The sequence below is a fragment of the Myzus persicae genome, unplaced genomic scaffold (assembly GCF_001856785.1).
Source record: "Myzus persicae strain clone G006 unplaced genomic scaffold, MPER_G0061.0, whole genome shotgun sequence".
Taxonomy (NCBI): domain Eukaryota; kingdom Metazoa; phylum Arthropoda; class Insecta; order Hemiptera; family Aphididae; genus Myzus; species Myzus persicae.
Window position 1 is genome coordinate 849,391 of NW_019100913.1, and position 72,089 is coordinate 921,479.

The 72,089-nt window shown below is 27.6% G+C and overlaps 4 protein-coding genes, 1 long non-coding RNA gene and 1 pseudogene across 7 annotated transcripts; 2 read left to right on the forward strand and 4 right to left on the reverse strand.

Annotated features, from left to right (window-relative positions):
• Positions 1 to 8,344: 8,344 nt before the first annotated feature.
• Positions 8,345 to 19,542, reverse strand: LOC111026759 (putative uncharacterized protein DDB_G0282133). Of its 2 annotated transcripts, XM_022304892.1 has the most exons (8): positions 19,177 to 19,542; positions 18,952 to 19,086; positions 17,454 to 18,889; positions 17,215 to 17,385; positions 16,990 to 17,130; positions 16,853 to 16,913; positions 13,638 to 13,703; positions 8,345 to 11,520 (listed from the first exon to the last, which is right to left on the reverse strand). In XM_022304892.1, exons 2-8 carry the CDS (start codon positions 19,079 to 19,081, stop codon positions 11,240 to 11,242), a joined length of 2,286 nt encoding a protein of 761 aa, XP_022160584.1. In that variant the 5' UTR covers positions 19,082 to 19,086; positions 19,177 to 19,542; the 3' UTR covers positions 8,345 to 11,239. The 2 variants fall into 2 exon arrangements, with proteins under 2 accessions (XP_022160584.1, XP_022160585.1); XM_022304893.1 differs by lacking the exon at positions 13,638 to 13,703.
• Positions 19,543 to 19,794: 252 nt separating this feature from the next.
• LOC111026762 (FERM domain-containing protein 8) lies at positions 19,795 to 37,382 on the forward strand. Of its 2 annotated transcripts, XM_022304894.1 has the most exons (13): positions 19,795 to 20,064; positions 20,125 to 20,227; positions 29,176 to 29,345; positions 29,423 to 29,625; positions 29,955 to 30,128; positions 30,209 to 30,371; positions 30,435 to 30,596; positions 30,703 to 30,888; positions 33,934 to 34,063; positions 34,129 to 34,287; positions 34,370 to 34,490; positions 34,547 to 34,645; positions 35,892 to 37,174. In XM_022304894.1, the coding sequence occupies exons 3-13, from the start codon at positions 29,260 to 29,262 to the stop codon at positions 35,933 to 35,935; spliced, it is 1,527 nt and encodes a 508-aa protein (XP_022160586.1). In that variant the 5' UTR covers positions 19,795 to 20,064; positions 20,125 to 20,227; positions 29,176 to 29,259; the 3' UTR covers positions 35,936 to 37,174. The 2 variants fall into 2 exon arrangements, 1 of the variants encoding a protein (XP_022160586.1); XR_002603731.1 differs by lacking the exons at positions 19,795 to 20,064; positions 20,125 to 20,227 and having other exon boundaries at positions 28,998 to 29,345; positions 34,547 to 34,814; positions 35,892 to 37,382.
• Positions 23,130 to 28,422, reverse strand: LOC111026764 (dynamin-1-like protein). The gene is made up of 2 exons (XM_022304896.1): positions 26,613 to 28,422; positions 23,130 to 24,925 (listed from the first exon to the last, which is right to left on the reverse strand). Exons 1-2 carry the CDS (start codon positions 27,999 to 28,001, stop codon positions 24,341 to 24,343), a joined length of 1,974 nt encoding a protein of 657 aa, XP_022160588.1. The 5' UTR covers positions 28,002 to 28,422; the 3' UTR covers positions 23,130 to 24,340.
• Positions 37,383 to 39,049: 1,667 nt separating the features above from the next.
• On the reverse strand, positions 39,050 to 42,745 carry LOC111026763 (protein PBDC1). Its single transcript, XM_022304895.1, has 5 exons — positions 42,493 to 42,745; positions 41,435 to 41,500; positions 41,321 to 41,380; positions 40,920 to 41,060; positions 39,050 to 39,377 (listed from the first exon to the last, which is right to left on the reverse strand). The coding sequence occupies exons 1-5, from the start codon at positions 42,520 to 42,522 to the stop codon at positions 39,162 to 39,164; spliced, it is 513 nt and encodes a 170-aa protein (XP_022160587.1). The 5' UTR covers positions 42,523 to 42,745; the 3' UTR covers positions 39,050 to 39,161.
• A 6,168-nt stretch (positions 42,746 to 48,913) lies between these two features.
• LOC111026778 lies at positions 48,914 to 52,968 on the forward strand. The gene is made up of 3 exons (XR_002603736.1): positions 48,914 to 49,016; positions 49,502 to 49,592; positions 52,949 to 52,968. It is a non-coding gene; the product is annotated as an uncharacterized LOC111026778 (long non-coding RNA).
• A 676-nt stretch (positions 52,969 to 53,644) lies between these two features.
• On the reverse strand, positions 53,645 to 54,107 carry LOC111026755 (annotated as a pseudogene).
• Between the last annotated feature and the right edge of the window lie 17,982 nt (positions 54,108 to 72,089).

Here is a 72,089-nt window from a genome sequence, read left to right on the forward strand (position 1 = left end):
ATAGTAGGTACATTAATTTATAATTATTTCTATGATTCTATCTATTGATAATTATATATTGTGTCTATATAATGTGTACCTATAAGTATAATAGGTATAAAAGTGTTATGTGAAATATTTCAATTCACTTGCTTGTAGTGTGTATTGTTTAATATAAAAGTAATGAAGGTTTTCGTGGATACATATGCGTCTCCATTTGGTTGAGTTCGATGCTTAAAGTCACTACGACGTAAATGGCCACATGGGTATATTGCGTATTTTAATTTATACCTATTCTTGATAATGTATTAAGAGATACTTTTCTCCAGAGTCATTTGTACGATAATGATATTGATATAATTTGAACAACAATAATTACATTCATTTGTTCATCATGGTTAAGGTCGTGACTCGTGACTATTATTGTAAGCTCTTTTAAGTCCCTGCAGCAGTCGTGGCTACAACGCGTCTTTATAGAATATGTCGACCACCTCCAGAATGTAATTTAATTTGGTGGGCACTAATATTATGATCAAATTGTAAACTAAACCCAAGCTCTAAAAATCCCTACATTCGTGGCTGTCGTGGGTATTTACAAATGGCGATCGCCACCCGAATGTAATTCAAGTTGTTGAGCATTAAATATTTTATATTAGGTATACTTATATTATAAATAAATAGTAGCCGAGTAATAATTATGCTCATAATTTAATAAATAATGATATACTATAACTATATTGCATTACGATAACCGTCAATAAACTTTATTAGGGTGGATAATATTATTTGCTTTGGTGGAGATAAATAATTAACCACATTTAGTCAATAGTGTAAGATAATTAATTGTATGATTTATAATCTATTGGATGCTCGAATGACTCAATATAAGTGTGGACGCATTCATTTAAATGGTACAAATATATCAAAGTGCATCATAGGTACTTGGAGTGTCATAGGACGACGTGTCTTGAGATTATTTACTGAGAGATAGTGTCCGAGTAAATTTTGTTTGATCCTTAAATAGAACCTATCACGATTCGTTCATGAATTTATGAAGTAGAGTGTAGCATAATACCACCAGTACCTATAGATCATTTATATTGCATAGCAGAAAGTCCGAACGAAAAGGTGCGGAATATTATTTATGTGTTGCATGTCTGTTACATAATACCTATGTTGCGTGTGTGTATAAGAAATAGTGTATATAATATAAAGTATAAGTCTAATTAGTAATTCGTGTGTTTATGTATATTAAATCATCTCACATCCTATAATGTACATTATGGTACACAGTAATTAATTATTCTGTGTTTTTAATCAATATATAGGTTCCATGGAAATAATTTATAATACAATAGCTAGAATAAAAAAATGTAGGTAATACAAGGTGCTTCATAAGTTTGTATTCAAGGGTTCCAAAAATATAAAAAAATAAGTGCAAATTTATTTTTATGTAGACGTTTGAGAAGTAGGAATGTCGCATGTACCTACTTACTTTTGACGAAACTAGATATCAAAACAAAAATAACGATTTTTTCTCTAGGGATTTGAGTTATTGTATGCTTTAATTAAAAAATATTAAATGTAGATGCAGTACAATAAAAAAAAACAAAGAAAGGAAATAAAGGAAAAAAATAGTTTTGAGTACGGTTATGATTAATTAGGGATTTTCAGCTGTAGGGGGTTTTACTGTACCTATGTGGCTATGTGGATATGAAAATAGTATCCCCTCTACTATATTGATGAATATTGGACGTACGAAATTTTTAGTAAATATGAATATATTATACAATGCACTCGTGGATTGAATATGGTAGGTAGTGTAGGTACTGCTTGAATATTTTGGAATGAAATTCAGGACCGTAAAATGTTTGGGCGTCCTGTAAAACCTTGATGCGTTCCGTAGAACTTTGATCAAAAGTGTGAGTGGAATATATACTATATATACTATATATACTATATATTATATAGTGTGTTAAATGTAACATATTGTGTCATTCTATATCTCATATTATCATACCAGACTTAGCTATTTTGTATGTTTATTAATACTTATTGAAATATTTTATACTATATAAATGTATACAAATGTTATATTTTATTACATAGAGACTTGAAACTTTTTGGAATACCTGCTACCGCACCTTTAACATTAAACACTAATCATTACAACAATTATATATATCTACTACTATATATTAGCTGCCTAGATATATATAAAGTATTAGGCAAATATAGCCATAGAGGTACTATATTATAGTATACTATATCAGTAACGAACCCAAGGGGGGAGGATAATAGAGTAATTACTTAATATACTAAATAGCTTATTATACACATTGTGATTTGTGAGAAATATTAGTTATATTCAGCGTATTAATACTCAGCTTATTAATTATTATTAAGGCTGGGATTCTTAATGCCCTAAAAAAATCCGAAAAATGTCCTAAAAAAAATGTTTTTATGACCTAAAAACTCTAAATGATGCCCTAAAAAACCCCGAAAAATGCCCCTAAAAAAATGCTTTTATGATCTACAATTTTTTTTATTATTAATAATTTTAGTATAAATTACAATAAAGTTTTAAAAAATGCATTATAAAAATTTATTACGAGTGTAAACTGTAAATACATAGTTTTAGTATAAATCTAAAAAAAAAGTTGATTGTCCGATAATATAATACGAATTACGAGTACCTACTTATAATCTGTTATTTTTATTTAAAAACCATGTTGGTGTAAAAATCTTAAAATCTTAAAATAAAATTTCGAATTCATACAATTGATTTCCAAAAACTCAAAAAATGCTCCAAAAACTCTAAAATGCCCTAAAAAATTAAGAAAATGACCTAAAAACTAAAAAATGCCAAAAAATGCAAAAACAAATGCAAAATAAACTTTCTTATTCTCATTCAAGTGTGCATAAAACAAATTTGTGACAAGACGAGCTTTGCACAGTAAGCTTTGAAAAACAATGCAAAGTGCATCGAAATCCCAGCCCTAAATATTATAGAAAAAATACGTTTATCATATTATTAGATGCCATTATTTCAGATTTAAGCCAAAGATTTGATAAAAAATACTGTTCCGATAGAAATAGTTTTATCATCGTTACTTCCAAAAAAAATGTCTCAATTAGATACAGAAAAACTACAAAAAGTAACATCACATTTATGGGGAAAATATTCAGAATTACTAAGTACGAACATAAGTACTTACAACAACGAAGATATATTCAAGTCAGAAGTTGAACTATGGAAAGCCAAACGCAACAGTAATAATACTATGTAGGTACGTTTTAGAATAAATAGAAATTTTGAAGTTGTGTGATGAACACATCTATCCAAATTGCAATTTTTTAATTAATATTTTGGTTGTATTACCTGTGACAGTTTCATCGGCAGATAGAAGTTTCTTTACCCTGAAGAGGTTAAAAATCTGGTTGAGAAATAGAATGAATGAAGACTGACGAGAGATTAGTTGGATTAGTTCTGCTGAATGTACATAATGATGTTGAAATTACGCCTAATGAATTCATTAACCAGTTTGCCAAGAGTAAAAATAGAAGGCTAGACTTAATTCTTTAGATTTGAATTGAATATTATTATTTTATTGACATATTGTAAACTTTTGTGTACAGTGTAAATGTATGTAAGTGTACCCTTATTATATTTTTAATTTTTAATGTGTATTTACTATTTTCTTTATTTTGAAGTAATATTATGAGTTAATATTTTGAGTTATTTAATGTGTGATTAAAATGAAAGCTGAGCATAAATAAACAATAAAATGTTATGATTGTCTTAAGTTGGAATTTTGGCGCCTTAGGTCAAAATCCCAAAAATTAGCATACAATTTTTCAATTAGAAATTTATAAAAACGTATATTTTTATAGCTAACGTTTAAAAATGTAATAGAAGATTTCTCAAAATTTTTTCTACATTTAACAAAAAATAAAGTACACCGGAATGTAGAGCTTTATTATATTATTGACATGAGAAAATATCGATTTCATTATTTTTTTTTAATTATTAAACTTGATCATTTATTCAAGTATGGAAGGCTGGAACACCGACTCCGCTCAGAACAGTTTTGTTGTATACAATAATTAACCATCGATTTAAAATATGACAGATCTATCCATTACAATGGCGAATGACAAACTCAACACTAACTGTCCGTCTGTAAAGCAGAGCGGTACCTACCAACTTGTAAACCTTTTAATTTTTGTGTTTGGTATCGATCAAGAAAAAATAAGTGTCATGCAGAACCTCTAATAGTTCACAATTTTCGACTGTCTTCTTTCGAGGCCCAAAACGTTTAGGTACTTTCATCATAAAACTTGTATCGATCAGAAGGCTGAGGTAGTTGATCCGACCTTGTGTACAACACGTGATTTAGTATTTTAAGTATTTATATCTCAATCACATTGGATTCGGAGTTTGGAGCGTCACCACTTTATTACGTTTTCGACCCGACATCAAATATCAGCCCTTGCAATTCGGGGCATCTTAAATTTGCGTCCCATAAAAAAAGATACACACAAAACTAATTGCTTGATTGCATCCTACTATAAATGGTTAGGTGGTCGAATTTTCATTTCGTTTTCAGGGGTTCTTTGTGGTGTATTAATTATAAGGGAGCCTGGACTCAATATTATGTTTCGATAAATTGTATAGTACCTATATTGCGCCTAATATTATAAATTACGATAAGGGATGGATTTTGTTACCGATTCCTGGTTGATAATCAATAACGAGCAAGTTCGTTTATCGTCATCATTGACAATAAAAGTACGACCGCTATTCTACCTAATACCTATACTATATCTGTAAATTTAAATTAAATAACAAGGTCACATTTTGTAAAAAGCGTATCTTACAGTGCCGGATTTAACCATTGTGCCGCTTTAAGCACTAAATAATTTGCCGCCTTTTAATATAAATATTTTTCTAGTCTAAAAAATGTTATTAAAGCATACAATTATAGTTTTTTATTTTTTACTTAAAATTTTAATGATGAACAATAAAAACATACAACTCTACGATTATGAAATTGGAAAACATAAAATATAAATATTACCACAATCCCGTTGGCCTAAAAACATTAAATAATTAGTTTCGTTTTATTTTAGTCCTAGTTACATATAGTAAAAATGTAATATTAAAAATTATTTGCCACCCTAAGCACTAGCTTATATAGTGTTTACTGGGAAATACGGCACTGGTATCTTATATGTATAAACCTAATTTCTGATTGATATTTTGTTTAAAATCATTATCATTATTATAATTTATTTTAATACATTATGGACTATATTGATTTTGATAAAAATTTAAGTGATTCAACATTTTATTTACTATTGTATTACATTTGATAAACACATTTTTGATTGACTTGTAATTATATTTATAAGAATTTTTTCATTTATTTAAGAACCCCTGATTAAAATACACGAATTTCATCATGATTTTTTTTTGGACGCAATTCGAGTATACCTTTTTACGGGACTCAACTCATGTGTACCCATGTATTATGTAAACCGCAAACCCCATGGACAAGAACCGCATTCAGCTAATAATATTTATTAGCGGAATATGAGTACCTGTATGAACAACGTTTGGAATTGAAATAGGACACGTTATGTCATATTGTCAGTTACATATAATATTAATTGAATGGGCTTAATTGTAAGGGTGATGGTTTTGTTTGTCCTTAATTATCGATTCTGTAATAAAACAGTAATATTTTGATGTTTAAATTTAACATATTAATCCATACATCAAACCGATTGTGAACTTATTTTGACCAACTATGAAAACCTTAAAGCCAATTACGATTTACGAACACGGGTTAAATATGTTTAGTTACTAATAAAGTACTTATTTTTATTCAATTCTATCTGTTATATTGTATTTAGATATATACCTAATTCAACTATAACTAGTGTGGGTGTGTGATCATAATTATTTCCCTATCCAGAAGAAGGGCAATTTCTAAAAATGTAAACAATTACAGATACCTATTGACTACATATTGGATAAAAATGTAAAACACTTAAATTAATTTTACCTTAATAAAATAATAATATTTAATAGTAGTATATTTTAAACATTCTAATATCTACTACATTTAATAAAATATATTATGTTTTTATAATAAAGGTATTATAGAAATTGTTTATAATGACATCGGTTGTATAGTGATATATCGGGTTTTGTGACTTAAAAATTTAAGGCTTAAAGTAAAAGACGCAAAAAAAATGCATAGGTAGGTTTGATATGTTAAGTTGTATTGGTAGTTATGACTATTGGTCCTTTGAACGTCATTATAAATAATGTCTACTGTAATTATAATTGATAATTGAATGTTGAATGATAGTGAATAATGCTTTGATTGTTTCAATATTATAACTAAAGCCATACATAATAAATACTAATTATTTATCATACAAATAAAATAAATAAATAAATATGTACTTATTTTGAATTTTTATGAATGCATGACAAAAGTGGAATCATTTAAAAATGAAGAAGCAGATCTCAACAGCCGGACAATAGCCCCTAATTATATGATACGTCTGGTATCGTTAACTTTAACCACAGATTAAAATAAATATGTAATGAAATATATTGTATAGCCAGGTAAATATAATTATTATATACTTAAATATTTTTTAATCTATGCAATAATGAATTAAGATATTAAAATAATATTTAATAAGTACCATGTTATGACTGTCTCTCTTTTTTATTAGTATAATCTATTTTCATGATTTTAATAACAGAATACTGTATAATACTTATCTAATAATATTTATTGTATTACATAACTAAATAATTCCCCAAAATTATAAGTAACCCAGTAACAGTTTATTGTTACAAGTTCATAAACATTGAGAAAACATAATTTTTATAGAAGTCATATTTTTGCATGTAGGTAATTATAGGGTTTGGTTCATTGCATTTATAGTTGCAAACCAAAATATATGCATAAAAAAATGAAATTATAACACTTTGTCTTATAAACCAAATATAATTATATTTAATACAAACAACATTATTCAACAAAGTTATATTAATTATAGTAATAATAATAATAATAATAATAATAATAATAAGTAATCACTTAGAGCAAACCTTAAACACAAAAATTCATTCAAACTTCAACAACATGTTATTGTTAATGTATCTAATTTAAAAATACAAGGAATGTTAGCAGTCATAATATTTTTCAAGTTAAATGTGGGTTACATTACTATTACTTTTTTTCTTTTTAATAAAAAAATAATAGTTATATTTACATAGATACCGAATAACTAACATAAGAATCCACATGTCTAGCATCAAATTACAGAGAAGTTGAAATAACTCTTATTTTGTGTTACCTACTTAATTTATTCAACAAACGTTTAAATATGAGATATTTTTAAGCTTATATAATCGTACGGTTTGAAAATATATTACAAATAAAACTGACAAATGCTTAACTAATAAATAATTATTTTTTACTGAATAGTGAAACACACCATTAAAGAGACTAATATAACAGAAAAATACTGGTAAACACTACTTACCTACTATCAACCAATTAATTTAAGTACTTCGTACATTACCATAGAGATCAAAAATTATCAATACAAATAATTTTAATACAATAAAACTAATAAGAGGACGGATTATGAAGACCTAAATGTATAGACTTTAATAAGGAAAATATTAATAAAATAAGTACAAATATCTTGATCAAATTTTACAAACTTTTGATAGTCAAGACATAGCTTCCAAAGTTAAAACATTTACTATGTGTGTGGTAACTACAAAGAATATTTATATTAAAACACATACTTTAACTACCTAAATAAATGACTTATTGCAATTTATAATTTGCAACATTACATTAAACAATTGTAAACACTTAAGATATAAAATATTAATAAACGCTGTTGAATAAATGTAAGTACTTAATCCACTTTAAACATAAGATAAAATACACATCATTAGTATACTATTCAATCATTTAGAGAAAAAACTTTGTTATTGACACATTAATCTTTTTTAAATTAAATAAAATATTGCTACACCAGTCTGAAACATCTAAAATAATTGAATGAAAATAAATGAAAGATACATTTATAATGTATAGCTTTATAACAATTATTGTGGTGTCTACCTATTTAAAATATAAAAGTTGAAAAAATTATGTTTCATTTTTAATTATAAAATACTTTTAGCAATTAAATTATGTAAGGTGCTACTATCTGCTTTAATTTGATTGTAGTTGTCAATAAGTTATCTTTTTAGTAATATTTAAAAATTGTATTGCACAAAAAATAATACTTTATTTATTCCATTTTTTACATAAAATAAAAATCATTAATCACAGTTAATTGTTAGTCACCAATATTTTCTAAAAAATAATATTGAAAATAAACTATTTACTGATTTTTGATAAAATATGAGGTCAAGAATAAAATGTCACTAAATAGTAAATACATTAAATTGTATTCAATATACTTTAAGTCAATTGTAGTGGCGGTTTTTGGCAGCGAGGCAAGTGAGGTGGCACAATACTTAACACATAAAAATAAGTAATTTATAAATGTTATACTTTATAGCTACAAAAGTTCATTCAATTTGAAAAAAAATTTAATTTGTTCTAAGATAACTATCAAACCTTTAAAAATATTTTATTTTACATAGAACTACCGATTTTTATTTTTTGGATAGGTAAGTGATATAAGTTTAGGAATTTATAAAGTGTACACACAGACAAAATATGAATGTTTTAAGTTATGGAATATTTAAAAACAATGGTCTTTTTCGTTAACACTGATTATTGACTACTCAATGAAGCTAAATTAGTATGCTTGCTAATTACACATATATAAATACAAACAAAAATAAATGAATAAAAAATGAACATGCAACTCACAAAGTCAAAAGTTAAAAGTACTCATATTGAATCGTTCCATTATAATTTGTAAATATGAACCGACAATACTTGGTTTATATTTAACTTAATATAAACTAAACTTATTAGAAATTATTTTAGATAGTCCTTAAGCAAATTAATTTATATTTTATCTGTATTAGTTTAAGTTACAGTCTCAGGAAAAAAACTTTTTGAAAATATAGTCAAAACCACCACTAAGTTAGTATCAGAAACAAGAAATTTGAACAGCTAAACATTTTTATTAAAACAAATATTAATTGAGCATATTATTCTCATATTCTTACAAATATAATATTAATGGAAAAAAATATACGAATTGAATCCATAATGTATATTACCATAAATAATTTGGATTAATATATAAGGTATAAATAAGGTGATAACAAAAAAAAAAGGAATGCAGTTTTAAAATCTCGGGTTTAATAAAACCATTGGAATATTACTGACAAACAACACATTGAAAACAATGAAGAAAAATTAAATAGGTTTCCCAAAATAAACTAAAATATGAAGCATATTGTATTATATATAAATAATATAATTAATATATATTTGGTACCTATCTAACAGAACTATTAAAAGACTAGATGAGCTACCAAGGAAATGTCGGTGAACTGACTAAAATATAATACAGAGTGAGGAAGGAAAACGAACAATTTAAAAAATAGGTTATTCTCCTGATAATAATAAAAGATACTGACAATAATTTATAATTTATAATAATAATTTTGTTCACAAAATATTATTCCTTTAAAAAAAAATGCACAATTTAGTACACAACATAATTTTGTGATGATGTTTTACAAGAATAATTGAAGTTTGTATCTGCTCAGAATTCATTTTGTATTAATTGTTATATTAATGCATCATCCAATTTAAGGAAGATAAAATGAAAGCTTAAGAAGAGATAGCAGTCACTTTAAGAAAAATTATTTAAAAAATATACTATGGTATGTTATGTTCTTCATTGTAATATACTAACAATTAATTAATTTTTATTTGATTATATATTTTATAATTTGACTTTGAAATTGGCTGTTTTACTGCCCCACCCTGTATCATATTATAAACATATTAAACATGAATACAAAACATTTAAGTTTAGTTTATACGTAGGTATATAACATTAATTTAACTATTAAAACATTTTTCACATTCATTTTTTTTCTATTCATCCAATTATCTTGATATTTTAATATTTATACAATTAAATATCTATCAACAACAAAAACAGTTAACAATCCTTAATTTATAAGCAAATTCAACAACTATAAGCCATTCCATATTTTATTTTTGAGCAGTTTGTACAGAGTTCTATAAATCAATTGAAAATTTAAATCAAACAAACTATTAACTACTTGTAGCTGGTAATTAAATTGTAGCCTTTTATAGTTTATAATGAAAAATCAGACTGGAAATTATTAACCTAATAGTTATGAAAAACAATAAATCAGTGCATAGGTAGTAATCAGGTATGCAATCAGTAAATTGTTATCACGACGGCATTCAGTGAATGAGGTAAATTAATTTATAAGTTTTTGATTTAACTATAGATAATGGATATTGTTAAAAATGTATGTTCATGATTACAAATTTTTTAAAGATTAAATAAATAATACACAAGCGAAGAAGATCAGATAATCTCAGAAAATATGCTACAATGTGATAATATATTATATAGAACACAGATGTAATGATAGACACCCAGTCAAAAAAAATGGAAGTAATTAAAATATCGACTAAGAAAACTGGTAACATATATTTTATTTAAACAAAACATATAGAACTCTGTATATTGAATGCATAAGTAACTATGAAATACTAAAATAGGTTTTGAAAGCTACATATAGACTAGAAATGTAATAATATTAATTATTATTTAGAAGCACAAATATTTCTAATGCTTTTGGAGTTTAAAGCAATTATGAATTTTTTCATGCATTTTTGAAATACAATTCAGTTTTAATTTTTATAACTTAAACCTCTTAAATTAATAAATAAAGTTAAGAACATAAAAAACAATTTTTTCTAAAAAAAAAACCCTCCATTATCATGAAGATGAAAATCCTTTAAAAACATGGGAATCATGATAATTTTTTTGTTATGATAAAGTCAAAAAACTAACAGGAATACATAGATTAATCAAAAATAGTTTTTTAAATTAATTTACAAATGAAAACAATTTGGACAGATTAGTTTAACTTATTGCACATAATGGACTTGATTTGAACAAGAAAAAATGTAAGATATTCTTTCTCGTTGCAGTGATCTAGCATTCTTATATAATATTGTTTATAAAAAAAAAATTAATTCAGAAATAAATTGTTTTCTTTTTTTAATATCACTAAATATGGTTTTTGCAATACCTTGAAATCAGGCAAATTATCCAAAATTCTTTGTGCTTCAGGACTCACTGTTGCTATGAAAGAACTTGGACTTTCAATGGTATCTATTGATTGATTGTCGGATGATGACGGTAATGATGCACTGAAAAACTCATCAAACACATCTACACTTTCAGGACTACTTTGAATGGGCGTTTCTTCTTCTTTTACAACCTCAGATGTTTTCCATGTTTGAGGCTGAACTAAAGTTAATTAACACAAAATAAAAAATTAAAATATATGAATGAAGTACAGATGTGACAAGATAACCCAAGTTATACCATGTTTATTCATATAATTATAAATAATGTATATTACAATATTCAATTTATTTTTGGAAGTAAATATGTAACTCATTAATTCTCAAAATAATATATAAATTTTAGTATCAATACATTATTTATGTACATTTTCACATTATTATTGAAATATATGCAAGAATAATGTTCAAGTATGAAAAAACAAAATAAGATATAAGAATTAAGAATGGTATGAATTTAATAAAATTCTATAACAAAACATAATATTATGCAAATGTACACTTCTTAAAATAATTGAAGCAATTTATATAATAATAGTATATACGGTATAGTAAAAATGTTGTATACAAAAATAAGCTAGTAAATTATAATCGTTCATAATTTTTATATTAGTTACACAATGTGTCACATGAAGAAGTGACAAGCCTACTTCATATGAGAGTATACCTAATATCTTATTTTATGAAAAAAAAACCCTTTAAAGGGTGGATCTAACTTTTTTATTTTTTTAGTAAATGGCTATTCAACTTTTTTTTAAACAAAATTGAACCCATTAATAATTGCTATTGATGTATCTTCAAAACTTTTGTACTCTAATTGCAATATTTTTTTTATATATTAATCTATTTTATTTTACAATAAACTTACATACATAATCAAATCAGAAATGTTTAAATCATTATTATTAAATTTATAAAGTAAAAAAAGGTTGGAAAAGAATAGCATTTTTGAAAGGAAATCTCGAATAAGTATAAATGACGACATATTTATACTATTTATTTATACTACAGTTTTGATTTTCATTGTATAATACTACAGAATAATACCTATGATAGAGCATAGAATACTACATTTTGTCTTCATATCTTTCATCATTTCTGATTGATACCACTGCTCAAAGGGACACAATTTTTGTGATTGTTATTATAGAGGTAATTATTGTCAATGGATAATACATACTGCTCAAAGGGACACAATTTTTGTGATTGTTATTATAGAGGTAATTATTGTCAATGGAAAATACATACTGGATAATGAGCTTAGGTGAGGCATGTACTCTCAAAGAAGTGAAATTTAGGAAGATAAAATTTAGTATTCTAGGTATTATTCTGTAGAACAATAAAAATGATTTGTACATTCATTGTTTGATTGAATATGATAGTTAATAGAAGAATAAAATAGGTACCTTTAAAATTTAAAAAAATACAATAAAAAGTTGAAAAGTTCTAAAAATACATTAACAAATGTAAAGTAAGTTCAAATTTGTTAAAAATAAAGTTGGAGTACCTAATACTAAAAAATTGAAAAGTTAGACCCACCCTTAAAAGAGGTTTATTACATAACTTAAGGTACACAATTATATGACACTGGCCGATCACTTATTCATGGAACACATTATATAATTATAAGAAAAACAATTAATCACAAAAATCATAATAATAACATTTACAGTTTAAACATACTTATTATTTAGACTTTAGAGTAAAATTATTATTTATTATTAATTAATAACATACTAAGACTTAGAATAATTCATAAAAAATGGTACCATAAAGACTATTACAAAATGAACTACTTCAATTTTTAAGTTTAAGAACATTTAGCATAACAGCAAAGCAATGCATAAATGCATAGGATATCCACACATGTCACATCCGTCTTACAACATATGCAAAATAGCAAAATTTTCATTCAGTTAATTAAATTATTTTATATTGTCAGCTTTCACATTTAAGTAAACATGTTAACTTAAAGGTAAAAATTAATAACATTATCAGTATTTGTATATTGTTTTCTTATGACATTATAATTGTTAAGCTAGAGTTAATAACTTACTTGAATTAAAATTATATAAAAACATTAATTACACATTTAATGTTATCATTTATTACTTTAAAATTTGAAAGTAATTCAATTCACTCCTTTATTGAAAGTAGCAATATAAAGTTGGTGTATTTTACATTTGTAAGACAGAAACAACACATACTGGTAAAGCACCCTCTTAAAAACATTATTTTGTTACAAATTATTACACATTAAGCAAAAATAGAAATACTCACGAGCATTTGTACAGCATGGTGCAAGTGTATCAAGGAGTTCAAGATCGAGTAGCGACGTATGATTACCTAATTAGCCCATAATAAATGCACGTTTTAGCTCCACCACCAATTAACAATTATTTTAAGCATGATTAAAAGGCAATTCATTTAGTAAAAAGCATTCGTGTGAGATAAATTACCAGATTATCAAATAAAAATTTCAAATATTTTTATATTTTTACCAAAAACAAATTTATTAACTACCAATATTTCCTTTTTCAACACCAGTGTTGGTAGGTATATAATAAGTTGACTTAACAAAAGAAACTAAATTTTATATTACATTAAACAAAAGTTAATAACTTGACTATATTAAAAATGTAAAACTATTTTAATTAATTGTGTATCTATATCTCATATATTAAACAATGCAATTGATCAGTCTAGTATAAAAAATATGAAAAGTTAAAAATGTAAATTAATACTGTTTCATATCTAACTGAATTGAAAAAATATATGATGGAATCAAAAATATATACTTAAAATGTGAACTCTTCAGAGATAACATGTTGGCTGTCGCGTAAATATGGATTGAGGTAATATATTATTTGGTACATTATTTGTTCATCAGAATGAAATTGGTAATAACTAATAAGCAATAAATATGTAATTTGATTTGTAGTCATATACCATTTGTGGTAAAGAAAATTATACTTTGTTCACACAGGGAAAATTTACTGAGATGTCAAAAAATAATTTCTTGAATAAAATCATAAGATATATAATACAATTGTATACATATAATATACACTATACATACAACTTATTGACAAAAATCTTCATGTAGAGAACGTTTTATAATTTATAAGTTAACATTACATACCAGGTGATCCATTTGATTTAATACTCATAATTTCAAAAAATATTAAAATCTTGAAAAATATTTTTTCACACAATATTTAGTCATTAATAAACAAAATTTAATCTATTTTCCCAATTTTTTACTTTTTTTTACGACAATGTGCATTTTTAACTCTTTATTTCAAAGCTAAACATTTTTTAGAGTACTTTGATAAATAAAAATCAATTTTATGACAAGTTATTTATGAGTTACATCTAAAAGTATTTAAAGCTTAGTTGAACAGAGGAGTGGTATAGGAATATCAATCTAAATATTGATCCACTACTTTGGTTATCAAAACATTAAATACTTATTAGTTATAAGTTAGAACTAATAAACTAGTTAACCGAAAATTTTGATTTTGATAGACCAATTTACTGCAAATAATATTAAATTGAAAGTGTATGTTGTCATTCAAAACAGTAGAAAACTTTAAAAACTATAAATATAAAATATAGCAAAAAATCTCATTTTTCTCCAAAATAATGAAATAATAAATAATAAATTTATGTTATAATGACTCAAAAATTATGTAAAAGAAATATATTCAAAAACGTTAGTAATAGTGTATTCTGAAGTATGAAGTGCCTTCCGTAAAATAAATTACCATATATATTAAGTTATTAAATTTTATTAATTCATCCCATATAACTGTGTAAGAAAATAATTTAAAAAACTTATTTAATATATAAAAAATAAGATATTAAACAGCCGAAAATACAAAACACTATTTATCTTAATATAAGTGTTTACCAAAGTCAATAATTTAGAATGATTTATTAATTTCCATCTACTATATCTTGTGGCTAGAAAAAGGATAAATACAATTTTTTAATGTTTAATTTTTTTTAATAATTCAGTAGATATAATGATAATAATAGACGATAAGACAATGAGAAACCTCTTACCACACCAAATTTGACTGAATAAAAATAATAATAAAAGTAATTGAATTATTGTTTATTTATGATAACATATATTATTTCAGCATTTAACCAGTTATATGATAAATCATAATTACATAAACATTCAAAAATTGCATATTGTTAATAAATTAAATATGAATTTAAAAAAAAAAAAATAATATTTATGTTGCAACTTATGGTTAATACTTATCACCATTTATTATATCCTACATTCAGGGGTGTTATAACCGGCACATGAGGCCTGTGCCTCACCCATTCACCATATTATATTTTTATTACATTATTTTGAGATAGAAAATATGAGTAATAACTTATAATTAAGTATAATTTAAATTTGTTGTGTGCCCCCCCCCCTTATCCGCCATAAGACATTTCTAAATACATTATAAAGAAAAACAAGAAATTCCAAACATATAATCTCGCATATAATACAGTTACGATATAATTAGAAATACCTCGTATAAATGAGTAGTTATTAGAAAATAATGCAATTAATGATCTGTATAATAGATATATATATGTATATGTATTATGTATATTATATAGATTTATTACAAGGTATTTTGAATATTTAAAAGATTGTAAGAGTTGTTATTTTGATGGTTTTTGTTACCCTAATATTTATCAATTATAAACATAAATAGTTAATGATGTAAAAAAACTTGATTTGTCTTTTCAGGTGTCTACTTGAAACCAATTACACAGCACAGTTTTGTTATTGTCAATTTATTTATTGGATTTGCTAATTGCTAATAGTTAAATAATATGGTACAAAATTTGTTAGCATTAATTTTGATTTTTGTTTTTTTTTTTGATTAGAATTATTCAAAAACAAAAACATGATTCAAATTTATAAATCTCTTAATTATATTTAATAATAAAATAATAGTTTCAAAATTATAAAATTAATCAACAAAACAAATATATATGAATTAATATCTCATAAATATATTTATTTATTCATATATATATATATCATAGTCTTATAATTTAAAACAAATAAAGTACCATTTACAAAATTACCCATGTCTTATTATTATTATTTACATATATAGAGATTTAAAGTACAACTTTGGTATCAAATGCCACTTTTTTACAATTTAAGCTATTTGTTTTTATTAGATAATATTCTGGTTGTTTTTGGATCGGGTTACAGGAATGTGCAAGATATTTTACATTTGTCCAGTCCCTCTATTTTATGTTTATCCAAAATTAACACTTAAGAAAATTCAGTGACTAGATATTATGCAGTTAAAATTTTCTTTTATATGTTATAAAATAAATACTAATTTTTAATTTTTAATGATTTTTTTATAATTTTGAATACTATTTTGAAAAAAAATTATTATGTAAATGATTTATAGACAGTAGAATTTACTGTAGATTTAAGACATCTATGGAATACTTACAGTCCAATGGATTTATTAAACCACTGCTTTTCCAGTCGAATTCGGGGTCCGGTACTGTATCCTTCATTATAATATATAAAAATGTATTTAGCGCCTTAAGGATATTAAGTTTATTAAGAAAGTGAAATTTAATTCACCTGCATTGGACCATTGGAAAAAGATTGCGATATTTTTGTATCAGTTGTGTCATTGTTAGAAGCTTTTAATGGTTCCAATGGATTATTAGACATATTTGCAGCGAATCTAGGGACTTTTGGGTTCCAAGAAGCACCATACAACTGCCATATTTAAATCCAATATTAATAAAAAAAAAATGAAATATTTACAATTTAATCATTAGTAAAATGTGGTGTTGATCTTACTATGTTCCGAGAATCAATTGAGAGTGAAGCAAGGAAAACATTATTTGATTCCGATTTGGTCCAATTATAGTTAAGGGCTGGACTTGAGTCTACATCTTTTAAACTCTGCCACACATGAGACTCATTTAACTCATTATCTAAGTTTTGCAAATCAGCTTCCTCACATAACTCCTATTTAATATTCAATAATATTAAAAAGTTAATATAAATAAATGTATTAATACAAAAAAAAGGCTTACAAAATCTCCTTGAAAAGCATCCTTACAAAATTGTTTATAATCAAGTTGAACATGGGTTTCTGAATCTAATATTGCATAATTTTGTTTTAAATCTATAACTTGATCACTTGTATGACCTGGTGTAATATAACCAGATTCAAAATCACAGAAATTGTCATCATCATCAGCATCATTGTTAATTATACATTTTTGGTTATCAGATTTCAATATTGAACCATTGTCATTACTGGAAACACAATTCACTGGTTCAACATTGGAATGTTTGAACTCTACTTTATCATTATAGTCTTGTCTACAAGTTTCATAATTACAGAAATCATCATCGTCATTTGTACCACATATTGATTTTTTTTTGGAAGTTGAATTTGAAAATACATGAAAGTCAGAAAATTCATCAAATTCAGAATCCGAATTATGCCCAACATTATTTTCATTGTATTGAAATGTTGAACAATTAGCATTAATTGATTCTATATTTTGTTCTACTTTATTCTCAACCAATAAAGAAATATTTTTCAATATTTTACAATGTTCATCATTAAACTCTTGTTTTAAAGGTAAATTCTCAAAATCATGTTGATTAACAGTTTGAGGATCTTCAATAATTTCATGGTGTTCTTGAGATGTTCTGTTTGGTAAAGGCACATTTAAAGAATGAGGCAAATCAGTTTCAAAATCACAGAAATCTGTGTATTCTTCTTGATCATTTTTAATCATATTATTATTATTATTATTATTATTATTAGTTGATGAATTATCAGTTAACAATGCATACATACTATTAGGTGTATCAGTGTCACTTACATCATTTTTTAAATCTTCTAATAAAACATTGTGAACACAGGTGGTTTGATTGGACGATTCTTCAATATCTACACACTCTAAATGACCATTAACCAAAGTATCTTGATCTGTTGATTTTTCAAAATTAACATTGGCTTCAGGCTGATAAATCTCATTATTTTCATATACCTTAGAGTTGTTTAATTGAACTACTAAATTTGGTAAATGTTGTGGTATTATATTATTTTTTACATTTACTATGTCACAAATATATTGTTCAGAAGTTAAAGACAAGTCATCGTTAATTATTTTCCTATTATTATCTATTACATTTTCAGAGGATTCATTAGGTTTGATCTCTGTATTACAGTCTATTACATTGACATTATCACAATAATTGTCATTGGATGTTAATTTCTTTATATTTTCGCAAGGCACTTCTTTTTTATCTTTCCATATGGATAAATTATGTAAACTAGGTTCCTGTTCTGATAATGATGGTTCTGTAGATAAGCCATTCTTTGCAATACTTGATGGCTGTTTTAACAAGCTTTCATTGGTGTTTGCTTCAATACAAACCGCTGGTTCATGAACAATATCACCATCATAAGGAAGTGATAATTCATCAATAGGATTCCACCCACCATCTGGACCTTTATGCATACGAAACACAATGTTAGTCTCACCACATACACCTGCAATTTTGAACACTTACTTAAACTAGACTCAGAAGGCAGTTCCAAGGCCAGATGAGGATAGTCCATAAAATCCTCATCATCTTCCCAGTCCAATTTGGTCATGGGAGGTGGAGTTTCGGGTATCAGAGGTGGTATGGCATCAGACATTTTAACTGAAAAACGTCATAATTATTATCATTATTATTATTATTTTTTTTTTTTAATATTTAGTCGATTTCATTACTTATTACAAAGGTACTTACTGTAATTTCGGAACGGACATGTCACGTACAACTAAGACTGATGATAAACGGGAAAATACCCAGCGCTATGAAATGTGGTTTTAAACTTCAAACGCGATTTTACGATACGTAACAATAAAATAGAAACCAATTTTAAAAATAATAAGAGATTAAGTTTAACCAAGTCCGAAATTCTTAATGGTCACGACTACTGAGTACTGAAGCACTAATCTGAAATCTCGATTATTGAATTGTAAATTGTAATCATTACGTGATAAAAATTATTATGTACGAATGGGAGATTCCATATGCGCAATACTCCTTGACAACCTTGGTCACAGAATCACATGCAAGCACAGACAGAGATAATAAACTATTTCATTTATCTATTTTATTCATTTGAGAATTAGATAAGAAAATTTGGTGCCGTTCACACTTCACAGATATTATAATAATAATAATAATAATATAATATAAAATAATCTTGTATCATGTACGAATGTACGATGTACCTACATTAAATCCTTAATATATAATTAATATTATCTATGCTCTCTAGCATTATGATCAAATGATCAATAACTACAAGTTAGGTACATAGGTATATAATCTGTGTTTATTATCAAACTATGCTATGTCTATGTGAACAGGGCAGAAACTAAATTCCCCAGCTCTTAGACTAAGTTAACCAGTTGTTAAAATAATGTCAACTCTTGGATTAATAAATACCAATTATATAGAACCTTAGCTAGAATACCATATGTATCGCATTGTTGTGTCAGATGAGGACGTTGATAGACTCGCCATGTTCAGAATATGAAAGGAATATAGAATGTAGATGAAGAAGATATTTTACTGCCAGAACCTCTAGGTATATGCTCTAAAGAACAACCACATAAAAGTACTCGAGTAAGTTCTGTGTGCTTGTTAAATTAGGATAACTTTTAATGTGCTTTTGATTTCAACTAGGTTGAAGTTGTGTCTACTACAAAAAAGACTATCAATCAATGTTTTAAGTTCCTAAACACAAGATAAAAAAAAAGTAAAGGGGATCTTACAACATCTATAGCAGGTACAAAAAGAATGGTTATCTCAGCTTTAGTTTTTTTTTTTTTAAAAAGTTATTCATTAAAGAATTTAAGTACCTATCTAAAATGTTATAGTGTAACATTGTAAATAAACAACTTACCTTTTATCTGAAAAGTAATTTAAATCTTGAATAAAAGATAAAATGTTAACCAGTGATTATCATTTTAATTACCTACATTTAGCTTTCTGATTTGCATTTTGTCTAAGAACTTGTACTTTTATCATCATTATCTGAATTTGTTATTTTATGTATTAGCATATGTTCAAACAGATAGTTTAGAAGTTGTACAGTATACACTTATACCTAATAGTTAATACTGTTCATTTCTACATTCATGTGTGTCCTATTAAATTACATATTTACTGTTAAAAGCAAACCTCAAAATATTAAATATATAATATTATTATCAATAAATTGCACATAATATACATTTGTAATATTTTATATTTGAAGAAAATACAAAAATAAGTAATTAAAAGTAATTAAAACTTGAACATTACAAAATATATTATGTCAATTATTTTAAGTGTCAAATAATGAAATACACTTAACATAGCAAAGGTGTTGCCTTGATTCAAGACCCAAATACAAATTCAAACTCAGTCTTTTTTACTAAGTAGGTATACTATATTAGTATACGGTCAAGCAAGACTATGACACAATAAAAAATTCTGTGATCGTAAGTTTAAGTTAAATAAATCATAGAGGTAAACTTATAATTTATTGTAATTACTGGTTAGACAAAATAACTGTAAGTATAGTTTTATAGTGTATGTTACACATTTATAAGTTAATAATAAAGATATTGCTGAAATGTCGATGTCGATGCAATTTGCATTGTTTTCAAGGATAGTTGTGCAATGCTCTTTTTATGGCATTTATAATCACATGTTACATGTATTTTAGAAGCAGAATTAGAAGTTTTTTATTTTGCATTTTTTTATCAATTTTCAATTATTAAGTCATTTTATGGCATTAACACCAATAACTAGTGTTTTTTTTTTTTTAACTAACTAAGTAAATTGCTTACAACTCACAAGGTTGTATAAATCAAATATGAATAATCTTAATTTTATGAAGTGGTGATCCATACAAATTTATGATTGAGATGACAAAAATTCTTTTTTAAAATTATAAGACGTAAGAAAATGTATCATTGTGCAAACCTTGCACATTTTTTTTTTTTTAAATTTAACTTTTTTTTTTTGATTAAAATATATTCAATCTGTTTTACAATAAAAACAATTACTTATACTAATAAGGATAACAATATAAAAGATATACAAACATGAATAACGTGAAGAGGAGACCGTTCATTAACAGAACCTCAGAAATGTTTAAAATTTAACGAAAAATATTTTTGTGTAAAATAAAAAAAAATGTATTTTATAGATGCATTATTTTAAATTTGTTTGGGCTTCTTTAAGATATTAAATTTCTAGCCCTATTTTATAACATAAAGGAAACGCCATAAGTACCTATGAAATATATTGATCATTTAATCAATATGCCATTATGACGACTTTAAAATAATTGTACACTACTCTTTAGAATCTTAGATACCCCACTATAATATCTTAAGAAAATTAGAAATTGTAATTTAAATGGTATTTTAATTAAAGCATAAATTAATAATACTAAATCATAGTGCTACAACAGGTAATATGAGTCAAAAAGTAGATGTTATGACTGAAAGATCTGAAAAGACTTGATTAAACCCAGATTTAATTCATGTTTAGCATATTTTGCAACGATTTATACATAAAAATACATCGCTAGGTTAGGTTAAGTTTGGGATAGCTAAGTTACTAGAAGTTTTAGTTTATATTGGCAAAAAAACCTCCGCAAATCGCAATACGTCAATCCTAACTAATAGTATGAATTTTGTTTATAATTCTTGGAGGGATTTAGCCCCCCACTTGTACATCCTCCTTTCGTAGTGACTTAGTCAAGGCTTTGAGTTAGTTTTGAGGGTGGTAGGGAGATAATCTCTTGTATAGAGGAGGCTTAGCTAGAATTCCTCACAATTTTGGTATACCAGCTGTTCTCAACAGGTCGTGGGTGCCGGGTGGTATGCATTAAAAGTAATTTTTTTCAGGTTAAAAATGTAAGAATCAATTTAAAGTATATGTCATTTTAATATATTAAGTGAATAAATACGGGTGTGGACATAGTTATCACTAGAATAATTTGAGACCGAATAGGATACTAATTTAGAGCACAATATTGACATTCTATTATTAATTCAATAGGTAATTCAAAACAACACCACAATTCCCAATAAAGTATAGATACTTTTAAAGTTTTAAACCATAAAAATAAAAATTTGGATAAGTGGGTTTTACTCTCTGCTGTCCAGTAGGTGTCTAGTCCAGTGGCGCATAGAGGTATTTTGAGAGCACATGCAACTAACAAAAGTGACCCACCCACCCACCCATTTTTTATTTAAAAAAACGTTCTTTTGAACTGTTACTAATTGTTCACCTATACTTTATCTAGGTACCTATAACCATAGGCGTCTATACCTACCTACCCACCCAACCGACCCCCCACGAGAGCACATGCAGTTGCACCCCTTGCTAACCTATCTGGGCGCCACTTATCTAGTCGTCTAGAGGAGTCACTGTAAATTGTAATGGATATGTTAAATACTTAAATTTGAATTCAATAATGATATAAAATCTTCGTAGGTACACAAAAAAGATTCTGAGCGAAGACTGTTTGTCAATTGTCATCCAATATTACTAAATATAATTTATATAATCGCTATTAAAGTGATTTATTATACTATTAAACATTAGTATACCTACTATAATATTAAATTGATTTTTGCCGAAAAATTGCATTTATTTTGTAAATATAATTGTGTGTATAAAATATAATAATCCACTAAAAGTTTCAAGTACCCATGAATGATACTTTTGAATTACAACAAAACCAATCAACTATACATGCTGAAACAAAGCTAGTTTTGAAATTTTATTTTGCATATATATGCTAATTTCGAGATTTTTTTTGGTTTTAGTGCCTATTTCTTCAATTCTATACTTTAAGATGCATATTTTCAATAATTTGTCATTTTTAAAATTTTTATTTAATTTAACTAAAATAATGTTGAATTAAAAATTATTTTAAATTTTGATCATATTAATATGGTTATTAAATTGAATTAAATTTCCCAACTATGTTTTTCCTAGAGACACTTCTCGATTATTGCCGATTAGACTTATTTTTCGGTTATTAATTTTATTTATGTACAGATTATATTGTTCACTGCATAAGATATTATTACTATTATACATTTATGAATGCATATTTTGTTCATTTTAGTGCATATTTGGTGATTTTTAGAGCTACAGGTAATCTGCCCTAGTAATGATTTAATGATGTAGGTAGCTTGCACGCAATTTCATAGTTGTAGACCTTACCGCTGTTATCAACTATAATTACAACTACTTTTTACTTTTTTTTTAATTTATCTATATTACAACTTAAAATATCAAGATTTAATATTTATTCAGTTCCTATTTTATAAGATCATAATAACTTATTTGATAGATAATACAAATTACAATATGAGTTATTAGATCAGGAGTGTCATTTTTCGCAGGGTAGGTATATATAGATTTGAGTATAGGTATACCTATGTACCCATATTATAACTGTCGGCCTTCTAAAAACAGACGAATTTAAGACATTTATTAAGGCTTGTTGTAATAATTAAGTGCTATAAATTATAATAAATAAATAAATTAAGCCGTGAATGCATGGATTGCTTTTTATTCTATTGAAACATCTCACTCTCCTCGTCCAGGGTAACTTGCGGAATTTGGATCAAAGTATTATGTCGTTTAACAGTTTCGTACAAATACACAAATACACAATTAATAATCTAAAATATTTTGAAAAACAATAAAGTGACCTGCTCAATACAATATGCGTTGTTACCAAAAAAAAATTGAAATCACCCTCTAAATTAGGTACCGATATAATACAACAACAACTAGGTTTGTGAGGATTTAAAATGTATTATTTGTACAATTTATTCATTATATATAATTTTAGATTTTTATATTACAGTTATAAATCCACATTTTAATATACTTGGATATCTGCCATATTTTTCAATGCTTTATTTACAGCAACCAGCAGCCGCTCAACTCTCTGTCTATCATCAACTATATGTTCCTCTTCAACCAGTACTTGGTCAATAGATCGATTAACTACATATGGAGTAAACACTAATTTGTGCATACAATTTTCAATATTATTCAAAACATGATTCACCATCTTAAATATTATACGTTTTGGCACAAAATCTCTCACATTTTTCCTGACAAATTCAAAGTAACAACGCGTTAAATTTTTATGCATTTTGACTTGTTTAGAAGATTCCATTGTTTTATCAAGATCGTTAAGACCTGATAGTATTTGTTTAAATAATTGTTTTGTTCTTTCTTCTTCAGCCTTTGTAAATTCATCATTTGTCAAACCTTTTTTGTTTGTGACATGAGCTGATATAAATGCATCCTGAATCACATCAGACGATTTTACTAGTTCTAAGATGAAATCTGGGTTTGTTGTATTCAAGCATGCCTGATAGGTTTCAATATATGATCTTATAAATTCTTTAATGCTTAATAATGTGTAATCTATCATTTGATTCAGCACCATTTTTACCTAAAATTAAATTATTGTTATTATTCAGTATTTTTATATAAGCAGCCAGCAGGTAGGTATATATTATGTTACATACTACCCACAAACTACAAAATAATTGTATCTAGTTTGTAGTACCTACACATTCAAAGTTGAAATAATGTCTGCAATGATAATACTCAGGCATAAATTATGTAACTAAATAATACAACAAAAATGGGGACAAGTGAGAATTAGATATATATGTGGAGTATTTGAGGTGTCGGTGGTTGTGATGAATGCCCCCTCTTTATGAATATGATCAAATTCATGAGTTGGTTAATATATAGGTACCAACCTACTAATATTTATATTGTCAACCCATCCATAAAACTAAGTCAAATATGCCCTGATTAGATCGCTTTTTCAGATTAATTCAACTCCGAGACAACTGACAAGGTTGATCACCAACGAAATCGAGTGATTTAAATTTAAAAAAAATATGAAACATGAACATCACTTTTTACCTTTGATACCAGGACTAGAATTAAGGAAAATAGGAAAGTAATGAACTAACAGAATAAACGTAAAATAACTACCAAAGAAATCTAACTTAAAAACTTTGCTAGATAATTTAAACACAAGTTGTATCTAGAATGTATACCATACTTTAGGGAATCAAAAGTAGAATTCCAATTATTTGTAAAAACAGTAAAAAAAATGTTTTTAAAAATCCACGAAAAACGGAAATATTTCAGTTTTCAATAAAAATTATTTTGATGTTATCTGCTGTAATGAAAAGTTTTAGATTGGTAAATACTTGACATTTATGCGAACTATTTATAATTGCATATTTTTTTAGACATAAAATAATTTTCCAAATATTTTTCTTTTTCAGAGCTCCCTACTTATTGACATTTAACTTTTTTCCTTTTTTGTTAATTTTTTTATTTCTGTGTGTATAAAAATTTTTGTTTTTAGTAAAAAAGCTTGAAGTCTACTGAAAGTTTCCTCATTCACTTTTTCTTAAGACGCCACACCCGTATGTTTTGACTCCGGGTTGCAAGTGCTTAACGTAGAAAATTTACACTTAGCAGATCACGTCTATTTCTTTAGTTTAAAAGAGTGAATCAAACTATTATGAAACTTGATGTTAAAAACAATATCTGTGTTCCTATATTGGCTTTTTATGATACCTAATTAAATTTTTTGCAAGTCACCTATGCGTATAATAATATTATATATAATGTAGCGTACAATAAAAATACTCATAACTCACTTAAAAATATTTGTATCTTAAAAATCCAATGATAAGTACAAACATAGAAACACAGATTATGTTTTTACCATTAAATTTTATAATAGGTCCATTCACTATAGAATTTTAAATCAACTGAATTAAACATGATCTGATGTAAGTAAATTTGCTATATGTTACGCGTTTATAGGACGGAGACAACAAGTTTAAGTAAGCACAAGTTAATTTTTGATGTTAAAATATTGACTTTATTTTAGGTAATTATATAATACTTAAACGAAAAAAAAGTTTTAATAATTTATTTGTATTTCAAAAAATATTATGTGAAGAAACTTGAAACATTCCACTACTACTTTAATGATAATTTCATAGGTAAAAATCATGTAATTTTTAAAATATGTTTGTGTATACACTAACTTAAGGTATTTAATATTTATGCAATAATACGGCATATTGCAAAATTTTACTTACATCAGAAATCAATTTTGGAAATCGTTTGAGCGTATCCAAAATACTTTGATCGATAGATTCAAAAATCCTCAACATTTCAGCACTGACTAGGTCAATACAAACCATTGCTGGTTCAATAAGATTTTGTAATTGTTTGCCCACCATAATTTCTAATGCTTTCTCGTTAACAAATGAACTTTTGTTGGTCCCAGCTGAATTTAACAAAATGTTACCGATCTTTTCATCGGTTAAGTCAAGAAGTGGATCAATTTTATCTAATTTTTCTACATATTCATTATGTATGATTTGTGAAATTTTTGCACCCCCAACAAGTGTGCTTTCGGATAAATCTTTTCTATTTCCAGCGACTGTATCGCAGTATGATTTACACATTTCATTCAATAAACCTAAGACGAATGAAACCTTCTGGTCCGGCGTTTTCAATGTTTTTAGTTGGTTTTCTAATCGATCTTTGGTATCATATAATTCCTTGCGCAACACTGGATATGTTTTTTTGATATGCATTAATAGTATATTCTGCAGAGTATTAGCTAACATTTGATTCCCATGTTTTTTGTGGATTTCGGGGTAGTTGGCTTTTAAAAATTCCTTCTCGGATTTCAAAGTTTCTTTCATGGATTTATTGTCAAAAATATCTTTTTGACTTCGGTTTACGACTCCAATTATGCCAAGCTTAACAGGGATTTTGTAACCACAAAGTAGTTCTACTGTGTCTTGGATTGTACCCTTGTCGATAAGATCTAGCTTGGTTACTACAGCGACTGTCCTTGTCCCATCTGGATCAATTTTCCTAGCAATCTTCAGACTCTCGCTAGTAGAGGGATCCGTATTAGCAGTAACCACGGCCAAAATAATAGAATTTGGTTGTTTTACATAAGTTAATATTAATTCTTGAATTCGTTCATCAATGTCTTCGGGCTGATCACCAACAGGGAGTTTCGTGATTCCCGGTAAATCTACAAAAGTTAGATCATATAAAACAGTAAATACTTTTAAAACAATTGGCTCGTGCGTTATGCCGTTATTGTGACCAGCTAGATAATTTGTTCTATTTTCAATTTCAGAACGCACTTCATCAAAATTATGAAACACAGTGTTAGGTTTGTGTAAAAACCATGCCCATTCTTTAATTTTCTCATTTTTTGTTATTTCCAACATAGATTCTCTATCTTCTTTATTATATCTTACTATTTGGAGAATCAGTGGAGCACGAGTTACAATACCAGTACCTCGAGGTAAGAAAGATTTACCCACCAAACTCTCGAGTACCGAGCTTTTTCCAGAACTTTGAGATCCGACAACAACGATCTGGGGAAAATTAATTTTGTGATCACCAATAACTGCAAACACTTCTTGCAACTTGTTGATTGTATGAATTAAGGATTCCATAATTTTGTTTTATTATCGAGTTATGCTGAGTAGGTAATTATTAGAATTTGTGTAAGGTAAAAATAAAATATTTGTAAGTACCTATGTCAATAGTATTTGTAGTGTCAAATATGTTTTTATGTATCTACTTATTCTAAATAAATTGTTATTAAATAATAACCATGGTTACCGATTTGGTAGTGAAAGCTGAAACAAAGAAATAAGAGCATGTAGGTAGGATACCTATTATGTCGTTGCAGTACACATATAATAAATGCACATAGTAGCGAGTAGGTACCATAGTGTACCTCCTTAGATAATTACACGCATAGTTAGTTGATGTGCCTATACCTAACAGAAATAACTGGCAAATGTATAATTAATTATAATAGTATAACTACAAAAAAATTAATCTATTAAATATTAATAATATTTATAGGTACCTACTTACCTACCTACCTACCTATTTGTTTTAAAAAATACATTTTATTCAAATTGGTGCCTATATGGAGGAAAGTATAACAAATAATGTTACTAAATTTAAAAAAATAATTAGGATAAAATAAGTATTCTACCTAGGGTACCTAATGGTTAGTTCATGACATTTATCTGTAGATTATTTTCTGCTAAAACGCCCTAATAATCATTTAGATATAATATATATTGGTACTTATAGCTATAGGAAACAAATTGTTAACCAACTTAGGTACCAACTTCTAAAAATAAGTAATAACATCGAATTGTATTTTTTTTTTATTAAAAACAACCAAAAAGTACCAATTGACATTATAATTATTTAAATTAATCCCTAGTACCTATAGAAACTTTTCAAAATGAACAGGAAATAGGGAGCAAAGTAGATTACTTTATGGCCTACACACTATAAATAATACATATATACATACTATAATTATATTATTATATAATATTATAATATCTGTGGTAATACATAACAATGAGGTACATAACATAAATTCATATATACCTACTATCTATGATACACACACCCATGATAACGTTATCACCTTGATTACTTTGCTTTAGCATTTTATTTGCGTTTCCTTTTTTATCGTGATTTCGACAGTCAATAATACAATATTATTATGACTGTGTGCATCGCCTAATTTCGCCAAAATAATAATTCGTTTTCCTGTCCGTGTCGTGCTTACTTTTGTTACTTGTTGCGTTTTTGTAGATAGATTGCAATTGAATAAAATATTACGAGCGCGTTGTCCGTGAATTCGTAATTCATTGAGAAATAAGCTAAAACGAACCAAAAATGGATACAGATAAATACATTACGATTGTTCCTGTTGAGTATCCTCGAAACAGGCAACAGTTCATACGACCTCCCGATGAATATAGGTAATATTAATATACTCTCAGTGTATTCAGTGATTTCTAGAGTATCCTTCAGTAATTTAGATTTTTATTTATGTTAGTGACTTTCCTCAAAACCGGAATTGGCCCCATACTAGAGCAGTAAGGACCGAATCAAGTACTATGCGAAGGAAAGAACTGAAACGATCATTGGAACACAAAAGATCTCATAATCATTCTCGTAATGATCCAATACAGTCGTGTTCCAAGCCAATAATAAGTGCTCCACTAGCATTTCAAACCGCTCCAAAGCCTGTAAAGAAACGTGAGTATTATTATAATAAATTAAATTAAATAGTTATATTATGGTCAATTACTGATTAATGATAATGTCTCAGTAGCTTATGAAAGTTTAAGTGTAGTTTGCACTTTTTATAATCCTATGATCCTATAGGTCTATGGTATAAATATTATGTTGTATTTTATAATCGTTGTCTAACATATTGTTTGAATTATAGTTAATATGATCAATTTAAAAAAAGTGTGAAATTATTTATATAAACTTATTAATTAGTTTTTCAACACCTTTGAAATAAATTTTAACTTATATAAAATATAAATGTCTAAAGGTTGATTGATGTTAATTGTTTATAGCACTTAGTGTGTATATTTACACAATGGCTGATATAGTCTTACATATGGATATAGAAGATGCAAACACAACTACAGTTTCAGATCTTGTTGATATTATAATACAGCAAAACAATTTGGGATTATCAAGAATTGCTAAGAATATTTTTACAATTTGGATGAAATCAAACGTTTTAGGTAATTATCAAGTACCTAGAATAAAATATAATTTACTAACAATGTTAGTATTAGGTAACTAATATTTTCTTTTTTTTCAGAAATTCAGTTAAAACCACATCACAAATTATTGACAGTTTTTCAAAAATGGCACACACTTGAAGAAAAATATTGCATTCAAGACAAAAAAGTTATTTTCAAGGAACCCATTTTGAGTTTTCAAAGAAATGTTTTTTTTCCTAGAAAAGATGAAGAAAAAATTAAGTGAGTGTATTTTGCATATGCTTACAAATAAACAAATATTTATTTAAATTACATTTGTTGAAGGGATCAAAAAATTATTGAGCTACTGTACGCTGAAGCTAAATATAATGTATTACAAGGTCGGTATCCTGTTGAAGTAAACCACTGTTTGATGTTAGCTAGTTTGCAGTGCCGAATAGAATTAGGTCCAAACAATTTACAACAGTACACCTCAAGTTTTTTTAGGTGCCTTAGACAATTAATTTTTTTTAAGATTCTAAGTCAATATTGCTATCTGCAAACTATAAGAACATCGTTTTTATATTAACTAGTTATTGCAATAACTTTATAGAGATAACCGGGAAAAATTTTTACCATCCCATCTATACAAAAGTTGGTCTTCATGGTTAAATCTTGATAGAAAAAGTACACCTCATTCTCGGCTTGCAGACCATTTAAAACATATACAGATAACTGGATCTGATCGTAGACTTTACCACAAATATTTGGAGTGCTGTTACATGCTACCGTTTTATGGGTAAGAATGATACAAGTTTACTTTTACAAAATCACTACAATACATGAGATAACACAGATAATGTTCTTATCCTGTGCCTCATACACAATAATGCGTTGTTCTCTGAAATGAAATTAGTGGTAATTCAAAATAGTCTTCTTCATTGTTATTTAATGCATCATATTGATTGAGTTAATTTTTTATCAAATTTACAATTAAGACAATTATTTAAGGCAGTGGTTCCCAACATTTTAACCTTTGCGGATCACCAATTTTGTAAAAAAAATCTTTGACACCCAAAAATAGCCCACTTACATACAAATGCTTAAATATTTATGTATGTACAAATGTCAGTTGTTAGAACTAAAAAGAATTAAAAAATCAATTGTTTATCATAAAAAACACTTGATTAAACTTAATCACAAGTTAAACAATTTAGTGTGATTTTTGACATTACTTGTCCTTCATGAGAGAGTCAATATCGGTATGAAAACCGTCTTGGTCTTAGAATTAAATCACTTACAACATTCAGTTTGTTCTTCTATTTAGTGTTAGTTATATACTAATTGGACACTACAGTGAGTAGATAATATTGATAAATATTATTATAACCAGAAATATTATTAGGTATATACTAAAAATATATAATAATATTATTTTAAATATATAATGTATAATATTAAACATTATATATTTATTTATGGCCCAGTAGCACGCTGCTCGAGGTCCACAAGTAGGCCACCGCCCATGGGTTGTAAACCGCTGATCTGAGGATTGAAATAGGTTTTTTATACCATTTTAATTTTAAAGCAATAGTTATAAGTACTTTAAAATGTACAATCAATTTTCAGTTTTAAAATTATTGAACTAAAGTCCAGATTTATATTCTATTAAGACACCTAAAACATGATGCTAATACAGTCAACTCGCGATTTAACGAAATTCGATATAACGAAAATCTCAATATAACGAATAAAACTACCGGTCCCTTGAAAATATCGCGGTTTAACGAACAAATGTAATGTATTTTGGTCCCCTCGATGTGGCGAAGCGTTTTTGATCAAAACTCTCGAGATGTAACGAATTTTTATAAATTTGGAGCCTTCTATTACGAATTTTTAATTAAGATTATACACATGTCTCTAGTGTATAACTCTATGAAAAATATATAAAAATAAGTATGTTGCTATTAGCACATAATAGATTACGAAGTTTTTCTGATGATTATCATGAGATAGGACACTCAAGTACAGTATCCAAATTAAGATAAGACTTATGTCGAATAAATACATACTTTTATGAGTCATTTATTTTATACATATGTATACGAATAGTAAAATTATTAGATAAATATGTACAATCTCTTTAAATCTCGTTATAACGAATTCAATTGATATATTCTCTTGATATAACGAATTTCGATGTAACGAACTTTCGATATAACGAATTTTTTTCTCGGTCCCTGGAAATTCGTTATATCGCGAGTTGACTGTAGTCTCTAAAAATTCTACAAACATTCTCTTGATATTCTCTTAAAAATTAGAAAAATATGTAATAATAATCAATAAACCACATTATATTATTAATATATAATTGTGTACACATATATTTTTTTTACGACAGTTAGGTATTCACCTGCATAATAATTGTACTATTGAGTAAAATAGCTTCTTTTGTGTTGAACAGTTTCATCCATTGTTTTAAAAAGTACCTAGTTAAAATGAAAGAATTTTTTATTTAAAAAATTTAAAAACACAATTGCAAAACAAAATCTATTTGGACTTTTGATAAACAATAAATTGTTGTTAACAATATCTGTTACGTAAATTAATACATAACAGCTCAGCAGCATTATATAAATTATGAAAAGAAAAAATATTATGGTTAGTAAAACATTTTTCAGGTATTATAATATTAAAACTAATAATAATAACTTTAAAAATAAAATAAACTATAATTTTTTTCTCATAATTTACAAAATATTCTAAAATATTCTACTAAACAATCTAATTATTCCTTAACCCATGAATTATTCATAAACATGCAAAAAAAGACTGTGTTGAATGAATTATCCATACTTTTTACCCTTGTAAGACTGCATAAGCTCAGTAACGTTTTGTAAAAACATATAATTCCAGACATTAATCATAACCTACTTTAAAATTAAAACATTATAAAAACCTTATAGGGGAGCCTATGGCCTGTGTTCTTACATTTACTTTTGAAAACAGGTTAGTTCACATTAAGATTATAAATAACAGTAAAATGGATTATTTTGAATATAAAATGTACTTTGTTATGAAAATAATGAGATATCACATATGGACAACCTCAGGTACAACATACTCTTAACTAGTGTCAGTCTAATCCTCTCAGCTATCCATTGAATATTGATCATTAAGATCATGCCACACCTGCATGTGTTGTCTGCGTCATACAAACAAGCAACATACTAAATTTACGCCGAGCCGTTTACGTTTAATGTCATTAGCTTAAAAATTAGAGTGAATCAATTTATTATGAAACTTGATGGTAAGAACTTAATCTGTGTTTTGTTGGAAGTTTCTTTGCGATAATTCAGTTTTTAAGTGAGGTATGTTTGTATAATAAATGTAAATTAAAAATGCTCATACCTCACTTAAAAACTGAATGTAAAAAAACTTCCAACAAAACACAGATAAAATTCTTACCACCAAGTTTCATAATGGGTCGATTCACTCTAATTTTTACGCTGACGGAAAAAAAGGTGAACTGCTGAATGTAAATTTGTTATGTTACGTGTTTGTAAGACGGAGATAATACATGGAGGTGTGGCGTCCACTTAAGAGTCCAGGTCTTGGAACTTTTTTTTTATATCTGAGCAAACATAGTAAAATCCTAATCAATTTATAGCCATTAAAAATCCTAATGCTAATGTCCCAATCATGCTCTAAACTTATTCTGATTTTAACTACTTTACTACTAGAATTTCCACAGAGTCTGCATGTTTATATGTTCATTACTTATCAAATAAAGTTTTAGTTAAATGTTATAAAACTTATAATAATTAATTAAAAATGTTCATAGGTGTGCTTTTTTCCATGGTCAAATTGAACAACCTGTTCGAGGTTTGATGTCTTTAATTAACCATAAAGATGTTCCTATTTACATCGCAGTCAACACTGAAGGAGTTTATATCTTGGACACTGTGGAAAATGTAATTTTTTTCAAATGTCTGTAATAGTTTGTAGACTTTCTAATTTCATAATTTAATTATTTCAGAGTTTATTGTTGGGCCTTAAGTATCAAGATTTTTCTTGGGAATTTGCTAAGCCATCTCAAGAAGATAATGATCATTGTTTACCTTGTATATTTTTACAGTTTTTAGTATTAGAAAATGGAACAAGAGTTTCAAAAATTTTACAAGTGTTTTCTAAACAAGTAAATATAGTTATTAATGTTTAACTGCTGTTTCATAATATTCAGACCATTAAGTTGATTTTTAAAATATTCTGTTTTTTAGGCTGTCATGATAGATGCACTAATTGCGTGTTTTGTTGAAGATTTTAGACACAAATTAGCTATGAACGAATATGACGATGTAGATAGAACTGGCGGCTTTGAACACATTTCTGTTGGAGATGGTAATTAACTTAATTATTTGAATATCAAATATTTTAATTTAATATGTTATGTATAGGATCTCAAATACCTTTGGCACATTTGTTCCGCAGTGAACCACAATCTCGATTGTGTAATAAACTAAATAAGTTGACATTGGCTACATTTGATGAAGATGGTATGTTGGTTTATAATAATCATTCATATTAAACAGATTATCTTTTTATAGTTTGTTTGCATGTATTCATCATTTAGAAAGTTGTTTATACTATAGTTAATATTGATCACACACAATTATGCATGGTTTGTAGACTATTTATAAATTTAATCTACGGCGATGAACTAAAGTAAGTTTCTAACGAGTTTGAATCAAGCTTAATTACTAATGTTGATTTATTTAATTAGTTTTGATTTAACTTTAATTAGATACATCATAAGTAATTATCAACTGTATTGCAATAAAATGGAGTATTCATAAATTTTTAAGCGAGTTGAATTTTATTCCACTCTTTCACTAACAAATTAAAATCATTTTAAGAACTTAATCTTTGTAATTTCATTAAATAGAGAAATTAGTATCAACTAATCCATACTATATTTAATAAAAATGTATTATATTTTAGGTTAGGTTAGGTTAGGTTAGGTGAAATTAACGAAATTAACATTATATAATATGATATAATAATATAATATCATTACCTATTTTAATTTTTAAACAAAAAAATCATACTTAATACAAATATGAATGTAAGTATACATTTACACAAATAATATTTTTTATTTTTTTAAATAGTATCAATGGATTTTCTAGTCCCCCCTCTCCACCATTTAAAGTAGGTACATGTCTGAATTTTTCTATGACATAGGGCCTATGCTGATCTATGGTAATTTCATTAACATAATTAAGCTTACTGTAAGATGATTGTAAAGGCAGTAGTGATGATCGATAACTACCATTGTCATTATTTTTATTTTATCTTAATAATGGGCCCCACTGAACAGTATTCATGTAGGGGCCCATACACTTTGATAATTTGACTATCTTTTCTTAATGGTGCGGTTTCCAAGCTGCAACTTCCTGCTTCAACATATACTGCTCTCAGACCAGTACGATCTCAAAAATTGTACGATTATAAGGCTGTTTCATACCAGAGCAGTTATTGCAGCTTGTTGCTTCAACTTGTAGCTTGGAAACCATACTTTTAGCGTTTTGTCTTGTTCTCATAACCTATTGGGTTTTTTTTTAATATACCGTGACTAAATAATTAATTTGTTTGTATACCTTAACTAATAAATTTAACTTTTAAAATTAGAAATAATTATAACTAAACTTACCAATACATAGTAATATTTACTTACATAATATTATATTTAATTATATTACATTCAAAATAATAACATATAAACACTTGTTTTTTTTATAGGTCATTGTATTGGACAAATGGGATCTTGGTCATTCAGCTACTAAGTGGATACTTAATACAATATATACTTTAATTTTTTTTCTATTGATCTCTATACTGCCATCCTTTTGTTGAAATCAAATTTCTTCTACTTCTTATCATTGGATACTTACTATTGTATCAATATAAAATGTGTGTGATAACCTTTACCTAGTCAATTTTAGTTACTTATGTTTTATTTGAATTTAAATTAAGTTTTAAAGAGTTTTTAAGTAGGTTTATATATTTTAATGTAGTTACCACCAATTGTAATAAATTATTAAAGATTCAACAACAAACATTTACATGCGTTTGTTATGGGCAACTCATTAAAACATTATTTTTCCAGGGCAGAGTAATGCATTTCTCAGTCAATATATACTTTGTCTTTAGTAAATAGGGCATGCAAATTTTAACTACAAAAAAAAAAATAAAAATGGCCATTCAATTAAATTACCAACTTTAAAGAGATACAATGTTTTTGTCAATGTAGTACTCACTGATTTATATAGCTAGCATTCTTTTATTAAGTAATAAAATAGAATTATACTCTATTAAACACAAGAAATAACTTGGGAGGCTCACTTGTGCATATGACATTGTTTTGTGCATTGATTGTTAATGGTTGATTGTAAGGAAAACAGTTGCTTGTGGCCTGCACATCACTGATAAAGCCAGTTGCCAACCAGGTCGCTCCTTATATTGAATAGTGTGCAATACTAGGGCTCAGAAGTCGATGAACTTAAAAACATTAAAAATTGCCCTAATAAAATCTAAATAAGACATAAAAAGTACAAAATAGGAGAGCATCATCTAAAAAGTTCGAGATATTTCATCTTAAAAGTTAATATGATCACTTATAAATATGGCTCAAATTTATATGTATTTATTTAACCAAAGTATGCATTTATACAACAAAAATATGCACATTAACATGCGCTAAAAATTCATGATATGTATTAGCAAAAAAAAAAAAATGTATCCAACTACCTAATTATTTTGATTACAATTAATAATAACATGCATATTTAAATTTTTGAATTTGATTTAATAATGGGCAACTTGATTTTAATTTTTAGAATATTGTTACTATTATATATTTTGTAATTTTAGGTATTTTTGAATTAAGTTATCATTCATTTTTTGTAGTATCACAGCCTTGACGAGGACTGCTGAGCATTGCTACCACCAAAATATTATTTATTACAATTACAATCATACATAAAATATGTGTAATACTACTACTTATGCTGTGCGTTTATGAACAATATTATGTTCAAATTAAATTAAAATGGTATATATATACATATAAAAATGTAAATATTACATAGTTAACTAAAACTAAGTATTAAATAAATCAAAAATAACCATAGTAGTTATAATTCTATATATTCTGAGCAATGCCTAATTTTTCTTACATTTCCTATAAGATTGGGCAGTACTATAATAGCCCAGGAAATGAAGACATTGCTCGTAACAAAACAAAAATTTATAATTGCGTAATTTATTTTAGATGATCCTAATTTATCATTATTCCATTTTTTATTGAAGATTATATTAATGCCTTTATTACATATGTGTATTATGTTGCTATCACCAAAGGAAATGTATAAACTTTTGTTTAAATGTTTCATTTTCTATGATCTAAAAAAAAAAATAACTTAAACAAACATTCCAGTTATTTAAGAATTGAAATATCTACACTTTAAATTTGTTATTGTTTTGTCATGCAATATGATGCTTCCTAAGTTTATTAATTTTTTATGCATAGTTATTGATCTGAACAGTTATATTATTGATATTAATATTATTTTATTTATTTACAGGTGTTATATAAGTATTAGCATATGAATTGTATGTTTAAATGTAGTATATATTGGTATAAAACTGCAGTGTTTAATAAATAGTTATTACATCAATTCATTTTATATTAATTGTTTTTTATGTGTATATATATAAATTTAATTCCTTTTATGTTTAGCTCAAACATTATTAATATTGTGTTGTTTAAAGTTTAACATTCTTTATTTACTTAAATATCAAAATGTACTTATTATAATTTAAAATATCCTGAATGCACTAATAAAAAATGATGCAATAAATAAATAAATATGAATGTATATAATCTTTTGAAATTTAAAAAATTTTATACAAAATAAATTATTTTACTATTAACATGATAATATCTAAGAAGACCACCAAATTGCATTTGATATTTCTAATTTCTTTAGTCGAAAAACAAGGGATTGGAATCACTTAAAATGTTTGATAACAGATGTCCTGTTTACCGGATCAATGACTATTTTATACTTAATTATTAATTTTAATCGGATTTTGGGCAGGTGTATATATTAGTATGGTATGACATATCCATTATTGTTTACTTTGAAAATAATGTAAATTAATGTGTAAATGGGTTGAGCAAAAATCCATCACCGCTGATACAGCAAGCAACATCATTTCTATACTCTATTCCACCTAAGAATGAACCGCTTTCGCGCACGCAGTCTGAGCCGCCGATCATTTTCTGACCCCCCTGGTGACGGCTAGGCGTTCTGTCATTGGTCGACAGTCATCGCTGGTCGTCGTTATTTGTCGACCGCCGTGCAAACAGAGTGACGGCCCTCACCAACGTTTGCGGCAGCGCCCGTCTTGTGGTGGGAATGCATGCACAAAACGAGTTTTGGTCAGCCGAGTGGTTCACTCTTAGATGGAATAGAGTATAGTGTTGCATACAATTTATTTTTTGAGCAAATAATACCTATATGCATTCCAACATACCGAGTTTTACTCCAATAATAATTTTGAAAACATATTAGAATTTTTATTATGTAGTCTATTTTGAATATTATGAGTCGAAATTATAAAAAAAATATAAAACTTAAGTCTGTACGTTAGAACGCATATAGGTGTATTTTGCTCTAAAAAACCATAGCATGGAATTCCTGGAAACATTATTAACTTATCATAAGTCTTAATGGTTAGGTCAACTGTAGAGTGTGGGTTAGTGTTACCCATCACACAAAGTAGGTTTAATTTTTCTAGTCATGTAACTATTTAAGATGTTCTTATAAATTTAAGAATCAATATAACTGAATATGTTTTAAAAGTAAAAAAAAATTAAATAACTTGCACATCAATTGGGATCAAGTAAAAACATTTAAATTTATTTTATCGCCAAAATTATGTTACATACATAAACCGTTTAATCAAATTAGAAATGTACATGCATAAATTATACATATAATATTTTTATGGTTCAAAGTCATCCTTATCATAAATATTATTTATAAAATGAATATCGTTTAATCCTTCTCTATTTCTTGCTAGTTCAATAGCATAAAACTGTATTCTTATAACTATAAAGCTGTTGCTTTCGTTGTAGTCTCCATGAACATCCTTTCTGATTAATGTACCGAAATTGTAGTTTTCCATATTCTTATAGAGATCGCAAAATCTTCTCCATTTCTAAAAAAAAAAAATTAGTTCTAAATTATTCTGGTAGGTATAATAATAAAATAATGGAAAATACAAACACTGTAACACACACATTTATATTATATTACATCTAAAAAGTTCTAAAAAAAATAATGCAAAATGCATCTACTCCTAGCCCTAATAATTACTTATAAGAAATTTTTGTTATTTCTATTTGTATTTCAACTATCTATATAAAATTGTCAATATAATCTCTTCAATTCTCACCATGTCGAGATATTTCATCTTAAAAGTTAATATGATCACTTATAAATATGGCTCAAATTTATATGTATTTATTTAACCAAAGTATGCATTTATACAACAAAAATATGCACATTAACATGCGCTAAAAATTCATGATATGTATTAGCCAAAAAAAAAAATGTATCCAACTACCTAATTATTTTGATTACAATTAATAATAACATGCATATTTAAATTTTTGAATTTGATTTAATAATGGGCAACTTGATTTTAATTTTTAGAATATTGTTACTATTATATATTTTGTAATTTTAGGTATTTTAGAATTAAATTATCATTCATTTTTTGAAGTATCGCAAAAGATTTTTTTTTTATTTGTAAAATGTAAGTATATAGGTATATGGCATATTTCTACTAATTATAGTAGTAATAGTACTTAAGTATGGAAACTAATGGAAACCATTTAGATAAATAAAAATATTCTATTGTCATGAGCTGAAAAAAAAGCTATAAACAACCTCCAAGTCACAAGAAATCTATTGGTACAACTTATTGAAACAGTTCAGTAGTTGTTGAGTTTATTAATTTGGAAAAACCAACATCCATTTTTTGCATTTAAAAAGGACATACAATTTAGAGCTATATAAGTTTACTCATAGATTAAATGTATCTTGGTTATGGTGTATCTCAGATCACACTAAAATTAGTGTCAGTTTATTTCGCTTAGTGAACCAATTCAAATATGATGGATAATACACCTATGGTGGGTTGGAATAGTACTTGCAATAAATCAAACTACTCTAAACTTTTTTGAAATTTTCACAAAATGTATATTTTGAGTATGTAAGTTATATACACATAGTCGACTTTCGTATTTTTTTTAAGATATAATTTCTATATTCGAGACCATTAACACAAAAATTTGATGCATGCTTTTACCTTATCTGTCCGAGTAACCTATGGCAACCATATTTTATAAATAAAACAAAATTTGAATTTACATTGTAAATGTCAAAGTTATTATATGAGTGTAAAAGAAATATGGAAAAAAAAATGAGCCAAACGTGTCTTTTTAGCCATTTTTTAGTAAGGCAATTACCAACAAACATCATTTCATTTTTTTCTAATATATACTCAGACTCAAAAGAGAACAATCACTTTTTATTCATCATGAATGATGCGATTGGCGAGTTGAGAAACCCACGATGAAGTTGGTGGGAGATGCGCAGCACTGACGTAAATCGGTTGGCCGACTGATTTTCTTTTGAGATCGAGTATAGATTATTACAATATTTATTACTACATTGTGCAATTTTTAATACTTACAATTTTAGATGAATCATTTTTTACATCCTCTTCATCAAGAACTTCTATTTGAAGATCAGGAAATAATCGTCTAAATTCTTTGTAAATCTTATCATCGTGAGGAGTCAATCTTAATAACTTTGGATCAACAGAACATATCAACTAAAATCAAAGAAATAATAGATAATAAATTATTAATTTTACAAATATACTTAAATTATTTTTATAACAAAAAAATATAAATTGTACATTTATCATCAATTGTATTTCATTCATTTGATGGTTAGTAATTAATAAAATAAGCATAATATACTCTTATATAATTGATGTTTAAATAAATGTTGAATCGTAGCGCACTTAACATATTAGTTTTTACTGTTTCTAGTTAAGTTCAAGTAAAAATTGAATTTTAGTGTACTTACATTAAAATATATTTCTGCATGTTCATATGCTTTTATGGCCCACATCATTTCAACTTTTCCCTGCAAAAATAATATTAAAAAAGTTCACTCAAATCAAATAATATTAATACTTGCATCATTTCCATATTCATCAGCCGATCTTGAAAGTAGATTAGCCCCTACAGAAAGTTCTGCAGCTCCCTGTAAACATTATATTAATGAATATTTATGTTTTTCTTAGAAATATTAAGGCTTTACTATATTAAAACTTTCAACAACTTTACAAATTGATCAATTTTTTAGGGATCATATTACATTAGTAAATAAAACTAGAAATTGTGTTATGTAATAAAAATAAATGCACTGTACCAACAATACATATAGAAACCTTAGAACAATTCAAAAATATGTTGCCTAACTTATCTAGTTAACTAATCATCAAAAGACAGAAAGAATATGGCAGCTAACAAAAAATATTACAGCATTTATTCTACCGAAGAAAAGAATAAGAGTGTGATGTGCATACGACTGACACCTACAGTATCTGATATGTATAAGTGATGTAACAGTGATGTAAGACCAGTGTTAATTTCTGAGCACTTCTATTCTTTCAGTAGATATATTATAATAGGCACTAATATTGACATTATTATCTATATAATACAAACGTGAAAAACATAGGTAGTCACTTATATTGACATTATTATTTATATAATACAAACGTGAAAAACATAGGTAGTCTACATTTAGTTGTATTTAACATACTAACACCAAAATAACTAAAATATTTATGTATAAATCAAAAGGCTTAGTATTTGCATTTATAATTGTACAGACAGTAAAAATAATACGATTGTTAAATAATGACAAAGAAAAATTAATTATGTAATTAATCCTAAATAATTCAAAAGTGTAGGAAAATTAATAAGCAAAAACAGTACAATTAAACAACTTTTAATAGTAAAATTAAATCGTCATGCAACAATAGGTACGTGCAGTATGCATGAACGTAAATTGACTATTTAAATTCTCCGACTACTGAATGACTTCGTTGAGCCTAGAAAACCCACTTGGTTGGGTGGGCGAGTAAATGGACATGCACGTTAATATTATCAGGTAGATAAGTGGTACATAATATGTCATGTGCGATCGAATAAGTTACGATATCGCCGTCGTCTAGGCTGGGCACTTACCACACCATTTGCAACTGTCATATTGTCCATGACGAAAAATCGAAGATACCACAAAACGCTCGGTCGTGGAACAGCAGACGTAAGTATGTAAGTGTCTTAGTCGGTTGTAGAACGGCAGTGTTTGGGAAAACAGCAGAAAAACAAGAGACGAATAAATAATGATGTACACAGTACGCAGAAAATGCAAATCCGGACACGAGCCTCTCGGTGTTTGCCGTCCGGTGATCGACGCACAGTGATAAGAAAATACTACAAAAAGCTCTGATAGCTAGGTCACATGTATGTGAGGCGACAGATAACCACGAGCGACCACAATAAGTTGTTATGACCACAGAATAATAATAAAATATAATATTGTAAATAATTTATAATAATAAATAATAAAATATATTAATATATTGATATAATATTTACTTAATTACAATATTTAATAATTAATAAATAAAAAATAACAACATTTTTGCAACAACCACGGTCTTGCAAAGAACGGATCATGGATACGATTCCATCATACCTCGGACGTTAATACGTATATTATATGTATAGTTCATCATAGAGTAGGTATTACTACAGGTTAATTAATAAAAATTAATTTTATCTGTGGTATTACTCTATGAGTGGAAACCGCAATTCTGCATATTATATTGCCTATATGTATCTTAAAAGGGACTGTAACAAACCTATTTGTTCAGTTAGGTATACTATTCATGATGGATAATATTATAACGAAAAATTATTTAACTTTATTAATTATGTACAAAAATAAAAAAATAATAAATCAACAATTTCTCAAATAGAGCCAACATATTATTTTGAAAATATAATCATGTACAAACGTATAGAAAATGATAATATAAACTATTGGTAACATTTGAACTAGGTATCCACAATCTTGACATATACAATTATACAATATTCATACACATGTAGATTATAGGTCATAGTCATGAACAGAACTTAACTCGGCCACTTCTCCTCAATAATTCAGACGTATACTTATAAAATAGGGGTTATGAGGTGGTTTAAAATGTATTAAAAGCTACAATTTTTTTTTAAAACTAATTTTTGTATTTATATAGTTAAACTTTTACATATTTGTATTAAGAATAATTTTTTTATTTAAAACTTAAAGTAGTAAAAATAGTAGTACAGTAGGTTAAATGTATTTTTACCGAATAATATATAAACAATACAAAAGTTTCAACTTGGAATAATATTTTTAAATTACAATAAACAACGAAATCGTTAGGTGGAATGTGCTTGAGCTTAAACACCGTATTTGTTCTTTTGTGCAAAAATCCGGATTGAGATTAATACAATTGTAATACTTTAGAATACTTGTTGATCAATGACTAATAATTAGGTACACTATAAATCAATACATTTTGCAATAACACATAGTTCAAAAGTATATTATATCAAATTTTATACAACTATTTTCATTTTTGAGCCGATATCAATTTAATTTCTATAACTGTCGTGATTCGACATAATCATATTTTCTAACTTTCCGTCTTTGCTGTGCACGATTTTTATTATCTTGATAGTCAACACGTCATTTCTCAAACGCCAATTAGTCAGTCGTCATCGTCGTATTTCACATATTTATTTCTGTTTGGTTTTTTTTTGTTTCAAAAATAACAGAAAATAAAATTATACTTGCAAAAAATGAAAGTAGCAATCTTAAAGGTTTCTTAACTGTCCAAAGTTTTAAATTTAGAAAAATGTAGTATGAAAGCTTATCTGGTAATGTAACGTGACGTTGTACAACGAAATCGTGTATAGAAAGAATAATTAAAAATGGATATGAAATTGTAAGTAGTAATTGTCATATTAAGCATAACCATAATATAACTGATGAAAAAATTAAATCTTCAACTTATTCGAAGTGAATGTAAAAAAGAGCCAAAGACATGACTGATCGTTCAAACGTTCAATTAAAATTATACGTTCTGAAATTTCAAAGAATAGTTTTGACACGTTAGATTATGGTGACGTTAAATTAATTCATGATGGAATGTACCCGTGTAGAAACGGTGGATTTATACGAAAAAACATACGAAAAAATATTCCAAAAAATATAAAACCAGAATATTAGTTGGATTATTGTTATCTACGTATATAATTTGAAAATATGATCTGATTGCAAGATAAGAAGTTTTTAACATCTAGATAACTAGATTAGATAGTATAGTGACTTGTAAACAAATATGTTAAGAATGAGATGAGATAAAAATACAAAAAAATGTATTTAAATAACACCGAACACTGCATGGAGTGATTTGCCCTTTAACTCTCGCGACCAACTTTTTTAGCTTTAAAAAGTTGAAAACAATTGATGGCACACGCGCACCGTAACAGTATTTTTGAACACTTGTTCAGCATAGGCTGCAGCTGCAAACATTGTTGACAATTCTACATACTTTATACTTTTTTTATTTATTTACAAATAATACTGCTGATATTCACTATTGGTAAAAATGTGTATCTTAAAAACAAAAAGCATATATCTTTTTTATACATATTTTGAACAACAAAAAAACCTTAAATTTACGACCATTTGAGCATAATATATTTTTTGTGGAACTAGACTAGTGTGTACTAACTGGTGTTCTACGGACCTATCGAAATTTTCTTTCATTTCTACTTTATTTTTTATGCTCAAAATTATTGAAAAAATTATAACTTATTGATTAACTATACCTATTGTTAGTATCAAATGTGTTTTTAAACTTTTATAAATGTTAATCAAAGTAATAGGTAAATAATATTATTATCGTTGCTACTGCCGACTATAGGACTACCGATTAGTTATTTCTAATTTTATAAGAGTGTTGGTTGACCCTTATGAACTTAGCAGTGCAATGATAACAGATAACTTTTAAAACGGTTTTACAAATTTGTTTGCGAGTTGTTGGAAATTGTTAGGCGACTTTCAAAGTTTGTTGGACTTTATTTTCGAAATTAGAAATTTTTAATTACATCGCTCCCTATTATTATTAAAGAATGTTAGAAAATGATGATTTGAAGTTGTATTGGTTAGAATAGATGCAAAAAAATAAAATCCAACTTGATTAAAAAATAACAATGTAATAAAAAAAATAAAAAATGAATAAAAAAAAAATGTAATAAAAATAAAAATATTATTATATTAAATAATTATTTAAAATTTTTGACCTTTAGCTTAAAGTTCAAAATTTTTAAAATTTTTATCTATAAAATTATTTGAACATTTTGAACGATATAAATGTTGTCAAAATTTAAAATTATAATGGTTTACAATAAAAAATAGTGAATAGTGAAAATTACAAATGTCCGTCAACAGCTATAAACAAGTCAAAATTTTTTTAAGTGTATGAATTGACAGAATAACATATGGTGACATGGTGTAAATTTCAAGTATATTCAGTACTTCGTTTTCGCATTACAACAAAAAAAAAAGTTCGCTATACCTATATATATGAGAAATCGAGTGAATATCTAATGTTTAAAGAATTTCAACTTCAAATTCTCATAAAAATTTAATTTGACTTTCTGGTGGAAATTTTTTTTTGATAAAGGTTAACAAACGTATAAGGAATATTGTATTATATTTTAATATCTTAGATATAAAATCAAAATTATTATAAAATTTCTACTCAAAATAATTTGCAAATGTTCGTGAATTTTACTAATTTTGTCAAAATTCTGAATTCAAAGGGTCATACAAAATTATTATGGATGTACCTACTCTTAACTTTTTTTTTAATTTCCATTAACAAAAACTTACGATTAATCTTGTATAACATTTTCAAGTTCTTTGACAGAGCGAGTACATTTTTTTCGAAATTAGTTTAAAAAAAACAAATAATAATTGAAAATTTCATATGCCTATAAATAATTCATAATATAATGCCTTATTTCCTATTCCATCTACAAATGTGATAAATGATAATATTGTAATCATTATCTTCAAATATTAAAATTTTTAAAACATGAGCCTCTATACCATTTTAATTATTTTTAAATGCATAAAGAATTTATTATTTAAAAAAATGCCTGATAAAGTTTAAAATTAAAATGTAAAAAACCTTATGAGATTAAATAGATAATCTTATCTTTAATTTTTATAAAATGTCAATTCACTCCAATTTTTAAACTAACGGAGCTAATTTATTGTGATCGGCTGAGCGTAAAAGTTAGATATGTTATGCGTTTGTAAGACGGAGACAGCGCATGAGGGTGTAGCAACCGCTAAGCTGGTCAATTAAATGTGACCCTTTGATTCTTTTTAGCTTATTAATTTATTACTTCTTACTAATATCTATCACTTTGTCTATTATTAATTATACATATTATTGGGTATATTCTTATTTCTTAACAGTATACATTTTAGATTCTGAGCGATGAATGTATTGATTATACAATGATGTGTTTTTCAAAATATTTTGATTTGTTTTGAGTTGTTTACGGACATTATCAATTTTAAATAATTTGATTGATTAAAAAAGGTTGACAATTAAATACAAGGGTCCTGATAAATTCATACATAATCAGTTGAAAAATATTAAAATTAGGCATGAATTTGTTTTACAAGAATTTTAAGTTCAATTTTTGACAACATTTACTAAACTGAAATTTTACAAATTATTTTGTATTTAAATTTTTATAAAATGTTCAAGTTTTATAGCTGAGGATCAAACATTTGAAACAAAGTTGCACACAATTAGTTTATTCTGAAGCCAAAAAATCTAAACAATACATAAACACAGAATTTTTTTATAGTTATTGTATAATGTTTAAATTTGGACGAAATTACATATTATCAAACAACAAAGAATATTGATTTTAAGTTATATTTTTTAATTTGAAAAATATTATTCGCGGGAACTTGAAACTCTTAGTTGATACTGTAATATTTTATACACATAGTGACTTTTCAAATGTATTTTTTGAGGCAAAAATGAATTGAACCTACTGTACGATTAATGCTTAATAGTAAAATAAATTACTTTAATCACAGTAGCATCATCAAATGTACTAAATTACCGAATAATATTACATTCTGACAGATGACGACAGTTTGGACAAAAAAACAACAATAATTATTGGTGTTGAAGACCGAATGCGGTGGGTTTTGCCATTTTGGGACATCGAATCAGTTCGACGACACACTACGGTATTTGTATTTAGCTTTTGTCGCCGACCATAGGTACTTACATCTAAACTCAGTCTTCCGTCACGCCTTGCTTCTTAATCCGGCATAAGGGGAGAGGCGAACTGGTCTCGCTGTTTGAAGTTCGTACTGGTGGCGGAAGCACCGTAGACTGGTTGTTATTTTAGTGTTTGTACTATTGCGGTCAGCGTCAAAGTTTGGTTCTTATTCATTTTTTAAACTCCTACCAGTCCTACCTATTTACTATTAAAAACCAATAAACTAACATTTACAATAAATTTTCACCTACCTATATTAAGATCGGGAGTTACTCATATAGGATTAGTCTTGGCACAAAATTAGCATTTCCAATGTAAAAATTTAGTGAAAAATTTAAATCTCTAACACCAATAAAGATTCTTTTGAACCTCCAATATACTAATTAGATCTTATTTTCTACCATAAACCAGCCTCAAAGTTAAATATCAAAGCAATAACTATTCTATTGCAAAACGTGTACTTAGATTTCAGACACATCAGAATCAAATCACATTATTTCAAGTAACAACACTGATTTATCTTTATTTCCAAAAAACCAAATATGAACGAAATTAAATTTATTTGCATTGCAAAGAGAGTACTATGAAGAAAGAAAAAGTTTTCAAACAAAAATTAATTGTTTTTTTATTTGAAAAAGGTAATATTATGTTGAATTGTATTGCAAATTATTTTATTTCATTATTTTTTCAAGCGGTTATAAGTAATAATATTGTTATCAAAAACCGCACTTTTGGATATTATTTTAATTCATTATATTGTTCAGTGCAGCAGTTGTAATTTTAAATTTTTAAGAAAACTGTTCTGGATAAAGGCGAAAAGGGAACTGTAAATAGGTGAAACTGAAGAGCGACACTTGCCGAAAAGGGAAGGGTATATTTTAGCTGAAAAGGAGGCCACCCCATAAAATAATCACATGTTGTAATTTATAATAAAATCATGGAAACTACTTAATAAATAGAATAATACCCAGCGTGTTTCTTGATACCTTTGATTGTAGAAACAAATACATACTTATGTAGATTTATATTGTGTGTGGGTTACCTTATTTGTTCATATGGGTCTTAAACACAGATGGTTTACTATAACATTTCATAGTAGCTGTATCATTGTACCTTTATGAACTGTAAACCTATTAATTTGTTAATAAATACCAAAACTTTAACATCTTACCAATTCAGAAATTAGTCGAATTCTACTTTGCTAGTTCAAATTGTGTGCTTGTTCTGTGTAATAACCTGAACAATAACTATGATTTCTTATGCAATTTTGATATTTTTTACAGTGATGTCTGTTATGGACCAAAGTGAGGAAGGGTCTGTAACAATTCAAGGTATTTAAATTAAAACATGAATTTGATATTATTAAGAAACATACGTCTAATATTATATTAAAAAAGAAATAGTCTATATTTTAACACAAATTATTTTAATCGTACCTACCAATATTCAGAAATTAATCACATGCTTTTCTTGTAATGCATAATGTATGCTATTGTTCTGTATAGTAGTCTGAACAATAAGTATTATTTCTGATAAAGTTGTTATAAATTATACGGTATGTATGTTCATTATCAGCAAAAATGAACTCAAGGTTGCAGATAACCACTTATAATACAATATAACACAATAGTTTTAATATGTAGTTTTATATTTAAATTTGAACATGAGATTTATTATTTATATTAAGTCAAAAACATATAATTAATAAAATAACTCAATATGGTTTACACATATAACTATATAAGTATATAACATAACTGCTATGTTTATATAACTATTATGACGTTTTAATAACTTTTATGGCGATGTTCATTAGGTATAGGCCAGAAAGAAGTTAAGGTTCCGGGTAACGTCAAACAATAATTTTATGTTTAAATTAGAATATGAAATGAATAATAAAAAGAAATGTAAGTTTAATAATATATTAAAAGAGTTTGGTAGTCTAAATTTTAATAATATTATATTTGTCATTTAAAATATTATTTTTCTTAAACATTGTTTTAGTTTTGATAAAAATGTAACAAGGAACATACATATTTAGAATTAGCTAATTAGAATAAAAATATGATATACGAGTATTAATAACTTATAAGTCAGTTCAGTGGCAGAGCCAGGATTATGCATGGGGGGGGGGGGAATATGTATAAATTTGGTCGTCACCGTTTTCCCCCACAATCGACCTTTCCGCTTACCGCAAGTATTGTAATAATACATATCTCCTTTTTCCATCATCAACAATTTCAGTTATTGTATTTTGGTAACTGTTTATTGTAAGAATTGAAATGTTATATTATGGATCACGTAGATAATAATATATTTTCACTTATGCTTTTTCTCCATTAATATAAAAAAGTGGAAAGATTACGTTCACTTTATTTACAACTGACAATAATTGAAATAAACTAATAATATAATTGTAAAAATACTAATTTAGTATAGTGACTATAACTACATAGTTCAATTTAAATGTATAACTGTTTAATTATATTGGATTTATATATGATACTAGCTGTCCCGTCACGGCGTTGCCCGGCCGTGTATTATATAGGTATATAAAAAACCCCCTTTTACCCCCTTAGAGGTCTAATTTTGAAAAATCTTTAAAAAAAAAAAATTATAATAATATTTATAAATGATTCTAATGATTATATACACATATTGTTATTAAAAAAATGATTCTATAGTTATAATTATAATTTGTTTAGTTAACACGTTTATCGCATATCGATAAATAAAGTATTATTATTTTTGGATAACGCAATTTGTTTAATTGAGTTATCCGGTGTTTACCATACAACTCTCGACTTAATAAAAATATTACGTTAGTTTGTAGTTTAAAATTTCGGCAAGAATTCCTACGTCATAAATATTGCGGTTGCAGCCATTGCTACGTACGACCGTCAGTAGACAAATTAATTGTCGTAGTTTCGTGTCGAAACAAAGATATATTATATCAATATTATATCTTTTCTAGCTGATCCTTGACTCTATACCTATGAGACTCGCTAACAATCTGCACTCTGCAGTGGATTGCGGACGCCGCTAGGTGCACACTCTATGTATGATTAATATGTTTAATTTTAATTTTATTAACTATTTTGAATGTATACATGGCAATGAGCGGCTGTAACTCAGCCGACAGCCACATTTTAACGATTAATTATATCTTTATAAACTAAAGATATAATTTATATAAAAGAAATATTAAAATATAAAATATTATAAAACATTCCGGAACTCAAAAAATAAATTATCAAAAAAATTTTAAAAAATTTAAAAAAAAGGGTTTTTCCAAACTTTTTTTCGTAAAAATCTACTCCTGGTAATCACGAACAATTAAAAAAAAATTTGAGCCAAATCAGCTCAGCCGTTCTCAATTGATGAATTGTTATACATTTTTGGCTCCATTTATATATGTATAGATAACCGTTATTTTAATACATAATATTTATTATATAGATAAGCTTTATTATGTTATTAATATTATTATAAACGTTATTGTTTTACCTATAATATTAAATATATTTATTACTTATTTCCGTGATTTTAATATTTAATAATGATACGAAATCCCATATATATGTCAAAGGCAGAATCGATAAATCAGGTATTTTGCAAAACGCTTAGGCATTATAAATAATTTTTATACCCATTTTAGGCAATACAAATAAAACATATGATTTTCAATATAACCTAGGTATTTTCTAAAATACTGAGACATGTAAAATGCCAATTTTTTTTATTATTTAAGATGTTCTTATAAATTTAAGAATCAATATAACTGAATATGTTTTAAAAGTAAAAAAAAATTAAATAACTTGCACATCAATTGGGATCAAGTAAAAACATTTAAATTTATTTTATCGCCAAAATTATGTTACATACATAAACCGTTTAATCAAATTAGAAATGTACATGCATAAATTATACACATAATATTTTTATGGTTCAAAGTCATCCTTATCATAAATATTATTTATAAAATGAATATCGTTTAATCCTTCTCTATTTCTTGCTAGTTCAATAGCATAAAACTGTATTCTTATAACTATAAAGCTGTTGCTTTCGTTGTAGTCTCCATGAACATCCTTTCTGATTAATGTACCGAAATTGTAGTTTTCCATATTCTTATAGAGATCGCAAAATCTTCTCCATTTCTAAAAAAAAAAAATTAGTTCTAAATTATTCTGGTAGGTATAATAATAAAATAATGGAAAATACAAACACTGTAACACACACATTTATATTATATTACATCTAAAAAGTTCTAAAAAAAATAATGCAAAATGCATCTACTCCTAGCCCTAATAATTACTAATAAGAAATATTTGTTATTTCTATTTGTATTTCAACTATCTATATAAAATTGTCAATATAATCTCTTCAATTCTCACCATGTCGAGATATTTCATCTTAAAAGTTAATATGATCACTTATAAATATGGCTCAAATTTATATGTATTTTTATTTTTTATACATTAAAACAAATGAAACATATGATTTTCAATATAACCTAGGTATTTTCTAAAATACTGAGACATGTAAAATTCCAATTTTTTTTTGGCGAAGTAAAAAACAGTTTCTCATAATATGTTAAAATATTATATTAATTTTGATCTATTATTATATTTTAATACATAGGGTATTACTATATTATTGATATTGATATTATTATCTTTATATATCAGTAGTTCTATTGTGTGTATGTCACTGAACTCCTCCTAAACGGCAGGAGAGATTTTAATGAAATTTTTTGTATGCGTTTGGGTGACGCCCTAGATGGTTTAGATTCATAATTGGACCCGACAGGTCCGACCCGTTTAGCTGCTCAAGCAGGGATTTTAAGATTTACGAAGGAAATTTGTATTTATTTACGGTTGCTATTGGTTATAGGAGAAATATAAATATATTTAGTAGAAATTTTTTTTTTTTTTGTTTATTGGTTGCCTGCAGTATAAAGGGCAGATCTGGTATCTGGTATGCATACAAAACATGTAGCTTAACATCCAAAATCCACATGGCTACGCTACTGAACTAGTTTATTTTTAAAATTTTAAAATTTTATTTGATCTTATACGTTAATGACAAACGATAATGTTAATATTTTTATTTTACTAACACCAAATTCTAATACTGTACCTAAAATAATCATAATATTCTTCTCTTGTAATTCAAAATATATGTTCGTATCGTGTAGTAATCTGAGCAATAACATGTGTAAATAATTTTGTTTAAATAAGTTTAATAGTGTAACAAATTATAGATGAAAATGAAAAGAAGGTTAAAGGTAACCACTTACAATAGTTTTATATTTAAATTAAAACATGAAATTTGTATTTCATATTAAGTCAAAAAACATAATATTAACCCTAGACTGAATGAATTTTTGAATTAAAAAAAAAAATAGTTGCATTTTTATTATTTTTAATCAATGATATTAACTATATATATATATAAAAAAAAAATGGTAATTGTTAGGTTCTTTCATGAAATATATTTATCATTTTATTCCACATTATTTACTGCATAGTTACATTACCTTGAATAATTCGTACACAACTTGAATATTTTAACAATAGTATTTTTGATTATTGATACTACTATACTAGTTGACAGTGTAGGCAGTGTAGACTGTAGATAGTTAATAGAATGAAATAAAAATAGTAGCCGGTGTGGTGTGGTAGTTGGCCAAAATCACTATTGTATGCTGCGATCAAACGGTTTAGGTCCGTTTCGCCGAATCCCATCTCGCCGAAAACCCATCTCGCCGAAACCCATTTAGCCGATACTCATCTCGCCGAATCATAATTAAATACAATTTTGTTTCGTTGTATGTTAAAAAAAGAAGTTATAAATAAAATATTAATTTTATTTATATCTTCAGATTAGATATAAATGTATAGTATATAGGTTAGGTATAAATGTATAATATATAGGTTAGGTAAAATCAAGTTTTTTTTTATTCAAGACGAAAGTGGTATATGATCGCGTCTAGATATTCCATAATTGTTATTTGTCCATTTCCAAGTCTGACTTAAAATTTAAAGTATAATTGTAGGAATTAATATATTATTATTGTATAGGTAATAAATTAACTATTATTTACCGCTCTTTTGCAATTTTTAGTCTGTCTTCCAACGTTTTGTACTTTTTTCTTATTTTTGGAGCTCGATTACATTTTTTTTGGGACAGAATATCAAGCTCAAAATTTTGCTGCTGGTTTTTTAGTTCTTTGATAAAAATAAAAATGTTTGGATGTGGTCGACTTATAGTCCTGTTAAGTGCTGCATGCCAACCCTCGAGGTGATTAGCTGTCCTCGTATATGGTCTGTTTCGTAGTGGTTCCATATGCTACGATTAAATATACAGACATTGGTATCCAAATATGTTTCTACGGAGTAACTCATCAGTCTATCCAAACCCAAATAATTTATTTATATAAATTAAAAGAAAGAGTAAACAATTGTACTGAATATATATATTAAATATTACCTTCATGTTCAGGCGCTTGGGCATGAATTTCTGTCCAACAATAATCTATTTGGTCTTTTGGTACTAAACAAGGCCACAAATACGGCGGACCGTTTTTTTTTATTTCGTCATTTTGATTGTAATCACGAATAAGCCCTAAATATTGAACCTTCTGCCAAATTGCTTGACCCAAGTGGAATAAACATCCTTTTATAGATGTTTCATAGCCAAAAGTTTCTCTAATAGAAACAATCATACCAATTTCAAAATCAATTTGAAATGTATTTGGGCTAAATACTAATCCATTTCTTAGAGCTGCTTCTTTTATTACCTTAAACATTCTCGATTAAGTTGCTGTACTTTTGTTCGGTAGCAATGCATACGTATTAAAATTAAATTAAATATAATAATTATTATTTACTAAAATATCATATTAATTTACTTTTATAATTACCAATGGTATCATTATTCCTAAGACATAACTATGCAATGTATAAATTTGTATAAATAACTGAGGTGCTGATTTAAATGTCCCATCCATAAAAATAAGTTCACTACTGCACAGTCTTCTTAAAAATCCTTCCTTTCCCAAATATAACAATTTTGTCGTCATCACCATCACATCCTATAAATTTAGTTATTAATCATTAATGGTGTGTATATTATCAACTGATTGCGCATTACTTCAACAGCGTACCAGTGTTGTCATAAAAAAATAGTTAGTTGATAGAAACTACTTTTTCCTAAACATATAATAACTAGTTGAATATCCCGGCTATAGTTTAAATATTTGAAATATTTTGAAAATTAAACATTATATAATATCCATAACTATATATATATAACTTTATAACTATATAACTTCATAAATTATTTACTCATCATATAATATTAACAATTTTAGTCATGCGTAATATATTAAATTACTATATATATTATATACATTATAATAAATTATATACGTACTATAGTATAAGCAAATTTAAGATTTATTTTACCTTTAGAGTTTCTCGAAATCCAAGTCGCTCCAATTCAGCTCCATGCGTTGAGTGATTATGAGTTTTAGATATTATTGCAGTCGTTTGTGATCTTAATATTGCTCGTCCTCCACAGTTGTTGATACATTTGTAATATTCATTTATTTCCATTAGATCTGTCAATTCTGTGTATATAATTATCCACTACTAACAGCGGGTGTCCACGGGTTGAGTTAATTTTATACCAAGACATATTAATTATTAAAAAACAAAACTTATTTGACACGAATGGAAAAGGGGACTGCAAACTAAAGATCGTGACTTTGCGTAAACCCATCATTATATGTGTAATATTTGTAGATTATTATTGTCACTTTATCAGCGATAAGATTACGGAACGATGTTTCCGCGACGATGTCACCTGAAATAGCTTACTTCCCGTTTTTATAATATATCGATTTTCTTCAAAAGCGTAGGAAACACATGTAAAGAGAATAAAGTTGTGTTTAACTTGTAGTGCATATTTACTAAAAAAAATAAATATGAATGTGAATATATTATAATATTAATATATATATGCTGTTCGGTACTTATCATAATCATTGTATCGATAGTAAAAAATAAGATAGAGGCTCTATTCGGCGATCATATCGCACGGGTTCAAATATTTTTAGTATATATGTAACCGGCGTAACGAGCGTATTCGGCCGTCTTTTCTAAATGTGCACAATATTGTTTTGTGATTCAAAGCACTTGGTTTCACACTGCGTAACATATATGATAAATATAACATATTTACTCAAGCTCTGATGAGTAAAAACCAGGGGTTTTCGGCAAAATGGGATTCGGCCAAATGGGATTTATTATTAATCCATATATAAAACTGGTTTTTTTGTCGGCAAAGTGGGATTCGGCGAAACGGGATGATACCGATCAAACACCGTCCGGCGTCACAGGCTGCTGGATGGGTGACCACCGGTTCTTTACATCGAATCTTCACCTCTCAAATTCAGGCATATTTAACATAGGGATCTTTAAAAAGTATACTATACACATGACATAATACATTTATGCCTATATATATTCAGTAAATATAAATTTTAAATAAAAATAGTAGACATTACTAATAATCAACGTTTGGCTGTAACTTAATAAAAAGTACCTATGTGTTACGTATAGGTATAACGTTCATCATTTTATCAGTTAGTTCATTTATAATCACGTAAAAACTAATTTAGCAATCTTATGATATAAGTCATCAAAGATATTTTGAAAGTATAATAATTAATAATTAAAAATCAATAATTAATCATATAATTTGTTTCCATTCAATGACAGTCATATAGGTATTTACAAGGCCATTAATATTCATAATATTTATTTAATACAGTTATTTTTTTTTTTAGCATGCTGTCGTAAGATACGTCATATTAGTAAACAATACATTTTAGTTAGTTTTACAATTTATTTATAATATACTGTACGATATAACCATGATGATGTGGATGCATTTTATGTAAGTAGGTAAAACTACTGTTATGGTAACACAATTACTAAACAGTAAACCAGTGGTCGGCAACCTTTTTACCTACACGGGCCATAATTTGTTTCAGTTTTTTAGCGGAGGGCCGAATACAAAATTAAAAAATTAAAAAATATAATTTTTACATATAATACTAATATATTTACAGATACCAACAAAAATATTATGAGTTAACATTGCGGCTGTATTTATTAACTAATTTTTAATGAAATACATTAGTAGGCAATTTTAAAAGTTTAAAAATAATTATTAATTAATTATTGAATGCATTTAAGTATACAAATATTAAGTTACTAGTGTGATTTTTGAGGTTGAATTTTTCCCGGCAATTCGATTATATCCGCTTTTATATTAGATGTTGAATGTTGATATCCTTAAAACAGCATTCAAGTGTTTATCACTAAATCGTGAACAATATTTATTTTTTCGAAATTTAAGTATTGAGAATGTCTGCTCACAAATATATGTGCTACCGAAAGCAGTTATCATTTTTTTAGCAAAACTTTTAATGCCTTTAAAATCTATTTCAGAAAGACTTGAATAAAACATTTTTAGGTCACTACTTTCTTTAAAAGCATTTTAAGGAATATCTTTGTTTTGCAATTCTATGACTTCCATCTGTAAATTAGATTCAACATCGTCAATGTCGACAGAAAAAGGGTTTTGAAACAGTTTGATTTTGTTCTCTTGTACGTACAAATCAGAAAATCGTATGGAAAATTCATTTTGTAGATTTTCAATTACATTTAAAAAATACATTTTTTTAGTTTCCCAATTTAAAGTTGATTTGGTTGATTCGAATACAATTTTACAACATACTAAATGATCCAAGTTCTGTTCATTAATATGTCTGTGTAATAATTTTAATTTCACTCGAAATGATTTTATATTTGAATACATATCTGACAACAATTTGTCTTTACCTTGCAGTTTCGTATTCAGTTCATTCAATAAAGTTGTTATATCAGTTAAAAAATGGAAGATTAAGAACCCACTTTTCATTTGATAATTCTGGTATATTTTTTACCTTTTTTTGACATAAAAATATTTATTTCATTTCGTAAAATAAAAAACCATTTAAAAACCACACCTCATCTACTCAACCACCTTACTTCGGAAAAATATATTACATCCCCATATTCAGCATCGCATTCTTCCAAAAATATTTTAAATTGACGATGTGCCAAAGCATTTTTGCGTACGTAGTTAACCGTCGATTCTACAATATTCATTACATCTTTCCATGCTAACACTTTGCAACATAATGCCTCTTGATGTATGATGCAATGAAATATCATAGGTATTTCACGTCTTTCTTCCACCATTTTCGCATTTATTCTCCCAATTAATCCTTTATTAATTCCACTCATATTTCTACCACAGTCTGTAGTAACACTAACTAGTTTGTTCCAACTTAAATCAAGTTTTTTAAATGTTTTGTCAATTTTGATAAATAAGTCTTCTCCCGTTGTAGTCCCCTTCAAACTACATAATTCAGCTAATTCTTCAGAAATATTAAAATTAAAATCAATTTCTCGAATAAATATTAATAACTGAGCAGTATCACAAACATCAGTACTTTCGTCAGTTGCGATAGAAAAACAATCAAACTTAGAAACTTTTTCTTTCAGTTTGAACATTAATTTATTCCTAACTCTTCGGTACGTCTAACAAAGGTCCTAGTTGAGAGACTGATGTCTCTAAATTGCTTTTTTTCTCAATGCATATTTCATTTACAACGGCTAACATACATTTTTTTATGAACTCTGAGTCGTTGAATGGACGATTACACTTGGCTATTATTTCAGCAACTACGAAACTAGCTCGTACTCCTGATTCGTTTTGATTATGTTGTAATTTAAAACTATTTTGTTGATTATTTAATGAAATTTTAAAATTATTTATTCTAATCTGTCTAAGCGATTGTCAAATTTTATAATATGCTCTGTTTCATAGTGACGTTAAACATTATACTCTTTTACAGATAAAAATGATTTTTTGGCAAATTAAACATAACAGTTTACCATTATTTTCGATAAAAAATATAAATCCGTCCATGATTCGTTGAATGTAGGATGTTTGTCACTATTTTTTTGACATTGAATTGATAGGTTATTATAAAACAGTTGAAATTTAAACTTCACGTTGGAATGTTTCGAAACGAACTGCACTAAGGCCATAACCAGATAAGTATTTGTCGTAATCGACGATATAATATACATTATATACGATTACATTAAGTTCTCGATCATAGCTTATCTAGCATTATTATACAATAGTCATGAATCATGATTAAATATTATTTATAACAATTTAAGCTACAAAATTAAAATTTTAAACACCATGAATTATATTTCAGAAAGAAGAACCACCACGATCTCAGCGACGCCGATCATATTATTCCCTCCGTACGGCTGATACCCGTACAGTGACAACGGGAAACCATAAAATAGCTTTATTCAGAGATTACAAATCTTAGTCCTCCCGAGAGTACCTGCTTAGGTCGAGCATCCGGGTCGAACCCTGTTGCTAGACGCCACTTGTTTAAGCAGGTCTGACACAGTTTTACATGGCACACTCTGAACTGTACAAAATAACCATTTCCTAATAATTGTCAATTAAGACCTTGTCGGCTGTCAGATTACCGGGCATGCCGTTTCAGTTTAATATATTTGACATATATAATTTCGATTGAAATAAACTAAAGTTGCTTATTCTATTATCTACACAAAATACTACTTACAGTTTTTATAAACCATGTTTCTTAATAAATTGTATGTTTACCTACTAATGTTATATTTAAAATAATGGTGTATAACTAACAGGTAATTTAGTTGAAGCTGGGTTTCATTCTGGTAAGTAGAAATAATAGTTTACAATACCAACAATTTTGGCTTACATATTTGTAAAAATAATATGTTGTCAGTCCATGATTTTCATAATTTTTTTTTATGTTATCCAGATAAAATAGGTTAAATTATTTTACAAAGGGTTATGCCTAATTTATCAATTGGAAATAAATTTAATCTTTAAAAAAAATTCATTGTTCAAACTAATTTTATTTTTTAGCCGAGGATAATTTAAATTGTGATATAATATATGTTATAAATGTGATTATAGGTGCTGAGTATTCTGAATTTTTGAACTTCTGCTGGGCTAAGACATTAGGTAAGTTAAAAATGACGTGGCGCTTAACCTGTTAAAGTGATAAAAACATAAAAATTATGATTATTATGCCAGATAGAGATCACGTCATATGGTACTGAAATACTGAATAAAAAATATTTCTATTTCATGAATTGTGTGTTACTTCAAATGTGTGGGCAATTAAAAATTATATTTCACCATCACAGGTAGTCTTGAACAATTTAAAGTAAAATTGCAGTTTCCTGAAGAAGATATAGGTAATATAACATAAGTGTTTTAATTTAACATCGTGGGCTAGGTATTCTGGTTTACGTATTAAATATTTCAATCTTTTCACTTTAGGCTTATCACATAATATGAGTACATGCTTATATATTAAGCATTATAAATTAATATCCCATTTATTTTATTATTGTACTTGTTTAATGCGAGATAGAGAAATTAAGCTGATCCTGGAAGAAGTGATGATTATAAATTGAATATTATATCTCATGCAATCAGGATCAGTTATATAAAAGTATATTAACGAAAATATAAATAACTAAAATGTATGTATGTTATTCGTTTATAACAGAGGTTCTCAAACTATGGTACGCGGAGGACTACGTATCTGTACGTGAAAGGTCACAAAGTTATAGAACGGAGAGTAAATACATGAATATTTTAAATTGTATTTGAACATGATCACATGGAAATAGACATAAGTGGTACGCGACCGAGTAATAATACATATCATGAGTGATACGTTAAAAAAGTTTGAGAACCGCTGGTTTATAATATATTGAAGGGTTCCTCACACCAATAATTGCAGCTGCAAAATGGGGATCATCTGTGGATTAAGATGTTACGCAATTGCTTTCCTCAATATGTTTGAAGCAGCTCATTCCAGTTTTGTCAAAAGTGCTAGTAATTAATATTTTGTCAGTCACGTTGTCTATACTCTATACCAATAGTTAACGCTAGACCCTGCGTCCAGACGCCTCAGGGAAACCGTACACAGAACTATTTACAGCCTTTCAGTCGTTAAGTTTTCGATTGTTTTTCAATTATTGTTGATAAATAATATTCAAAACACTTAAAAATGTAATACAAGATCCCTTCTAAGTTTTTATTACTGTAACTAAAACAAAAGTTAAGTATATATAGCAATAATTTTTATAAACTTTTAAAGTTAGAATTTTTACGGAATCAACGATATCTTAATTTTTGCAATTATTTATTATTTTTAACATTGAAGATTAAATACTATTATACATTTGCAATTATTATTATAATATCAAATATTTATATCTATCTTTATTATTCTTTCGCGTTTACTAAACATATTTCAACAACATACTTACTATGTTTATTTTTTACCAATTGAATGTGCAGGAAGTTGTCTTCAGTCCTGATATATTTTATCTAACAATTATTTAAAACAATATTATTAATTATTATAAATGTTATAGTCAAAATTATTATTTATAAGACCAATTATTAAGTTCTAATAATTATGTTTGGATATTATTTATTAAATATAGAACATTTTGTATCGCCAAGAAAAAAATCTACTTAATAAAATACGCTTGAAAGTTACAAATGTTTTCATTAAAAATAACAATCAAACATTATACTTTTTAGATAAAAAAGAAGTAAATGCATTCGTCGAGCATGTATATAATTATAAGTTTCAGAATAATAGTAAGTATAATTCTTCTTCTTTTAGGCATTTTAAAGACCATTGAGGTCCATTGCCGCAGCAACAACAACCCTCCATTTCTCCCTGTCCCTTGACACTTCTTCTCCATTCTCTATCCCTATCATTCTGAGGTCTTCCTTAATTATATCTGCCCACCGTTGTCTGTCTCGTCCTCTGGGCCGTTTTGTGTTCGGTCTCCATCTCGTTGTGTTCCCCAGTATTCCTTCCGATCTCCAAACATGACCGGCCCATCTTAATCTATTACTCTTCATAATTCCTATAATATTGGCTTCTCCAAATAATCTTCTTAACTCTTCATTTGTCCTGACTTCAAATTCACCTACATCATTCTTTTTTGGTCCATCCATTTTTCGGAGTATTTTTCTTTCAAAAACACCCAATTTGTTTTCATCCGTTTTGGTAGTTGCCCATGTCTCGCATGCATATAGTACTATGGGTATAATTAAAACTTTGTACAATGTTATCTTTGATCTTCTTGAGAGTAATTTTGATTTGAAAAGTGTTGATAATCCAAAGTAGCATCTGTTTGCTGCTATCAACCTTTCTTTTATTTCTTTGTGACTATTCGCGTTTTCATTCACCCACGCTCCAAGGTATTTGAAGTGTCCTACTCTTTCAAAAGAATAACCTTCTGTTTCTAAATTTCTTGCCATGTGATGTTTCCTGTATTATATTAGGTATTTTGTTTTCTCTTCATTTACGCTAAGACCGATTTCTGTCCCTATCCTTATTAGTTCTTTTGCGGATTGTTTTAGACTTTCCTCATTTTCTGTAGTTAACACTAGATCATCAGCATATTACGCTACAATTGCAGGTTGTTGGTTATCGCTGATTTTTATTCCTTTCACCTTGCTAAGGACTTGTTTCACCACTGACTCTGAGGCAATGTTAAACAAAGCCGGTGACAAAGCGTTTCCTTGTCTGAGACCTGTCGACACTAGGAATCCATTTGAGTAGTCTTCTCCAAAAATCACCTTGCATTTAAAGCCTTGTTTTGATCATTCTTATAAGCTTTTCTGGTATTTCTATCCGGGCCTTTACATTCCACAATTTATTTCTATATATTGAGTCGCATGCTGCATTGAAATCCACAAATAGCATATGTACGTTTTTATTGAATTCATGGCTTTTTTCTGCAACTTGTTTTATTATATGAATCTGATCTGTAGTCGATTTACCTACCATGAATCCTGCCTGGTATTCTCCAATGACTTCTTTAATAAATGGTTTCAATCTGTTTAATAGGAGGTTAGATAATACTTTGTAAGAAGTGTTTAACAGAGAAATTCCTCTATAGTTCTTCGGATCCATTTTATCACCCTTTTTATGAACCGGGTATATTTCAGACATTTTCCATGATTCTGGAATCTCCTCCTGTTCCCATACATCAGTTATTTGGTTGTGAAGTTGATGAGTCAGCTTCTTTTCTTCTTTTTTAAGTATTCAGGGACCACTTCATCAATTTCAGGGGCCTTTCCATTTTTTCAGCATTTCTAATCCCATTTCTATTTCTTGTATCGTTGGTTTGTCCAATTGTTCTTCCGCCGTTACATTAACTTCTATTGTGTTCCTATTTTCTTGTTGATTCAACATCTCTTCAAACATCCTTTAAAATTCATTTGTTATTTCACCTTTATCAGTTATAATGGTTCCATCATCTTTTCTTATCATCAATGTTTTCTGCCTATAACCTGCTTTTACGTTCTTTATTTTTTCAAAGAAAGCTTTTATATTATTTTTGTTGTTGTTATTTTCTATTTCTGTAACTCTTTGTTTTCCCCATAGTCTCTTGGCCATTCTTATTGTTTTTTTTTTGCTTCTCTTTATTTACTTGCTAGAGCTCTTTTGTTTTCATTACTCGGATTCTGTATCACCGTCAGGCGCGCTTTGTCTCTTATTTCTAAGGCTTTTTTGCAGTTTTCATCAAACCATATTTTGTTTTTCTTTTCATTTTGTGTGTTTCCCAATATTCTTTCCGATGTATCTTTGATCGCTTGCACTACTTTCTCCCATGTATTATTTATGTCTTATTCCTGGTTTATTCGTTGAAATTCTTCATTCAGTCTATCCTGATACAATTTTACTACATTATTTTTCAAAAAGTCTCTGTTAATTCGTTTTTCCGGAATTTCTTCCCTGTTTTTTCCACTGATATTCTAAAATGTATCTTAACTCTTACCAGGAAGTGGTCAGATGTTGCACTGCTTCCTCTCATACTTCTTACATCTATGATATTTGATCTTATTTGATTGTCTACTATTACATGGTCTATTTGGTTCCTTATCCTACCGCATGGTGACATCCATGCCTGTTTGTGTATTTTTTTATGATGGAACATTGTGCTACTTACGACCATATTTCTGTTTGACGCAAATGTAATAAGCATACTACCATTTTCATTCGTTTCTCTGAATAAGGCTTTCTTTCCCAATTGCCGATCTATATGATATCTCTTTGCCTATTTTTGCGTTGAAATCTCCTAGTACTATTTTTGGTTTCCAGTTTGGTGGACTATCATATAGTATTTCCAGCTCATCATAGAAAGCAGTTTTTATGTCATCGTGTTTATCCTCCGTTGGTGCGTAACAATTAATCATTATTACGTTGTACCACTTACATTTAAGTTCTAATATGCATAGGCGGTCGTTTATTGATTTAAAATTTACTATGTTTGACATGATTTTATCTTTCACTATGAAGCCTACTCCTCGTTCATGTTTCGTTCCCCCGCTACAAAAAATTGTCATCCCCTGAGATGTTATACTCCCTGAGTCTTCCCATTTCACTTCTTGAATTGCAGTAATATCTAACTTATATCATTCAAGACACGATGTAGTTGTCGTCAAAGCTCCTGTCCTATATAGAGATCGCACATTCCAGGTTCCAATTGTTATATCCGATAGCTCCAATGTCCGAGGCAATTGCTGTTGTTGTTTCGTAATCAGAGTTCTTTTCCGTGTAAGGTGACTTACGGCAACCCCCAAAAAGGGAGGATCTTACTACTCTAACCAATTAAGGTCAGAGTAGAGAGAAATGAACCAACTAATTAAAGTAAGTTCAGTTCTTAGCTCGGGGCCCAAGGTTCGCCAAACCCGTAGTGCTAATTCCTTAGCACCCCCCTGAGGTCTCTTCTGAGGGTATAATTCTACTATGTAATTATTTTTATAAAGTACCTACTTTATTGAATTCAACCCTAGGATATTATTATATATGTGTTTGTATAACAATATGTTTTTATTTATAATATTAAATAACTTGTTTGTTTGGGCAGGGGACACATACTAATAATCCATAATTAGGATTATGTAATGCTTCTAGCCACGAATCACAGTTAATGATAGTATGGCAATTCAACCAACCCTAAATTATAATAAAGTGACCATCAAGAAATCATTTATTATTTATCATTAATTCTACGATGCAGATAACACATACTGGATTTTATTAATAAATAGCTTTTCCCCAATTTCAGGCCTACTAAAACCTTAAAATCATATATTTTGCACATAGGAAGTTTATTCCCATCAACGACTCAATAATGTTTATTAATAATTTATATCTGCTACCTAATACCTGGTTGTAAATTTTTTTTTTTAATTGTTGATATAAAAGTTAAAAAAAAATACCTACTTATCTTAATTAAACGAAATCCCTAGTTGTTATTTATGTGGTAGTTATAAGAAACAGAAATGATTAAATCATGGGTTTTTTTTATTGTTTTGAGACTTGATATATTTTTTTTATGTGCCAACACGTATATTGGAAGCAATTTTGGAACGAATTTTCATAACAATGACACCTCAATGTTACTCTAGTATTTACTAAATTATTGTACAAGCCCCAATAAATTGTTTCTAATCATAGTTCGTCGGGCTCGAATACGATTGTATGAAATGTTGGGTGCACAACATTTGTCCTGTGTAAATTGACGTGGGATAAGAAACATTTTAATCGAGAACTTAATGTATTTGCTGTGCACGTGACGTCAGTGTCATGTGCAATGGACCTGAGTGATCATAGCTGGTAACTTCTATCACTGGGCAATCTTATCAAATGAATGGGCAACGTCTAATAATACGGCGGAGCAGTATAGTTTTTTTTCCAATGCATAAGAAATAGATTCTGTTATACGGTATATTTGGTGTAAAGTTGAATGTTTATTACGGAAACTTAGTTGCATGTTAGGAACTATTTTTTTGTCATTTATGATTTTTGAAATACGTTTAAGTATTAATTTTTCAGTTAATTTTGCAAAGAAAGGCAAAAGGCTAATTGGACGGTAGGATGATGCAATGTCTGGAGGCTTGCCTGGTTTTGGAATTAAGATAACTACTGATACTTTCCATTGAAGTGGAAAGTAGGAAAGTCTTTGTATGGAGTTTAATATGTGGGTTAAGTGGATCAACGCTTTTTTTGAAAGTTCTCGAGCTAGTTCTGCTGTAATTAAATCTATGCAAGGTGCTTTTTTAAGTGGGAAAGATTTTATTAAGTGTTGGATTTCACCTGGAGAAAAAGGTTTTGGAGTAAGGTATAATCATGGTAAGGGAAAAATTAATGAATTCTCTATATTTTGTGTGTCGAAGTCTGGTGCGTTGCCAGCCGGGTCTAGCACGGCGTTTGAGCGCTATGAGCTCAAGGATGTGAGTGGGTATTAAGAGTGAGTTAGAACTGTGTATCTGAGTTTTGGTCGACGCATTCCATGCTGCAGGTTGGATGTTTTCAGTGAATTGTGACACCGCATCTTCGATGTCGTCTGGTGATTTTAAACGAGTGTTAAGGTTTATTTTTTGGTCGATGGTTTTACGAAATTTGTCCCAGTTCATTAGGCCGTTTATTAGTGTGAGTTTAGTATTTTATCGATAGATAGAAGAACTGGAGAGTGGTCAGAATATGGGTCCAGTAAATTTAGAATTTGATGATTGATGTTGTTTGAGATTTTTATTACAAATATATTTAAGATGTCTGGACGTTTTTTAGGGGATGTTGGCCAGTAAGTTGGGTTGAAGGTATTATTGCAGAGTAGTGGTTCGAGTTAATGATTCGAAGTAAGGCGTGTCCTTTAGGATTTGTGGAATGGCAGCGCCAAATTTGATTTTTGGCATTTAAGTCACCTCCAACGCTAAAATAGTGGCCGAGAGAATTAAAGAATGTTTCATATTGTAGTGGTGTGATTTTATGTTTAGGGGGACAATAAACTGCTGCGATTTTGATTGGTACATGATTTAAGTTATTTCTTAGTGCTGATTGAAGGAAATCCTTGTTTATTATAGGAAGAGGAGTAAATTGTAATGTCAATTTGATAAGAATTGTGGATCCAGCGTGGGCAATGTTATCAGGGTGGTTTGAGGAAATTAGGGTTTGCCCTGGAATTTTAAATTTTGTGTTGTTAGTAAAATGAGTTTCAGAAATTAGGGCTAAGTCAATTCTTTTATCATTTAGAGTAAAGATTAGTTCGTTTTTGTGGTTTTGTAATCCATTTGCGTACCATAGTAGGATGACTAAAGATGAATTATTGAGAGAGTTAGTGGCGTTTTGAGCGAGTAGACGATCGAAAACCGTAGTGAGAAGGGATAGCAAAGGGTTTATCAGTGCTTTAAATTAATTTATGAAGTTTGAGAGAGTCGCGTTTTCATTATTATAAGATGCATTAAGATTTTGGTCAGATGTGACCTGAGCACATGAGCGAGTTTGATATTTAGAAGGGTTTGATTGTGTTGGTTGCTGTTTTGTTAGTTTTACATTCGTTATTATTTATACTTACATTCCTTATGACAGTTGAATTTGAGTTGGTGATGTTTGGTTTGAGATTATTTGTGGTTGGTTTGCGGGAACATTGGCATCCTTTGTAAATTGCTGGGTGGTCACACTGGCACAGGGCACATTTGGCTGGAGTCTCATGTGATTTGGTACAGTTGCTAGTCGGATGATTTTTACCACAGCGGACACATCTAGGCTCTTATGAACAGTATTTTTTTGAGTGGCCGTAGTCCTGACAATTTTGACATTGAATGATATCTCTTCGTTTGTGTCGCTCCTCTATCTTTACTTTGGTATGGAGTAGGGATGTTACATTAAATATATCGTTATTTATTGGGGCTGGTTCTAGATCAACAAAAAATATTGGCAGTTTGTTCTTTGTTATTTTTTTGAGTACTTTAGTTACTTGTCGGACCGAAAAGCCTATTTGTTCAATTCTGTCTATTCCTATTACGTCTGTTGATGTCGATGGATGTAGGTTACGGATAACTATTCAGAAGGCTTTATCCTCTTAGGGTTGGTATGTGTGATATTGAGCATTTTAATCTTTCAGATAGTATATTAATTAACGGTATGACTCTGATTCGGTAGTTTGTATTTTAGATCGTTTGTTAACGATTTGAAGCAGCCTTTATCTGAACAAATTAGCTTAATTAATTGGTTGCGAAGTACGATAAAATCTAGTACATCTCGTACAAATACTAGTGGTGGGAGTTTGGTGGTTTTATTATTAGGTGAGTCATCAGTGATTTCTGTTACGTTCCCTCGGGAATAGTGTAAAGTATTTTCGTTATTTTCGTTCTCTGTAGCGAGCGACGAATATCTGCTGGCCGTTATAAAAATAGAATTATTTTTTTTAGGTTCTGGGTTATCGGTAGATGAGTGGTTACGTTTGGATGAACGACTCCATGGGTAATACTACTTGGATTTCATCAATTTCAACTGATGAATTAAATACGTCACTCAATGCACTTTGTAAACGATTTTTGTTGGGCTATTTTGAGATGTAGATAGACTGGGTATTGATTGACTTGATTTACTTAGATTATATTTGTTGATAAATGGTTTCGGAGCCATTGTGAGTATAGATAGTTAATGACACTGCGACGCGATAACGGTGAAGACTAATGGCCGCCGGCTCTCCGATAGCCGGTGTGGTCATGCGAGTAGATAATCGGTAATTATAATAATTATAAATTCTCAATTTTTTTAATTATCGACAGAGTTTAGAGTTTTCAATGTGTTTAAAAACAGTTTAATGTAGAGATTTCATTACGCATTCAATGGTGTAAAATGAACATTTTTTTATTTCATTTTGGTTAAAGTAACATGGATTTATACGGAGCGATGTACAGAACACGTGTGTAGTGAACGGTGTACGCGGTGCGACTTTTTTTTTTGAAATTTAAAAATTAAATATTTTATAAACTAAACAAAGTTATAAAAACGTGATCCTTCGTACATTTGTGGACATTAAGAATATTTTGTCAGAATGCAATCGAGGTAATCGTCGAGATGTATTGTTGGAAATATAGTTGTCTGTAAAATAAACTTATATTTGGAGTTCATTATATTTTTTTTTTATCTAGTTAATGTTTTTTTAAAATTATTACCTATCTCTTATTGAACGTTAGCATTTTTTGATAGTCTACAACCATTCAGTTAGGGTTTGATTTTGCTATTGTGAAATTCCGGCTCCGGATTGGTCAGTTTACGGCTTCGATGATTCTCTTTCGGGTAATGACGGTAAATGCCCACGATCGGGTTGGTGTCTTTGGGACTTCAGGTCTCCAAATCTTCGGTTTCTCGAAGAGATATTGATGGTTTGGATATTGATTGAAGACTAATGATGAAGGATTGAAAAATGTCCGGTTTGTAAGCCGTGTGTTATCGACGTGTGTCGTTGTGTTTACTTTCGGCACGGGACACTATGTTACTTGCTGAGCTTTGGGGGCTATTTGTATTGGGAGGGTATCGTTGGAATCGTTATGGTCTCCCCCTGGGTTATTAGAGGTGTAGGACAACTTGACACTTTGTCATACAAGCGTTAAGTTGTCCTAGTGGTTTGTGTTACCATCCTGTGATTTTGATTGGTGGTCCTGAAACGGGGAGTTTGTTACATCGAACGTACCGTTACACAATACTTTTACATTGAATATATAGTGAATTAGATTACATTTTTTTTTCTGAATATCTTAGAGATATCAGGTCAACATTCAAGTAAACGATATTAATCCGCAATCTATGGAAGTTCACAATATTATGGAAATGTAAATAGGAAAATAGTCTGCGGAATTGTAAATAATGTACCTAAAATATAATATAATGTTTATTCTTCAAATTTTATAATTTAAAATTTTTAATACGATTATGCTATTTCATAATTCTTTGCTACTCCGCATTTCGTAGTTAGGACGTTAGGTACTTGAAATATTGAAATAAAACAAAACTAAACGTTTCGCACTTTTTTGATTCTACTATCATTTTTAGCATTATGATCAAATATATTAACTAATAATAAAATATTTATGTACCTACTAAACTGTATTAAATTAAATAAACATAATTATTATCAACATTAACTGAACATTATTCAGGGTAATTAAAAAATGCATGAGGCCGTAGCCATACCCCGGATGCATGATTCGGATAGACCTTTTTAACTACCTACCTGTACTACTACATGATTTGCCACTAAAAATACTAATGATGATTAAATCTTTATATTAAATTGTTAAGCGTTTTGATCAAACGAAAAAAAAAAATTAAATTAATGGAAAAAAAAAAAAAAAACAAACAACATTTAAATTTCTAACGTCTATAAATAAAAGTGACAAAATATTATAAAAATTGCATAATTTATAGGAAAAATTAAAATAAATAATTGGTGAATATTTCAAGTTTATCTACGGTTATTCATTTAAGAGTTATTACAAAATCAGAAAATCGTTCAATATTTATTTATATTTGTTTATAGGTAGTTAAAAAATAGTTAAAATTTCTTAATAATTCATCATATATGAAAAACTGTCATAAACATGTGTTGAAAATTTAAAGTATCTAAAGTTCTTGGGTTTTGATTTCCATCTACAAGACTAAATCAATTTGGTCAAAAACTGGTTTTGAGTAAAATATCCCACTTTTCTTCAATTTTTTTTTTGTTCAATCCTGACTTCTGAAAATTACGAAGAATTTTTTACTTTCCCACTAAAGAGAACTTACTATATTAGCTTTCCTACCGGAAAAGATGCTGAAGTAGAGAATTGAAGCATTTTTAGTGCTCCAAACGGTAATGGAAAAAAAAACACACAAGTCAAATAAATACTTTTATTGCTCCATGGTTAGAATATAAACTATAAGACAAAAAATAACATACTTACTATGTAACTTCTTTATAGATATTCCATTATCTCCAGAAGACTATTGTGGAAAAAAAAGTGAGTAAGAAACAATAAACAAATAAATTCAATGTTAGTAAATCTGAACTTCTCAGATAGAATATTAGGTATTTTACATATTATACCCCAAACACCTTATAGTGAGATGAATAGATTTTAGATACTTATACAACTATATGATAAAAACTTAATGTTAATCTAAATAATTTACAAATATAAATAAATAAAAAATTATTTATGCAAGTCTTATTTATATATAGATTATCTATAATATACCTACAATCAATATTTTTTATATTACAAAAAATAACTAAAATTATTAAGGCAAATTAGTTATTTTTCAATAATTTTTCCAACTTTATCAATAATTAACACCACATACATATGAATATTGTATTGTATTGTGAATGTATTTTAATACTTTGAATTGATCTAAGTATATAGTCTTATAGAAACTTGTAATTTATTTTCAATTTTATGCAATGACTACCGAAAGTGTAATGTATTCATAACTGCATAAACAGTCTTGCAATTTTTTTGATATTAAAAAATTTATTCAGATGATAGTTTATTTATTTATTATATTGAACGTTAAATAGCAATAAATTGAAAATATGCCATACACATACATAATATACATTATTATTTCATTGTCGGCAGTTAAATATGCGTGAATAGCATGAAGTAAATAAATGAAAAATAAAAAGGCACGATATTATTAGCAGTACAAAGTCATAATACAGAGAGTGACAGATTTAAACCGTAAGCTAGGTTATTATATTATGTTTGTGAAAAAAATATCGATTTATGAAACAATTAATATAAAACATTTTTACTCGTATATAATAATTATGTTTAAAATTAGAAACTAAATTTATAAATAACAGACACCATGTTCAGTTGCGCGACTGTTTCGGTCGTCGTCGTCGTCTTATCGCACCGACCGACCAAACCACGCACACGCAACACAATTATTATTATTATTCCTTAAATATAAGAATATGAAAGTATGTGTACGCCGACGGTCGTCCGCTATTTTTGTTTTTCAATTATTACGAATACCGGTATTATGGTATCGACAAGCCTGTAGTCTTATGAATATTATAATAAATTATATTGATTCCACAGATATAAAATAATTTTATATCTGTGATTGATTCGATTATTATTATTATTATTCTGTTCTAATTCTAGTATGTTCGTTTTAAAGTCGAAACCATCAGATCAATAATTATTGCAAAACAGCACTTTAAAAGCTTAACTTGTTCACAATTTTATGAATTTCTTTTGAAGTACCCAAAATTGTTGAATTCAATAAGTTCTTCAGAAAAATACGAAAAAATAGTAAAAAGTGTGGAAGAAGGATTATGAATAATGAAAAAAGTTTATGTTGTAAATTTCCTAATTCT

Bases quoted from the DNA above. Each gene is read 5' to 3' on its own strand.
- LOC111026764 (XM_022304896.1), bottom strand. From the start codon at position 28,001: ATGGAATCCTTAATTCATACAATCAACAAGTTGCAAGAAGTGTTTGCA. The intron at 24,926-26,612 runs GTAAGTAAAATT...ATTTAATTTTAG, and splicing joins TTCCAAAATTGATTTCTGAT to GTAAAAATGGTGCTGAATCA.
- LOC111026762 (XM_022304894.1), top strand. From the start codon at position 29,260: ATGGATACAGATAAATACATTACGATTGTTCCTGTTGAGTATCCTCGA. The intron at 29,626-29,954 runs GTGAGTATTATT...AATTGTTTATAG, and splicing joins TCCAAAGCCTGTAAAGAAAC to CACTTAGTGTGTATATTTAC. The intron at 30,597-30,702 runs GTGCCTTAGACA...ATAACTTTATAG, and splicing joins TACACCTCAAGTTTTTTTAG to AGATAACCGGGAAAAATTTT.
- LOC111026759 (XM_022304892.1), bottom strand. From the start codon at position 19,081: ATGTCTGATGCCATACCACCTCTGATACCCGAAACTCCACCTCCCATG. The intron at 16,914-16,989 runs GTGAATTAAATT...ATTATAATGAAG, and splicing joins TTTCCAATGGTCCAATGCAG to GATACAGTACCGGACCCCGA. The intron at 11,521-13,637 runs GTGAGTATTTCT...AATTAACTTTAG, and splicing joins ACCATGCTGTACAAATGCTC to TTCAGCCTCAAACATGGAAA.
- LOC111026763 (XM_022304895.1), bottom strand. From the start codon at position 42,522: ATGGACAATATGACAGTTGCAAATGGTGTG. The intron at 41,061-41,320 runs GTAAGTACACTA...CTTTGATTTTAG, and splicing joins ATGCAGAAATATATTTTAAT to TTGATATGTTCTGTTGATCC. The intron at 39,378-40,919 runs GTAAGTATTAAA...TTTTTTTTTTAG, and splicing joins AAAATGATTCATCTAAAATT to AAATGGAGAAGATTTTGCGA.